This window comes from Pseudonaja textilis, chromosome 4 (assembly GCF_049901715.1).
Source record: "Pseudonaja textilis isolate UNSWEBS1 chromosome 4, rPseTex1.2, whole genome shotgun sequence".
NCBI classification, from domain to species: Eukaryota; Metazoa; Chordata; class Lepidosauria; order Squamata; family Elapidae; genus Pseudonaja; species Pseudonaja textilis.
Window position 1 is genome coordinate 18605543 of NC_141993.1, and position 70983 is coordinate 18676525.

General features: G+C 40.5%; 4 protein-coding genes across 5 annotated transcripts in view; all 4 read left to right on the forward strand.

The window, feature by feature from the left end:
• NPFFR1 (neuropeptide FF receptor 1) overlaps positions 1–88 on the forward strand; it is an 11249-nt gene extending 11161 nt beyond the window's left edge. The window contains exon 4 of the mRNA XM_087932153.1: positions 1–88. This exon is cut by the window's left edge and continues 804 nt beyond it. Coding sequence (XP_087788279.1) covers positions 1–88 — 88 coding nt within the window.
• Positions 89–8613: 8525 nt separating this feature from the next.
• Positions 8614–25471, forward strand: PPA1 (inorganic pyrophosphatase 1). Its single transcript, XM_026713540.2, has 11 exons — positions 8614–8874; positions 12423–12487; positions 16652–16705; positions 18112–18231; positions 20327–20413; positions 21036–21162; positions 21962–22089; positions 22500–22585; positions 22794–22863; positions 24290–24329; positions 25248–25471. Exons 1-11 carry the CDS (start codon positions 8637–8639, stop codon positions 25271–25273), a joined length of 1041 nt encoding a protein of 346 aa, XP_026569325.2. The 5' UTR covers positions 8614–8636; the 3' UTR covers positions 25274–25471.
• Positions 25472–30459: 4988 nt separating this feature from the next.
• On the forward strand, positions 30460–38294 carry SAR1A (secretion associated Ras related GTPase 1A). Of its 2 annotated transcripts, none has more exons than XM_026713541.2 (7): positions 30460–30640; positions 33184–33259; positions 33819–33938; positions 34817–34882; positions 35694–35797; positions 36316–36447; positions 37002–38294. In XM_026713541.2, exons 2-7 carry the CDS (start codon positions 33202–33204, stop codon positions 37116–37118), a joined length of 597 nt encoding a protein of 198 aa, XP_026569326.1. In that variant the 5' UTR covers positions 30460–30640; positions 33184–33201; the 3' UTR covers positions 37119–38294. The 2 variants fall into 2 exon arrangements, with proteins under 2 accessions (XP_026569326.1, XP_026569327.1); XM_026713542.2 differs by lacking the exon at positions 30460–30640 and adding an exon at positions 30703–30959.
• A 12605-nt stretch (positions 38295–50899) lies between these two features.
• TYSND1 (trypsin like peroxisomal matrix peptidase 1) lies at positions 50900–63127 on the forward strand. Its single transcript, XM_026713538.2, has 4 exons — positions 50900–52340; positions 55180–55310; positions 58385–58570; positions 59301–63127. The coding sequence occupies exons 1-4, from the start codon at positions 51163–51165 to the stop codon at positions 59516–59518; spliced, it is 1713 nt and encodes a 570-aa protein (XP_026569323.1). The 5' UTR covers positions 50900–51162; the 3' UTR covers positions 59519–63127.
• Positions 63128–70983: the final 7856 nt, after the last annotated feature.

Genomic DNA, 70983 nt, shown 5'->3' on the forward strand with positions numbered 1-70983 from the left:
GCCAGTTCACCGCGGGCTGAAGGTGGAGGATTTGGACAGTAAAAGTTGCTCTCCCAAAACCGTTAGCATCCCTGCTTGGGACATCTGAGCGTATCTCAAACATCTTTGAAATGATGAGTTGACTTTACTAGATGCAATATATTTTCAGAATACAGTGGTACCTCTGTACTCATCGCTAATTGGTTCTGGGAAGCACGATGAGTACCAAAAATGATGATTACCAAACCAATTTTTCTCATAAGGAATTATACAGCATGTCACAACAAGGCAGCCAGCACCGGTACATGTTCTAGCTCCATGATGGTGAACCTATGGCACGTGTACCACAGGTGGCACGCAGAGCCATTTGTGCGGACACACAAGCCCCTTTGGAGGCTGAAAAATGGGCCCGTTTCAGCACTTCCGATATTTCTGGAAATACCGGAAGTGCCAAAATGGGCCCGGTTTTTGAACTCCAAAAGCTGCAGAGACTTCCTGTGAGTCCCTGGGAGGGAGAAAATGACCTCCCGCAGGCTCCGGAGGCCCACCGAAGGCTGAAAATGGGCACTTCTGGTATTTCCGGAAGGCCTGTTTTTCAGCCTCCGAAGGCTGAAGAGGCTTCCCTCGAGTCTCTGGGAGGCTGAAAAAGGCCTCAAATGGGCCAAAAATCAGTGGGAGGTGCGTGCATGTGCAGTGCAGGTAAAGGGCCGGGGGGGGGTGGTTGCGTGCGCATGCACAGGGGGGAAGGGTCACATTGTATTGTGGATGCCGGCATGAACGCGCTTTCAGCACACCACAACAAAACGGTTCACCATCACTGTTCTAGCTTGTGCACTGTGTGCCAAACAAAAGACGAGTGTCAGGAATTCTTTTTTTCTTTCAAAAATGCATTGGGTACCAAATTGGATGCGTTTCAAAGCAGTTGAGTACCAAGGTACCACTGTATGTTCATAGTCATTTCAGAAACATGGTTTAAGCAAACTATGAAGATCAAATGCTTTGCCCTTGTTGATACTAAGGAAAGGATGCGAGGTGTGGGAGATGTTGTCATCTTCAAATCCCCACTCTTGGTTACATAATATGGGACAGATGAATGCTTCTAGTGTGTTTCAGTCTGCCACAGCCTCTTTCCCCTTCCCTGCCTCTCTGGTATAGTTGGGAGGAGGTTTATTATGAATATACATTGATAACGCAAATACCTCATCCAATGGATTCCACTTGGCTGTGCTACTTCAATGCAAATAATAAACTTTGCACCATACTCATAAAGAGACTAAGTCGTTCAGTTGTTGCTCAAAATCAGCTCCGCAATAATTCCACTAATTTTTCTGAGACTACACCAGGGGTTTAGTGGTTAAGGCAACAAATCTAGAAACCAGGAGGCTGTGAGTTCTAGTGCCTAGGCACAAAGTCAGCCAGGTCACCTTGGGCCATTCACTCTCTGTCAGCCCAAGGAAGAAGGCCATGGCAAGCCATCTCTGGAATCTTGCCCCCCCCCCCCAAAAAAATGGCCGGTACTAGTCCAGGCAGTCCAGGCAACAGGGTATCACGACAACAACAGAACCATGATGGGTGCTTCTAAATCAGGGTTCCAAACCAGTGGCAGGATTCAAATTGTTTTACCACCGGTTCAGTGTGCGTGGCTTTGTGGGTGTGCTTTGCACACGCACCCACGCTTTGCGCATGTGGCAAATGTGTGCTTCACACGCACACAGAGGCTTTCCTACTGACCTTTTCCTGCACTCCTGCACTCTCCCTGTGTCTTCAACAGCTGATGCACGGCAATCCATGTGCCGCGCGAGGCAGCTGAACTTCAAAGGCGGGAAATAAAGGACAGTTTGGAGCTGGGGTGAGTGAATGGGCCTATCAGCTGATCGTCAGAGCAAACCGGTTGGCTCCCAGATGATCTTCAGAGCTTGGCCAAACTGGGCCGAACTGGTAGACTACCACCACTGTTCCAAATCATTTGGAACTGGGCCTTCCAAGCAGGGCTCCACTTGCATGAATGGCAGGCAAGTGCATGCAAACACAAAGCTCTATTTGTGCACATGGCGAGCATGCTTGGCCCACACACTCGCCCACCACTCGCCTGAAATAATCCCCTCTCCTCTCCCGCTGCCGCCACCACTGATCCGCAAAGCTGGGAAGTTTGGGGACCGCTGTTCTGAATGATAGCTTCATATTATGCAAATGGTACAACCAGGCACATGGAATCCCACTCTGGAAATGAATTGAGGCTCCTCTGGTCAACAAAGTTATTCTAAAGATTCAGCTTGGGGACAGATGGTCCTATACAGAAAATCTATTATGCAATAGCTAAGACTTGACACTAATTTGAAGAGGCGTAATCAGTCCATCTCAAAGTAGGCTGGAAAACACTGAGGTCTGGCATTGAGGTAGACATCCCTGAATAAGATAAGTCAGTAGTCTGACTAGGTAGATAGTAGAAGTTTCACTTTGACCTTATTCTTCAATTTCTGTTTAAGGGATATTTTGGGAATGTTAAGGTTAAGGAAACAATGCCATATATATGGCACTTACCCAGATCCCCTTGGCTCTATTACAGTTTTGGGTTTTTTTTGTAAATTTTATTTGAGTTTTCACAAAGAAAAAAAATACAAATAAAACATCTTTTTTGAAAGCAGCATAATCCCGGGTTACACTTCTTCGTACAGACACAAATTCAGGTTCATGCTCATTTTTATATTCTATTCCATATCTTATTACTATTTTACATTTTCTGCATAGCTTCTCCCCTCTTTTAATTTTCTCAATTTTATTTTAATTATCTCGTCTCTATTCAAATCATTGTATTTATATTTTTTGTCTGTCCTGTTTCAGTTATCTATTATCTTTTCTCATTAAACAAAATTTCTCCTGTAGTTACTGATTGGAGTATGACATCTTTATATCTTTTCCCTAAAGTTGTAACATTCAATATAATACATAACTTCCATTCGGATTCTGCTTGGTACATTCTTAAAATACACACTGTATTCTTTAAAAAAGGGAAAAAATTATAAATGTATATAATTAAAACAACATTCCATTCCAATTCAATTCTATCATTAATATTAATATTCATTAAAGTCTTAACATCTTTAACATTACTTTTCAATTAAATATCATACTTCTATGGGGACAATTATAAGCTTTCCATAATCAATTTCCCCCCTTCACTTATATTTTATAAAACATTAACTAATTAAAATGTTCCTGTTCCTTCCTAATTCAATTTTCTCATTTATTTTATTTCACTTATTTTATTCACAAACATTTCACTAAATTACACTAACTATTTTATCCCTCATTTTAATCATAACGTTGTTTCCAATTTTCTAAAGTTATTTCTATTACTAATATAACAATGCAATCTTATGTACCTTTACAGAATCCCTTTTTCAGTTAAATTTTCACCCATTATCTCTAAATAGGCCCTGTTTTTCTATATTTTGTTTCTGTCCTTTATAACTTTTTTACCTTTCCTTCTTCCCTCTCTTCTTCTCTCTCCCCTTTTTACCCCCTTGTCTCTCTAGGTCTATTTCTCTCTTCTGTATTCCCCTCTTCTGTTGCTTTCCAGTATTATACTTATTTTTTGAATTATTTTTCTTTTCTTTGGTTGTTTTTTTAAGTGTTAAATTCTCCATTCTCTTTCCCCCCTTTCTTTTTCTTCCCCACATAAAATTGCTTGTTCATTAAAGATGGCTTCTTCTTTGTCCCAGTCTTCTTGTTTTGCAGACGTTTCTTGTTTTTTCTCATAGTTCCAAATCTCCATTTCTAAGAATTGAAAAACGAAGCCAAAAGAACCCCTCCCTTCTTGTGCATCTTCTTTATACTTTTTAAGTTCCATTTTCAATTCATCCAGAAGTGGTATAAATTTTTAAACAACCACCCAATTGATTTTAGTCATTCAAATATAATAACCAAAAATCCAAAAATCACCAAATAATCCAAATACACGCAAGCTGTTTCTTTTTTGCTCTTTTTTTCACTTTCTCTTCCTGGGGTTACTATTTAGTTGCAAAGTTTCAGTTAAAATGTATCTTTTAGAAGTCTTGTTGAAGTTTTACTTTAGATTCTTTTTAATTCCAGGCAGTCTCCTCCCTCTTTCCAGATCCTGCCCTTATTCTTTTTCTCTCCCTTCCTGCTTATGAAAAAGGAAGTTTTTAATGTCCAGAAATCTTTATTATCCCTTTGGCATTTTGTTTTATTTTCATCTTAGTTGTCTATTAATGTCAAAGCAGATTTTTCTGATTTCTAATTTAAGACTCTTAGTTGTCAGTGTAGGGATGGAGAGAGAAGGAAAAAAAAGCCAAACCTTTCCCTTTTCACTTTCCTTTGCTGCTTCCGACTCTTCTTTGGGAACGATGTTATTTTTTATAAGTTTAAATTCCAGGGTACCTTGGTTGTTGCTTTTACAATTTAACCCAGTCAGCCAAAACTTTCACTTCTTATCTTCCTCCTGCACATTCTTTTCTGGTCGAGTTCTTCTTTGTGGTGGCCATTTCTGACCACTGCTGCAACTGCCTTCGGGAAAGGGAGTAATGGCCAGCTGAGGAGGAGAGATGCGGCTCTCCTCGACCCTGCTGGTGGTCTCCCCCCTCTTCACCACCTCTACAGGGTGGCTTAGCCCTGAAATCAGCCAGCTCGGGGCGCTCCAGTGGTGAGCCCAGAGAGAAACCGCGTACAATCGCGGATTTCTATTTGTCGCCGAAGCCATTCAAACCGGAAGTCCTGGCTCTATTACAGTTTAACCACCACAACACACTAACTTTCTAGATCAGTTGTTGGATTGTGACTTGCAAAATATTCAGCCACCGTTATGAACTAGAATGGAAGCCCAAGGCTAAATGGTCCCATCACAACCCAAATGTGATTGACTGTAAAATGATGTAAACATATCTCAACTACACATGGATCAACTGATTCTAATGGGCCCATTTAGGAACTACTAGTTGAGACGAGTCTCCTTGCATTGCAGCAACCCAGATCCTCCTCTCCCCTTCTCTTTCTGATCTGACCCGGCTCCCAAATACGACAAACCCTCTGTAGTTAAATCAATGATTCCTTTATTGGTGCCAGCAAAAAGTCTCTCTCTCTGTCTCTCTCTTTCTCCTGCAGGGAGATGAATAGTTGTCCTCCACACCTATTCATCTCCACCCCCTGCCTTTTATCCCCAGAGCTAGGGTAGGGGCTTCGCTAGCAGCAGTGGTTCTTCCATCCCAAGGACCAGCCCATAGATTTCCACTGCTCTCCTCTTCTCTGCTTTCTGTGCATCCAAGTCTCAGGCACTGGACCCAGCTGTTCCTCCTCTTCCTCATCAGCCGCCCCCAGACCTGGGGGCTGTTGACCTTCCATCCGAGGGCTGACAGACAGCCCAGGCTCTGCCTCTGCCTCCCTCTCTGACAGCTCCATTCCCTCTTCCACCTTGGAGCGCTCAGGTTGCCTTGATGCCGGCCCGGACTCCCACACCGCCTCCTCCTCCGATTCTGTGTGACGATGTGTGTCTGTCTGTCTGTGTGTCAAAAATGGCAGAGCAGCTGGGATTGCATCCTGGAAGTCCTGCTCTGTTCTTTTTAAAAAGAGCTTTTTCAGGCCGTCCTCGACTTACGACCACAATTGAGCCCAACATTTTTTGTTGCTAAGTGAGACATTTGTTCAGTTGAATTTCGCTCCATTTTACGACCTTTCTTGCCACAGTTGTTGAGTAAATCACTGCAATTGTTAAATTAGTAACGAGGTTGTTAAGTGGATCAGGTTTTCCCAATGACTTTGGTAGTCAGTAAAAGGTGATCACATGATCCCGGTAGACTACAATGGTCATAAATGTGAGTCAGTTCCCAAGCATCTCAGTTTTGATCACGTGACCATTGGGGATGCTGCAATGGTTGTAAGTGTGAAAGATGGTCATAAGTCACTTTTTTCCAGTGCCATTGTAACTGTCAGATCCGTGTATCTGCCATCCTTCAATGGAAGAAGAAAGGCAGGGTGGGGGGGGGAAATTGGTACAAGTAATCCTTTTTGATGTAACCTGAATATCTTAAATCTTGTATTGAATCTGTATAACTTGCACATGATATACAACTAGGGACTGGAGCCCAGATGCCTGGAAACTTGTCACCTCTTGGAGAGATAGTGTTCTGACCCAACCGGGTTCCAAGAGAACAAACACAAGACAAAGGCAGCAGCCCCCACGTTTTAAAGGTTAATCTACAAATTCTGTTTCTTCGCAGATAAAAGGCTGCTTCCAACTAATTAGCTCTGACAAGAAAGAGCTTTGACAAGTTGTTTGTCAAGGCTGCTAAAAACCCAGAGATAAGAACTAGTTTATAAGAGTTTGCAAATGCTAACTATAATGTCCACGAGGCTGAGTTTCAGAGCGTCTTTGCCTTCTGCAAAGAACGCTTCTTCAAACCTGGCTTTTATCCTCTTGAGGGAGGGGCCATTACCTTGCAGACTTACTCCCGAATCGTCCGCACTGCTGCAGCTGTTCTTTCCTATGAGCAATCCTGCGTGCACGCACACTTGGCACAGGCTCCTCGGGAACCTCCTCATCGCTGCTGCCAGCCCCCATAATCTCTGAAGGCAGCAGTCCACTCCCTAATGGCCTTGGCCCCTCATCTGAGTCCTTGCTCTCCTCCACCATCTGCACCTGCTGCCAGCTAACCACCACAGACAGCAAGAGGAGAAGGGGCCATAAAAATTCCAGCTCCAAGAGAAACTTCCTGGGAAACTTTCTTCAACTACGCTCCCAGGAAAAAAAAAAGTGTGTGGGGTGGGAATTAACATGTTGCTTCTTTGCATTGACGAAATCCACATCAGTTCTAACTCCCTTTATCTCTGCTGTATGCCTGGAGGCATATTAGACTCTGCTTTGACTAATACCTGGATAGCTTCCTTTTCACAATAAAGAATTCCTTTTGAGATACCCAGTTTTCAGAAGTTCATTCTTATAGTTTGAAAGGGAGAGAGTTTGGGCCTTACAGTAACTTCAAACGTACTGTTAAATGAACTGTTGTAAATCAAAGACTACCTGTCTGGTTAAGACAGGGGGGAAAAAGGCAAAGAAATGAATACCTTATTCTTTCAAGTAAAATGGCACGGAAACATATACAAGAAATCATATTAGCAGTTTAAATTTAAGAGGTAATATTAACTTCAAATAAGAAACTGAACAAAGATGATGAGAATCATTAGTCAAATCAATACAGTAATAACCTAGTAATAAGAAACAGTACCATTATGGCCAATTAAAAAATAAGTGTTTTATGACCTGGGGTTAAAAGAAGCTCAAACTTTAAATAGGGCATAGGTCCATGTGTGATTTAATTCATGAATGTTTCTCAACTTCTGAACTTTAATATGTGTAGACTTCAACTTCCAGAATTCCCTTGACAGCATGCTAGTACGTGAATTCTGCCAGTTGAAGTCCAAACATCTTAAAGTTCAGAAGTTGAGAAACAATTGTTGACCCCAATTCGGTTTTGAGCCTGGTGCCAAAGCCAATGATAGATGCCAGACATGAGGTGCGGGTTTTCTGATTGCATTTTATTGGAGTACTCCAAGGAAAATGGCTCCTGGTCAAAATGCCAAGAGCCAAGAACAAAGGATTGAGTAAGTTTTATACATTTTCACTAAAGTAGAAGGTGGGACAAAATGAGATAATAAGAAATACCATCTAATAAACATTTTAGTAATAATTCTACATTTTGTTCTATTGGTCTCTAGCTGTCCCTATTCTCAAGTCTTGGCTAATGGATGCCCTAGGAGTTATCTAATACACATTTGATTTGCTGCAGGCCATCTCTATCCCTGTTAGCTGAGGTCTGCAAGTTGGCTAACTCCTGTTACTTTTATCAGCTTTCTAATTAGCCAGGATTGTTACACATGCATCTCTCCTGTGGCTAAGCATTCTTTGTTCTTGCCAGCCTGACTGCACAATTATAGGCTTCCTGATTTACTTTAAAGTGTGTGCCATGACCTGGCTTTGTTTTAGCACATGGCCCGTCACGATGGTTTATGAATTGCAAGTACAGTTATGTATGTCCCTAATAATTTACCAGGTCTATATTTTGTTGCGGGGAAAGAAGGATAAAATAAGATCCATGAGTAAGTATCTATGGAGATTCTCAGTCATAGTTGTCCCAAAGGTGATTTTTCAAGAGGCAACTGGATTTTCTCTGAAGACGTTTCACTTCTCATTCAAGAAGTTTCTTCAGTTCTGACTAAGTCGGAACTTTGACTGAATCCGAACAGAAGAAGTTCCTTGGAGGAGAAGTGAAACATCTTCACAGAAAAACAAGAAAGAACAGAATAACAGAGTTGGAAGGGACCTTAGAGGTCTTCTAGTCCAACCCCTTGCTCAGGCCAGTTGCTTCTTGAAAAAAGGCCTTCGGGACATCTACTATCTCTTTAAAATATATCACACAATACCCAGTCAATGCTGGATGATAATTGCCCCATCCTTCTGCATGTTGAAATTGGACCAAAGGATAAGCTCAGCCTTCCATACATGGAAGTCGGAAGCGAACGGGGGGAGGGGGAGGGGCCAGTCTGTATTTTCATACTTCTATAGGCGAACGGGTGATGGCGGAGGAGCCGCTATGAAAAGAGAAAGCTACGGAGCCTGCGCAGTACGGCACCAGCGTGGCGACTGGATGATGAAAGACCCTGGCGGCATGCGGCAGGCAGGACTCATTCCATGCAGTGAGGGGGCGGGGCCGAAAAGGGGGAGGAGCCAGTCGGACAAATCAGGGCCCGCCCTGAGCGGCTGCGCGGTGTGTTTGCCTTTCCCTTGTGGTTCATTTCAGAAGCCGGTCCGTCTGAGCACCATGGCTGCTTACCGAGTGGAGGAGCGGGGCGCCCTCAACAGCGTCGACTACAGGCTCTTCTTCAGTGAGTCCTTGGCGGGAGAGCCGCTCCCTTCCCCGGAGGCGGCTGGTGGGGCGCGTAACTAGAGTGCAGCCAGCCTTGCGGGGAGGGGGGGATCCTTCCAGTGCCAGCCGTCCTTTGACACGGTCAATGAATGCATGCAGGCTGCACGAGATAAGGCGTAGGGGGTCCGTTTGCGTGGCGCCCGCGGCTGTTAAGGGCGTGGACCGGGGCTTCAAGCGGGAGATAAGTGTCGCTTTCCTCTGGGACGGCTGCAACCGTTGCTAACCTGGCGGGTCTTCCGGAGGTCCGGGAGCGTCTTTCCAAGAAGCTGGGCGTGCCTCCTGAAAAAGAAACCACCAAAAGTTTCTGGGTCATCCCAAACTACGCATCCTCGGAAATAAGCCAGGTTGAGTCCACTGGAGCTTAGTTGCAGTTTTTAAGTAGGGAGTAGGGATGGGAAACGCGTTTGTACCTCAATATTTTAGAATAGAATTCGAGCTGGAAGGGACCTTGGAGGTCGTCTAGTCCAGCCCCCGCCCCTCCTACTCAAGCATCTCAAACCCGTCCCTGGTGGGTTTGGGCTTATCTGTAATTTATCTCGTAACTTCAGCTTCTTCCGTTTAGAAAAGGGTGATAGTAGAAATCTTCCCTCCAAGGATCATTCTGGGCTTCGACTTTGTTAATGTATCCCAAACATGGATGGGGCTGGGTGAAAGTTTTCTTTGATATGCCTGTGTGTTTAGTATGATTTATTTAAGAAGAGAAGCCAATACAAGTGTGGGAAAAATCGGAGTGATCTATGTTCTCTAGGACCGAACAGGCTGAGGAAATTGTGAAGGGGAGGAAATTGGATGTATGTCTTTGACAGTACAGTATATCTGTTGCAATTGCAATGTTACTTTCAGTTCTTTAAATTTTTAAGGCTATCCTTCCTCTCTCTCTCTCTGCTTAAATGACTGTTTGAAAATTGTCTCTTGGGGTTGTCTCTTCAATTTTGGAATTGTAAAAATGTCAGTGACCTCTATTACTATCCATGCAGAGAGATTACATACATTGTGCAATAAAACAGTCTCTTTTGAAACAAGTCCATTCCCCACTTATTTCAGCACTACAGAATTGGCTTGCCTTTTCAAGTTATAGCCCACAATCCTGATCCAACCAAGTCTGATCCTGATTAGGTTTTTTTTTTTTTGGAGATCAGCCAAAGTTTGGCTAAAAGCAGCTACCTGCTACCTTTGCTGTTCACATAGATTGTTTTATGAAGGGCTTAAATTCCAAAATGGTATTACAATATATTTGTACTGCTGTGCTTTCAGTTAGTAAAAAGAATTGAAATGGGATAGGCATCTGGCTATTTTGAAAAATTACCTAGACGTGAAATGAAACTTGACCACTCAGCAATAGGAGATGGGACTATAGAATGATTTTGCCTGTAATCATTGGAGGGAATTTTGGGTATAGAAAAGGGGAAATCACTTCAGTGAAGTACTGGTATAATGCTTGCATGAAATATCTGTTGTGAAATGCTAGTTTTGGATTATGTAAACTATTAGGGTTAAGTAAATTGGGTATGTTTGCAAGTACTAAATTGGGGTGGGGATATAAACTAAAAAGATAATGAGGAGCTCCAAAAAAGGTCTCTAAACCAGGTAAATGGTTAACAAATGAAAACCGGTCTAGCAACTGTATTATAAATTTATGCATTGCTGTTGTCCAAATAATAGAATGTTTATTGTTTGACAACTAACAACATGGTCTTTCTGGTTGGTTCAAACCAGAAAAAATAGGTAACCCTCCAGTAAAATATTCTATTGTAATGCTCTTTAAATTTGATCCCAAGAGCAAAGGCTTGGTCTTTGCACTTAGCAACATGATTTAGCAAGAATTTAAATAGCATATGAATGATCTGGGTGACACTTTTCTAAAACCGACATCTCCACATCCTCAAGCGATTTTTAAAATCTTGCCAAGCTGTGTTGCTCAATTATGGCCTCTCTCTTTGACAAGCACTGTGAAGTATTACAGCAGAGTAATTCTTATATCATTTGTAGGGTTTAGGATAGATAAAGCCTTCCTCCCTCCCTCCCTGGCTTTGTTTGACTTGTATGATAAAATGAATCGCCTGTGGTTCAGTTGGAAAGGGTTCATGGAATAGAGATTGGGATGAATGGAGTCTAGACTTGGGGAAGTTTTAAAAAAGCACCCTGGAAGGAAGCACCAACTACTGCCAAGAAACTATGTGGGAGCATCTATAAAGTCCAGAGACTGCTCAATTTGAGACGAAAAGAAAAAAATAAGTTGGTCCAGATATCTGTAGTATAATGGCTTAAGTACTGCCTTTCTCATAGTTTTTTTAAGCATTCTCTCTAGTTGCCTTCTTGTTGGCAGTGATTTTTATCTTTGCCCATTTCCTCCTACACATTCTACCAACGAGTTTAAAGTCTGACTGTACTAGCTGTAAAGTTGAAACCGCTTTCTGTATAATCCTTTAAGTCAATTTTCTTCTTAGCAATGATCTACTGCAAGAATTTCCATGTCCAGCATACAGGAAATGTCTGGTGAGATTATCCAAAGGTTACCTGCAGCAATTGGTGTGGTGTGATAGGCAGTTCTGTAAATAGGGCCCAGAATTGCCATTCTGAATGAACTTTGACTATCAGCAAACAAGTGGAAAATTACTACCAAAATAAAAAGTCACATAGGAGTACCAGACATCTTAAATGACTTATAAGTGGTCCTTGCACAACTGTCACAGTGTCTCCAGAGTCACATGGTTGTGATCTGGGGCGCTTGGTAACCAACTCACACACTTGTAGGAACCTGCAAACATGTGATTGACATTTTCCATCTTCCCAGCAGCTGGCTTCTGACATCCAATGTCAATGGGGAACCCAGCAGGGAAGGTTGCAAGTTACAGTCATGGGGTGTCTCATTTAATGACTGTGGTGATTTGGTTAACAATTGCAGCAAAAAAGTTGTAAAATGGAGTCTGGCCATGAGATGCCCTCTTAAATCCCCCCCCTCCCTCTCTCCCTCTCCCTCCCCTCTCACCACAAACACATGATAAAAATCTAATAGTAACTTAGGGGCATGTAAATCAACATTATTCCTGGGAGTCATCTGAGCAGAACATCTGGCAGTCAGAAGTTATGGACATCCTTAAGGATTTTTACAGACTTGATCATAAGTGCTACTTTCCTCTTATTACAGTGAATAATTTGAGAGGAAGCAGATGGGAATTCTGTGTAAGACTTCTGTTTTGACTTAATTGGAATGCAAACTAACTGCAGAGACTGTCAAGTCTATAAATTTGTCTTCCTAGAGACGCTCATCATATTAACTCGAATCCATTGTGTCTGTAATGGAGTGTTGGCATCGTCTCTTTTGCCTCCTTTCTACAGATGGGCAGAATCCTCCAAATGAGATTTTTACCAATCCGGAGCAGTTTACCAAGGGGATCTGTTCTACTGATAGAACAGAAATTGTCTCTTGTCATAAATGTCCTATTAAGGCACTTTTAGTGTTGAATTTATTTCATAAAAATCATAGGCATCTTCTTTCCTTTCCAGAAAATGATAAAGGACAGTACATTTCTCCTTTCCATGACATTCCAACATATGCAGATGCTGACAAGGTAATGTACATGGTTCCTTTTCAATCCTTTCACTTGTTCCTCTGAACTAGGTGGTTAAGTGCTAGATGTTAATTAATTCATCTTAAAGGAAACAAATTGCTTGCATTGTGTACAGGGGTGGGATGCAAATTTTTAAACTACCAGTTCTGTGGGCATGGCTAGGTGGTCATGGCTAGGTGGTCATGTGACCGGGTGGGCGTGGTCCCCCCCTTCCCCGCCAAACTGGGCCTCAGGGAAGCCTGTGAACAAAAAACGGGCCAGGTCTCTGAGGCCCAGTAGGATAAAAAAAAAAATTTTTTTTTGCCTACTGGGCTTCGGGAAGAAGCAGTACAACAGCGAGGGGGGAGAGGAATCAGCTGTGCCCATGATTTAGATTCGCTAGAAAGCAAGAAATCTGGCCATCTGACGATTTCCTGCTTTCTAGCTAATCTAAATTGTGCAGCACAGCTGATCTTCGGAAAATAGCTAATCAGTGGAGGGATAACAAAGGAAACACCTTGATCTTCAGAGCGAACTGGTTTGCTCCCAGCTGATCTTCGGAGATTGTATATATTTTAATCACAATCTAACCTTTGTATTTGCCATACAAGGCAACTGCTATACCCCAACATACAGCAGCGTCACTGAAAAAAGTGATTTCCCACCCCCCACAGTTAATGACCATTGCAGCATCCCCATGTCATGTGATCCTAACAGTGGTGGGATTCATTTTTTTTTATTACTGGTTCTGTGGGCGTGGCTTGGTGATTGTGGCAGGGGAAAAATTCTGTAAAATCTCCAGTCAGAGGTGGTATTTGCCGGTTCTCCAAACTACTCAAAATTTCCGCTACTGGTTCTCCAGAACTGGTCAGAACCTGCTGAATGCCACCTCTGGGTAACTGGTTGATATTTATGATGGCTGCAGCATCCCAGGGTCACGTGATCACTTTTTGTGGATTTTTTTTTTTGACAAGCCAAGACAATGGGAAAGTCAGATCCACTTAAGAACCCTGCTATTAATTTAACAACTGCAGTGATTCACTTAACAACTGTGGCAAGAAATGTTGTAAAATGGGGCAAAACTCACTGAACAACTGTCTCACTTAGCAACAGAAGTTTTGCGCTCAGTTGTGGTCCTAAGTCAAGGGATGCCTGTAATTTTATTGACCTTCATTGCTTGAAGTGGGAGGAGTCTGAATTAAGTGTTCTGGTGTAGAGTAAAAGAAATTCTGAAGGAGAATTGCAGCAGGAAATCTTAATTTATTCTGCTGGTTATAAATGGTTATTTTAGTCATAGATTGAAGTTTGCCTGTTTTACTGTAGAAACTGCTTCCAAGGGAGAAAAATATGAAATAATTCTATCTTCCCACACTCATTCAAGTGGACTAATGTTTCCTCGCTTTTAGTTCAACTTCTTCTGCATAATGCAGACCAAATGAAAACTTTGTTGCTAATTTTTTAAAGCTGATTTGATTTGGGTATATAAGAAGCATTTCCCTACAAATTTTGGGATTTTTCTCATCCGTCCTTTTATGTTATTGATTACGATTTTATTGATACGATTTGCATTGATGCCTGTCTTAATACTCTGAATGGTGTACAAGGATTAAAAACACCCTCTCAAGACCCCAAAACATGTAACTGAAGCACCTAGGATAAATAATAACCCGATTGATTAAATATATGTCTTCATTATTAACTCTTACAACCCCTTTTCCTGAAGGAAAAAAAACAACATAGCAGCAGCCCAGCTTATATAATCTTCCTATCTGAGAAAACAGCCAGGTCCTTAATGAAAGGCTAACAAGGTTAGGGCCATCTGAATATCAGGAGGATTCGTATCCATAGTTTAAAAACATATCTAATGTTAGGTACAGGGACACAGTGGCTCAGTGGCTAAGATGCTGAGCTTGTCGATCAAAAAGGTTGGCAGTTCGAATCCCTAGCACCGTGTAATGGAGTGAGCTCCCGTTACTTGTCTCAGCTTCTGCCAACCTAGCAGTTGGAAAGCATGTAAAAATGCAAGTGGAAAAATAGGGACCACTTTGGTGGGAAGGTAACAGTGTTCTGTGTGCTTTCGGCGTTTACTCATGCCGGCCACATGACCACAGAGACATTTTCGGACAGCGCTGGCTCTTCGGCTTTGAAACGGAGATGAGCATCACTCCCTAGAGTCGGAAAGGACTAGCACGTATGTGCGAGGGGAACCTTTGCCCTTAATGTTAGCTGCTTCAGATGTTATAATATCCAATAAACTGCATCGTATACTGTAGGGTTCAGTTTTCATCTTTTCTGTCTCTGATTTGCCATATATTGTGCTTTTTTTAATCCATACTTTAACCCAAGTGAACTGTGATATTGTTATAATTAGCAATAATTAGCTTACAAAACAGAATAGTGTTTGAATATAATGTCTTTGTCCATCAGACATTTAGTTTGGAATGAGCTGGTTTCAAGCTTGTATGTAGAAGAGCTTTGGATTGGGGGAAAGGTGGAATACCCTTAATTTCTTTCATCTCCCAGCTTGATTAAATGGTGTCCCTGGCTGGCTTAAAACACTGTGCCAGACGGCTAGACTAGCTACAGGCCTGATTTATGCTTCGTTGGAACTTTCTGTACCTTTTATTCCAGCTCCTACAGGAACTCAACAAATAAACCTCACACATTATGTTTTATTGGTTCAGTGAAAGTGTCAAGTTAAATACTTGGGCTTCAGATAGAACAAGAAAAGTTCTTATGACCACACGGCCTCCAGGTTAGGCAGCAAAACCGTGTGGATAAGCAGTTGAGATAATCAGGATTTGCATTTATATTTCAAAAATGTAAATGCCTCAAATGTCAACAGCCAGTTTGACTAAAAATAAATAGGAAAACAGATGTGAGAAAAGAATGCAAGTGTTTGGAAGATTGAGAATCTTGCATGCACAGACAGCCGCTTAAAGCAAAGATGAATTCTAAGGATAAACAAGAATAGCCAGCTTTAAAGTTGGAATTGCAAGGTCATAACCTTAATGCAGCTTATAAGAGCTTTGTAGTAACATTCTGTTGCATGAATTGGGTGAAATGCAGAAAATAGGATGCAGAATTCAAAATTCTACTTAGAACAAAAGCATACATACATTATGATCTCTAGCACTTTCCAATATTCATGTTGTCTTTATAAACTTTTTATAAAAGTATTGTAGAGCATTCATTCTGGTATTGGAGACATTTTGGATTTATTCCTACCTGGATTGTTTCCATCATTATATTCCAAATGCATATTGCTTCATCGAACCATGTAAAAATGATCTGAAATTTTATATAAACGAATGTTCAATACCTTTTGTTGCTTCTGAAATTTTGCTAAAATTACTTACCTTTTCTGACTTGCAGAATTTGATCGTGATTCTTCTCATGGTTTTTTGAATTATTTTTGTCCAGCAAGAATTAACAGCATTCTTAACAGCAAGAATTGAGCTTCTGTCATAAATGGATAGACCTAGACAGTTAAAAGGTCTTTTAAATAACTTAATCCCTGAAAGAAAAAAAATTAGTTACCTAAGCTGGTTGTTTTAAAGTAAGCTGATCTGCCCTCTTGTCCTTAAGCTTATGGAAAACCAGGATTAGGGTTCAGGACTGCTTAAATCCTTTTAATGGGCACTGAATGATGCAAGAATAAACTGATAAGTAGAAAGTGGTACCAGATGTGCATAATCCATATGTTCTGTATTCCAATAATGTATTGTTAGCCTCTCTAGTGTTTGAAAGATAATTGGCTGTCGCTTTAGTAAATGGGAAGATTTTGGGGTTGTCCCCAGTGCTGCAGTGTCAATAAAATGTTGTGTCTGAATATCCAGGGAGCCATCTCCCTTAATTAATAAAGCAAACCCCATGAAAAAAAATCTACTTTTTCTTAAAAGTTAAGGATTTCTTCCCATTCCCTGTGTAAGAAAAATGAGCATCTCGTCCCAACTGAGATTTATAATAGGGCCAGTTTAACATTTGGATAATAGCTACACTCTGGGCAAAATTTGGGGGCAGGAAGGAGTAAAAAGCATAGTTATCATATTCATGGGAATGGAAACATTTCAGGGAGCTCCAGGGAAGGATAGTTGCTGGGTGACAATTCAGGAAGGACGACTGACAGCACTTTTCTCATTGTTATATTTTATATGTACTTTGCTGAATTTATGTTCTTTTCAGCACATCTTCAACATGGTTGTGGAAATACCTCGATGGACCAATGCAAAGATGGAGGTAATTCAATGGGAGTGCTGTAATCAATGGCTTCATTAATTGCTTCATCAAAGTTAGTTTACGTTAGAGGTAGTCAGTTAACAGATTTTCAGAGTTGGAAGGAACCTTGTAGGTCATCTATTCCAACCCCCCACCTAAGCAGGAGACCCTACACCATTTCTGACAAATGGCAGTCCAGTCTCTTCTTCAAAGCTTCCAGTGATGAAGCTCCCACAACTTCCGAGGGCAACTTCTGTTCCATTGGTTGATTGTTCTCAGTGTCAGAAAGTTTCTCCTTATTTCCAGGTTAAATATCTCCTTGTTCAGTTTCCATCCTTTATTCCTTGTCGGCCTACAGGCGCTTTAGAAAATAGCTTGACCCCCTCCTCTCTGTGGCAGCCCCTCAAATATTGGAAGACTGCTATCGTGTCTCCCCTGGTCCTTCACTAGACTAGCCATTCCCAGTTCCTGCAATCGTTCATCGTATGTTTTAGTCTCCAGTCCCCTAATCATCCTGGTAGCTCTTTTCTGCACTTTTTCTAGAGTCTCAACACCTTTTTTATGGTGTGGTGACCAAAACTGGATGCAGTACTCTAGGTGTGGTCTTACTAAGGCTTTATAGAGTGGTATTAGTACTTCCCTTGATCTCGATTGTATCCCTCTGTTAATGCAATTTAGAATTACATTAGCTTTTTTGGCTGCTGCTGCACACTGTTGGCTCATATTTAGCTGGTTGTCTACTAAGACTTCACTAAGTCCTCGACTTGCAACCATTCAGAGTTACAATGACTGAAAAAAACCCTTACCAACTGCTTTTCATACTTACGACTGTCTCAGCATCCTCGTGGTCACGTGATCATCATTCAGACAATTGACAACTGATTCGTTTATGACAGTTGCCGTATCCTTGGGCCACGTGATCCCCTTTTGCAATCTTCTGACAAGCTGTGTCAACGGGAAAGCCAGGTTCATTTAACAACCATGTTACTAACTTAACAGCTGCAGTGGTTTCACTTAACAACTGTGGCAAGAAAGGTCATAAAATGGGACAAAACTCACGTAACTATCTTGCCTAGCAACAGAAATGTTGGGCTCAGAAGTTTTGGTAATAAGTCGAGGACTAACTTTATTAAATTTCAAATTGCCTGCTATTAATAGCATATAGCCTAGTAAGTGTTTTAAAGCTGAAGTCCTATGTATACTTACTTGGAACCTTTTCCAATGAGACACACTCTGTTTCTCTCTCTGTTTCTCTCTCTCTCTCTCTCTCTCTCTCTCTCTCTCTCTCTCTCTGTGTGATTGGTTCCGATCAATCTGGATATTTATCTTGCTGGAAATATTAAATTAAACTTCTACCAAAAAAGTTACATTTTTTCTTACAATATTTTTAACAATTTGAGTACTAAACTAAGCAAATTCTGTTTTAGATTGCAACTAAGGATGTTCTCAATCCAATTAAACAAGATGTGAAGAAAGGAAAGCTACGTTACGTTGCTAATGTATTTCCCCATAAGGGATATATCTGGAACTATGGCGCTATTCCACAGGTATTCTAATATTACCTTGTCTTTTTTATGAATTCAAGTAACAAACAACTCTAATGAAGGGCAGCTTTGTACCATTGCATAGACAACTGTGGGCAAACTCTCTGGAGGAAGAAGGAAACACCTTAGATTGTAAACAAGCAAGCTGCCTGTTTTAACAACAGAAAGAATGACTTTATTAAAGCATAAGAAGCCTTAAAAACAGAGAGAGCTCTCATAAAGCCAGCACAGATTAAATGAATTAAACCAGTGTTGATAATAATAATAATAATAAGAATGTTCCATGAATCAATTCTGGTTTTATGTTTATTTCACTTGATGCTGTCTTTTAAATTTACCCGTGGAAGCTATATCAAACTCTTAACATTTATTGCTGTAGTACAACTGTTGTATCTTAATAATTTAAAAATCTATTAAATGAGTTGGATTAAAGCATATTAAATGAATTGGATTAAAGCATATTATCCAATTCATTTAATGGATTTATTATTATTATTATTATTAAAATACAATTTAATAATAATCCATTTAACAGTCTGATAAGAGGGAAAGGGGTGTCCAGAGCAAAACATTTTATGCATTTTATAATGCATCTATGCATTTTATGTATATCTTAGGTATTTTAAGCACGAACCTATGCATGCACAGACAGTAAATACTGTGGATAGATTTTGTTTCCATTGTATCCAAAGTCTAGTAACCTAATATACATTAAAATTGAGTATTTTATTATTGTTTTTTTTTCTGTCAGTTTCCTTCTGACTGATCTTTCTGTTATTCTGTTATTTATGGGGAAAGATAATGAGCTTTTCCTTTTGATTTGTTGGCTTTGTGATTTTTTTATTTTTACCGTTAACTTCCGTCTTAGATTTCAAAACTGTCTTGATAATAAGTTTGCTTTTCAACAGAAAGCGGCACATAACTTGCTTTGTCTCCATCTCATTAAGGATTTTTTTTTTCTGATATCCCTTGTATTCCCCAAGCTGGTATCCCTGGTGCTCCAGGTGGCTAGCATGTGCTTTTATGTGAAATACAAAGCGTTCCGTAGCCATCTCTCTCCTAACACTGTTTCTCAACTGGAAGGAAGTTGGGTCAATTTCTATTAAAGCAGTCCTGAACTACAACTTCCTGTTAACGAGTGTGGCCCCCGCAATCACACTGAGTGTGAGATAACCTCTTTACATTGAAGTAGCTGAGATTACATGTGAAGTGCCTGGGATTCTATACTGAATTGTTTCGCCCTTTTTATGTTCATAAACAAATACTTGCATTGTCCTGTTGAGAAACTTGAACTTGTTCACTATGCCCCTGTTTTGTGGAAATGGTAACAAACACCGGTTTCTGGCAAAATAGCCATAAATCACAATATGTGATCCCAAGGCACTGCAAAGGGGCGTAAATGCAAGCCAGCTGCCGAGTGCTCAATACATCATGTCACTCTGTGTGTGTGTGTGTGTGTGTAAGTGGTGGGATACATTTTTTTTCTACTACCAGTTTTGTGGGCATGGCTTGGTGGGCGTGGCAGGGGAAGGATACTATAAAGTCTCCATTCCCTCCCTACTCCTGAGGGAAGCATACTGCAAAATCCCTATTCCCTCCCCACCCCACTAACCTGCTTTCCAGCCCCATTCTCCTATGCAGGGCAACAAAATAAGACACAGCCAATCGCCTGGGACTCGGGAGGCAGAGAATAGATGGGGTGGGGCCAGTTTAGAGGTGATATTTGCCGGTTCTCCAAACTTCCCAAAATTTCCTCTATCGGTTCTCCAGAACTGGTCAGAACCTGCTGAATACCACCTCTAGTGTGTGTGTGGTGGGGATGACATCAGAACTTTGAATCTGGGTCTTAAGTCCCTTTTATGAAAGGTTTCGAATTCCTTGTTTTCTTGTTCTTCCAGCTAAAACATCACAACTACCAACTCCCCAATTCTGCATGGTTGTCAGTGGACAAAGAACAGTTTTAAATTCCTTTATAGAATATGTAAAGAGCAAAATATTTTAATATGGTACAGCTTTAAATTTTAACTGAGCAGCCCTTGCTGAGCTGAAAGGAAGGTTGCGCAGCAAGCACTTAAAGGAAACAATATTTATTTTGTAGACGTGGGAAGATCCAATGCATAAAGATGAAAATACCAACTGTTGTGGAGACAATGATCCAATCGATGTTTGTGAAATTGGAGATAAGGTAACAAAACCCTTTTCGGGTAGAAATTTGGGGTTTGCTAACCATCTTTGAAATGTTAACCAGTAAGTTACTCTGGAGATATTTGCAATCAGGCTGTTCATCTAGGTGTCACTAGGTGTAAATATGCAGACAATGGCAATGGCTAATTTTTACATGTAGAGGAGTTCTTGGTTAACAACCACTTGTTCAGCAACCATTTGAAGTTACAATGGCACTGAACAAGGGATTGTTACAACCAATCCTTGAAGTTCCACCTATCCCGGCACTTCGGCAGTCACATGATCACGATCTTGGCAGTCAGCAATCGGCTCCGCATTTAGGATGATTGCAGCGTCCTGTGAATACATGATCAATAGTAAACGGCCTTCCCTGCTAGCTTGCCAGCAAAGTCAGTTGGTAAGAATTTCCTCTTCACTTGAGAAAAGCATATCTACAGGAATTGCTGTCCAAAATCAGCCTCTGAATAGGCTGCTGATTTAGTGAAATATGAATTCATTCCACAAATTTCATGTTTCCGAGCAGTCAGGCAGAAGAGGAAATATTGTTACTTCACCTGTTCTGGCTTAGTAGGACCAGCTGTGCGATTCTGAATCATACCCAGTGAGTAAATTTATTCAAACAGGTGTGCAACAGAGGCGACATAATTCAAGTGAAAGTTTTGGGTACGCTGGCATTGATTGATGAGGGTGAAACCGACTGGAAGATCATTGCAATCAATATTAAGGACCCTGAAGCTGCTAATATGAATAGTAAGTAGCTTTGACGTGAGATTTCCGACACATTATTTGTGCCTTTTCCAGTTTTGAAATTCCACATATGGAAAGTGTGTATCTGATACAGAATAGGACTGGTGTTATATTTTCGTGCCATTCCGCTGTTAAGGATTACAGGTAATCTCCGACTTAAAAACAGTTCACTTAGTAACCATTCAAAATTACAACAGCACTGAAAAAAAATGACTTAAGACCATTTGTAGCATCTTCATGGTCACATGACTTATATTTAGATGATTGACAACCGACTCATTCTTATGACGGTTGCAGTGTCCGTGGGTCATGTGATTAGCTTTTGCTACTTTCTCACAAGTAAAGTCAAAGGGGGAAGCCAGATTCACTTAACAATCAAGTTACTAACTTATTACTTGCAGTGATTCATTTAACAAATGTGGCAAGAAAACTTGTAAAATGGATCAAAACTCATTTAACAAATGTCTCACTTAGCAACATAAATTTTGAGCTCTGTCATGATCCTAAGTTGAAGACTACCTGTATCTGTATATAAGTAGCTATCGTGTAAAGTTGAACTTCATTTTTGAGTACTATGTTGATCTGATTTCCTTTTGGCTTCCTACTCTTTAAATTTGAAACGTCCCTAATTAATGCCCTCGATGTACAGTAGAATTCTTGATGGAATAAAGGCTGATTTTTACGGGAATGATCGCATTTCTTCTGCAAGACGTTCCCCAGGAAAAACTAAGAATAAAATATGTTGGGACACTTAAAACAAAACTTGAATAGGTTCTGAATGTATGCCTTTTAAAAATTTAAGATATTGATGATGTCAGAAGAATTAAACCTGGGTACCTGGAAGCAACTGTGGACTGGTTTAGACGATACAAAGTACCTGATGGGAAGCCAGAGAACCAATTTGCATTTAATGGAGAATTTAAAGATAGGGTATGTATATATATATATATATATTTCTCTACTGCTGGCCACTGTTTGAAGCTGCTGATGTTTTCTTGTTAATGCAAACAATACCAAAAGTGCATGAAAGCATGTCCCAAAGTGCATGAAATAACAAAAGTGCACGAAAGCATGTTTTTGTTCAGAACCGCATACAGAAATTATTATTTAACTACAGATGTGATGACTACACACACAAAAAAAACAAACTATTTTTTTTTCAAATTAAGTAGCCAGAAATGCTTCACTGCACTGTTAATGTCCCAGTCCAAAACCCTATGGTGCAGTCTAACAATGTGGTAATAAAATTTATGTTTGTGCACGTATGTATGTATGTATGTATGTATTTTATATCAGGTTTCTGAGAAGAGACTGAATTTGTTTCCTCTTTTCAATCCCAGGACTTTGCAATTGATACGATTAAAAGCACTCATAACCACTGGAGTGCTCTAATAATTAAAAAAGCAGATGCAGGAGAGATTTGTTGGTAAGTTGTTATACTCTTTCTTTCAGAAGTGCCTTGGAGAGATGAATTAAATGAATGTTAACCTGTTAATAAAATTAATCCTTTAATATCTTGTGAGATTTACATCCTATTTTATTCCCTAAATATGTCTCGTTTTAAAAGTATGTTTCAATGCATTGGAGAAACACCTGGTTATTTGTTTTCATTTGTTTTTATTTTTGTTTCCCAGCACAAATACAACTTTGAAAGATAGTCCTTTTTGTTGCAGTCAAAATGCCGCAGCAGCCACCGTGACAGCGGTAAGCAGTCTTTGGAATATCTACTGGGAAAGGCTGTGTGTATTCTGTGTGCAAACTAAGAAAGGAAAATGCCAGATCAGATCCAAGGTCTAGTTCCAACAACATTCTGCTCCCAGAGACTCCACAGTGGCTGGAGAAAGCTCACACGCCAGGCCTGAAGTCAGAAGCATTCCTCCCATTTATCATCGTAGGGATCACAGTGCCATTTCTGATGCTGAAGATCAGCTATTCTTATTGTGATTAATCAATATTGATAGCCTTATCATCTTCCTCTAAAATATTGGTTGCAAAATTTAGCCCCGTGAGAATCTAGAGCAAGGGTCCCCAAACTTGGCAACTTTAAGACTTGTGGACTTGAACTCCCAGAATGCTCCAGCCAGCATAGCTGAGTATTCTGGGAGTTCAAGTCCACAAGTCTTAAAGTTGCCAAGTTTGGGGACCCCTACTCTAGTGTGTATCTTAGTATTCCACTTTACAGATAATCCTTGCTTAATTACCACAATTGGAACCAGTAACTCCATTGCCAAGCGGGAGATCATGTGACTGTGATGGATCTTTGATGTCTGTTCCCATTTGGTCATTAAGTGAGTCAACCCATAATCCTTAAGTGAGACATCACATGACCACAGCTTGCAATTTTACTGCTGGCTTCTCCTTTAACTTTGCTTGTCAGAATAAAGCATGCCAATGGCCGTTGAACTTTGTGCGACTTGTAAATGCCCACCAGTTGCAAAGGGCCAAAATCTCGATCACGTGGCCATGAGGACATTGTGAGAATTGTAAGTGCAAGGACAGAGCCTTAAAAATTACTTTTCAGTGCAGTCATAAATTCAGATCTTTGCTAATCAGGGCATTAGTTAAGTGGGAGCATAACAGGTAAAAGTGTGCTTTATCTTTGCTATGAGGTTTTCTTTTCCTCCAAACTCCTTTTTAAGTCAGTTTAATTTATTAATTTATTGTGTTTATTCATTTAGTTTCTATACCTATCTAACTCAACCAAGTGACTCTGGGCGGTTTACAATTTAGTTGCCTCTGATCTTTTCTACAGGCTGACTATGCTAATTCTGTTCATCTGTTTCAAAAAATAAGGAACTTTATTAGCAGAAATGCAGAATAATGTTTAACTGATTTTACTTAGATTTGGTTTGCAATAAACTTAATACCCCTTTTTCTCACTAACATTGGAAACAGAAGCAGAAGAAAACTCACAGCTTAATAAACTAGAGCCAATTTTTCAGTCATAAAAGTTAAGTTTTAGAGAGACTTTTATTCTCCAGCCAGCTCCTTCCAACTAGCATACAGCCAGCAAAGATATTTCCAAAACTATCAAAATTTGATTTTTTAAATATTTATTATAAAATATTTGATACTGATTTATAGGCAGTTCTGAATTAAGTAAAAATTCTGAATGAAATGTCTGTTTCAGTTACCTCCTTGTGGGACCTGTAATCAACTACCAGCTGAAGGTAAATTATCTTAATTTGGAGTGAAATATGAATATATGTATTTTTGTGTTGGGGAATGACAAGATTGCCAATGCCTATTTTGCATATTAACCTGAATATGCTGAATAAATTTGTACCTTATAGTTTTCTGTGCATTGCAAAACAAGATCTAAGGCCAGAAACAGCCAGTTGTTTGGTTGGGATACTAAACCTGGCTAATTGTAAGCCAGAGTAAGATCCATTATGTCTATGCCAAACAGTAAATAGAACACAATTTAGATTGCAGTATTAGTTTTTATGTCCACTAAGATGTCTTGTGGGGTTTTTTTATTAAGAAAGAAGTAGGTATTTTAAAGGCTAATAATTACAAGAGCATAAGTTCACAAGGTTTAAAATCTGATTTATAACTTTGATTATACTGTGCCAGTTTAGCATGATTGCTATTCTGGAAACTATATTGAAAGTGAAATGGACATTCTGTTGCTTTATAGTGCTACAGTATTAAGCATTTAGAAAACCATAGATATAAAACTTCCCACATTGAAATCCCTATGGACTTGACAGAAGCTCAGCCTATATATTTACCATCTCTGTTTATGATCCCTTCACTTAAAGATGCTTTCCCTCTGTGTCCTTAGTATGCATGGAAAGAGTTTCCCCATACATTGTCAAAGGAATGTCTTTCTGATATGCAAATTGTCAGATGTCCAGGTCATGTGCTGCCAAAGGCTGTTCAGCTAAAAGCATGTCCACTTCAGTTTTTTTTAAAAAAGTATTCAATCGAGTGTTTTTGCTCAGGCTTTTCCCTACTTCTGTCATTTTTCAGAGAAATTGCCTCTGAATAATTTACTTCTGTGAAGCCACAATAGTGACTATAGCTTGAAACAGGTTGTGCTGACATTTTGTATTCTTCCCCCTATTTCTTTTCTCTCTAACCAGTCGACCGGTGGTACTTTTGCCGTTGAGATTTGACCGAAGGACAACAGTTACTCATCAAGATATTTGTTCAGAACATTTGTGAAGAATTAGCTGAAAATCCAGAACAATGTGTTTATAATTAAGTAAATTATGGTTCACAGTCCACTGTATACATTAAAAAAAATATCTGAGATTAGATGATGTAAAACACCAAATCTTCAAATATACATCATGAACCTCAGTGACACATTTTGTATCTATATTATTTTGTTGTTTGCTAGGTTTATCTCAGTGTTTTCCAGTATAAAATGTTAGGGTTCCCCCCTCCCTATCAGACAGGTTTATTTTAACAGATGGAGGGGGGAGAAAACCCCACAAACTGATTCTAAATGCCACATCCTCATTCCTTGAAGTACTTAATGCCATTTTAAAATCTTAAGGTACCTCACAAAATCAACAAACCATGGAACAGAGAGATTAAAGTACAATATAGAACCAGAGAGCGTAATTTGAGTGGTGCTGCTGCTGCTTATGACGGCTTCTATTCATCAACAGAATTAACAATGTGTTAAAGATTTAATGGCAAACCAATATAAAATGACCTAGGTACCAGTCATTATATAAAACTGAATAAGCTAAAATAATAGTCTGAGACTGCCTATCTGGTCTCAAAGCAGTGGTTTTTCTTATTGAGGGGCTTTCTGAGGTAAACATCATGTTTGTATTTCTTTATTAGAATAGAATGTATGAGCTGGAAGGGACGTTGGAGGCCTTCGAGTCCAGCTCCCTGCTCAAGCAGGAGAACCCATACTATTTCAGATAAGTGACTGTCTAGATTAGTTTCCAACCATTGTTTCTTGTCCTGCCTTCCGATGCTTTGGAGAACAATTTGACTCCTCCTTTTTTATGGCAGCCCCTCAAGTACTGGAATTCTCAGTGGCGTGTTGGCCTCTTCTAATGATGTCTACGAATGGGATGAGACCAATGCAAGGATGAGCAACCGCTGGCCTCCAAGTTCTCCTTTATGTGACCCAGGCTCTGATTCTTTATGCTTGCAAAGGTATAAACTTCCCTACAACCTCCACATGCTGGGAATTCTTGGCTTTTTTCTGCCTTTTTCAGAGCTTATCAGAGCAGGGAAAAAAAATCATGACTTGCAGTCTTTACTCAGCAGCTATTCTGCTAACTGGAAATACACATCTATGGATGTATGCATTGCAGGCAGAACAAAATAGAATTCTGTGCAGGGCAACACTTCAGTTTAATCCCTAAAATAATGGAATCAAGGGAACTTAATCCACATTTATTTTCTTTTAATTCTCCCAACCTTTTGTGGTTGGAGCATTAATCTATTCTTACTTGATTAAAAGCTAGTCTGGGAAGATATTCCATTTCATTTTTGGATGGAAAGCAACGAGGATCTTCTTGTGGTTCTTTTTAAAGCTCACCTCAGAAGGAAATATTCCTGCTCCTGACTCAGGCTTCAGAATTTGATTTTCTCCAGCTTTGATGGTTTCTAATTATTACCTAGGCTGATACTGGTATATAGCACTGCTGAACTATTTCCTATGAGAAGTACTCTAGTTCTGCTGCCTACTTGTGATATTCCCCTGAATTTTAAGTTTCTACATCTTAAATCATAAAGAGACATTTTCAAACTCCTGCTATGAGTTTGCCTACAAATAATAAAAAGAATTTGTGCAACTGCATGATTTCATTGGGATTAGGGTCTGTTTATTTATTGAAACCCTGGGTGAGAATGATGCTACTAAATTTCATAACTTTATTCTATCAAACACAATTCAAAGGGATCTTTAAAGACTAAAATAAAGCTATTTCTTTAGAAATTAAAAATGGCAATAAACATTAAAATCATATTTAATGGAATGGGTGAGCTTGATTTCTTATGTTCAGTTTTTTTTAACTTCTGTATGTTATTTTGAAGACAGCCATTCTCATTCACTAAAGGAATGAGGGGGAAAAGATGAGAAAAAGAATCAACTTTTAAATGGCTCTTGAAATGCAGCTTGCTCAATACCTACTGTACAAAGATCAGAATCATGCAGGGCATGGTATTCTCTGGGATGCTCCATGGAAGTAGAAATTTAAAGACGCAGGATAAGACTATTGGTGCTTTTGAAGACTTCTGAGAATACTGTGGACAACCAAGAAAACAGACAGATCCTCTAACAAATAAACCCAGAGTTCTCACATGGGGACTGCTTGCTAAGCACGTGAAATGTGACCACATGACCATGGAACGGGGTTGGCCATTGTAACTTTGGAGCCAGGTTGTAAGTACCTTTGGGGGTGGGTGGGAAGATCCATTGCTCACTGTGTACCTGGTTATAAGTTGAGGACTATCTGTAGCATTAATTATTTATATGGCTGCCCGTCTACAAAACTCTGGGATCTACAATAGTGAATTAAAAAGAAAACCCAATAAATATAAAAACCATCATCAAAAACGAAAAAACACAAGCAGAAAGGATATTATCGTTCTAAGGGAGCTGTTGCAGGATCGTTGGTCCCCTGGGATTCCTGGCCTTGTAGCAGAGCCAGGTCTTGAAGATTTTGACGAATGTTGAAAGGGACCAAACTAACCTTGTGTTTGGGGTGGGAAGATTCCATAATGCAGGTGCTAAAGCAGAGAAGTCCCACTTCCTGGTACCCCTCAAGTGTAATTCCCTAACAGATGGGATCTTCAGCAAATTGCAGCATGTCTTCTCTGCCACTTCTGGTGGGACAAACAACTATAATTGGGGAACGGGTTGGTTCCTCAGATAACCTGGTTCCATGCTCTGTAAGGGTTTAATAGTCAAAACCAGCAGGGTGAATTGGACCCAGAAGCACACTGGAAACTAATGTCCAACGCAGAGTAGAGATGTATTGTTACCTTTCTAGAGGAATACGTGCCAGGGGGTTGCATTTTGCATCAGGTGAAGTTTCCAGATACTCAGGGCAGAATTCATGTGGCATGCATTACAGAAGTCCAAATAGGAGGTGACTATAGAGTATCAATGGCTATGAGCAGAGCTCCCTGACCCAGGAACGGGTGCAAAATGGCACACAACACAAAGCTATGCAAAGGCCCTGATAGCTGTGGATGTTACCTGCTCTTCATGCAGGTATCGTGAGGACATGGGGACCCACAGAATGCACAGCAGGGCTGGCTGGAGCAGCGCAACCACATCCAGCACCAGAAGGTCCTGAAACTGGAAGATCCCAAAGCCACTCAGCCTTACCAGGGGTTCAGCTGAAAACTATTCCCCCATCCAGATCTTCACAGCCTTGTATTGGTGACAACAGGAAACATTTTTGTAATAAGGTAAATACTGAAGGACAATTGGCTTATCTTCTCTCGAAAATGAATATTTACACAGGGAAGCGGAGAGTCCTTGCATAAAAAGTATTTGAATGATGTTTTATGAATGACTTGATATAAATAAAATTGTAGGCCCATTGTAATTTCAATCATTAACCAACAGGTCGTAGACCAGGGGCCTCCAACCTTGGCAACTTTTAAGACTAGTGGACTTCAACTCCCAGAGTTGAAGTCCACCAGGCTTAAAGTTGCCAAGGTTGGAGACCCATCGTAGACTGTCTATTCTATATAATTCCATATAACATCTATGTGTGGATATATGCATGCGTGTGTGTGTCTATTTCTTAATTTAATTATAAGCATAATTTTATTTAAATTATACCTGCAGTTTTATTTTATTGCTTTAGATAAATGCCTTAAACCAGAGGTCCCCAAACTTGGCAACTTTAAGACTTGTGGACTTCAACTGCCAGAATTCTCCAGCCAGCTAGACAGGCTGGAGAATTCTGGGAGTTGAAGTCCACAAGTCTTAAAAGTTGCCAAGTTTGGAGACCTCTGCCTTAAACAAAAATCCATTTCCGGAGTTCCTTCCATTTCAGAAAGGCGACAAAGTCAGTAAATGAAGGAATGGTCAGTATCATGTGCAAAGTATTTTTAGTATTTTTAGGTGTTTTTTTTTTAGTATTTATTTGTCAATCGCTTACAAGATACAGGTATAAGAATAAATATAGTTTTGAATAGATGAGATAGATACTTATAAGAAAAATAAAAAACAATAGGACAGGGACTGTAGGCACATTGGTGCGCTTATGCACGCCCCCTGCAGGCCTCTTAGGAAGGGGGTGAGGTCAATAGCAGACAGTCTAAGGTTAAAGTTTTTGGGGTTTGGGGAAGAAACCACAGGGTCAAGTAGAGTATTCCAGACACTGACCACTCTGTTGCTGAAGTCATATTTCCCGCAATCAAGTTTGGTGCGGTTAATCTTGAGTTTGTATCTATTGTGTGCTCTTGTATTGTTGTGGTTGAAGCTGAAGTATTCATGGACAGGTAGGACATTGCAATGTTATGATTTTATATACTATATTTAGATCGGACCGGAGGTGGCGTAGTTCTAGGTCTAGTTTTCTAGGTCTAGAGTTTCAAGTCTGGTGGCATAAAGTATTCTACAATGAGTAGAGGAGCGGAGAACTCTTCTTGTGAAATATTTCTGGACTTTTTCAATTGTGTTAATAGTATCAGATACGTAATGTGGGTTCCAGACTGATGAGCTGTATTCGAGTATTGGTCTAGCAAATGTTTTGTATGCTCTAGTTAGTAGTGTGATATTACCAGAGAAGAAGCTATGTGGGATTAGATTAACAACTCTTAATGCCATTTTGGCTATGTAGTTACAGTGGGCTCTAGCACTTAGATCATTTGAGATGTGTACTCCAAGGTACTGATGGAGAAATTGACCTTTAGTCTTCTTGCCCAGATATTAAAACTAAAACCACTTTTCTTTGTTGGGAAAATTTTAGAGGAGGCCGCGGCTGAGGTTTTGTTCCCCTTTTAGGTTATCCCAAAAGCAAGCCACCACCACCCCGCCCGTTTCGAAGCCTGCCGACCGAAACTTGGCTTTCGAAACCTGCCGAACCGAAAGCGTAAATCCCTCAGCTCAGGATTCCCTCCTTTTTTTCTCCCCTCTGACGTCAAAAGAGCCAACCAATCACGTGCATCCAACCCGGGGAAGCCAAAGCAGCCTCTCGGAGCCTGGTGAGTCGGAGGGGGGCGGGGCTTGCGCTCAGCGTCACGTGCCTGGAGGCGGAAACCTAGCGCGTGGCAGAAGCCCGTCGCCGGCGTTCTCTTTCCAACCGGAAGCTGCTCGCCGAACGCCGTCCCCGCCGAAAGGAGGAGATGCTACGTATTTCCGGCGTGGAGGTGGCGGCTGTGGAGTGAGGGAGTGTGTGTGCGAGAGAGAGAGAGAGAAAGACTGACGGGAGGCTTCGCCGGGAAGCGAGGGAGGGAGAGTCGTTGCCGCCGCCGCCGCCGCCACTGTCGTGAAAGGCTTTCTCCGCCTGGCGAAAGGAGCCGCTGCTTGTCTGCGAGGAAGGTGAGGGAGAGGCGACGACCGATGGCTTTCGGCCTGAGCCGGCCGGTGGGCGGGTATAAAACGAGCGGTCGCGGGGGGAGGCGGAAGGCGAGCAAGTGACACGCAGGCGAAATGAGGGTGGGGAGGCCGCCCTCCCCCTCCTTTCTCGGCGGATGGTTTCTCCCGTTCTTGAGACTCGACGGATCTGCTTCGGGGTTTCTTTGGGACCCGTCAGAGATTCCCGGCGCCCCTTCGTAATCCCGGCCTCCCGGAGGGCTGTAATTCCGGCTCCCGTCGCCGCCTCGGGTTGGTGGGTGCTGATCCGATCCCCTGTGAAGAGGTGGGAAACCGGGATGGTGGTGGTGTATTTTGGGGGTCGGGGGTCGGGGGAGGGGGTTGCCGCTCTCCGCTCTCCTGCGGCTGAATTGGGAGCAGCGGCGACGACGACGACGACGGCGATCTCGGTTCTTGGCTTTTGTCCGTTTCTCTTTCGGACATGATGTTTCGCTTTCTTTAGAAATCGGAAAAGATCGAGAGTGAATCCCTTCTCCGTATGCTCGGATCCCAAGACCTACACTAATTAGTGTTTCCAAAATATAAAATTTGAGGGTTTTTTTTTTTTTTTGCTGGTCTGCCGTTTTTAATGGCTGTTTTCAATCCGGGCTCCTTTGTTTTGTCTTTTTTTGTTTTTAACTTTTTTTTAAGCTTAGCATTGAGGGGGTTTTTTGTAAGCCGCCCGGATTCTGCTGGAAGGGATGGCTCTAACTAGATCGATCTATCTATCTATCTATCTAATAAATAGAATAAAAGGTGTCGATGTTTGAAAAACTGGGGGCAATAACAGGCTCCAAAACCCAATAGTCCAATAAGGTCTTTCGTGCCTTCCTTTTTTTTTGGGAAGGAGCAATTTTATATATATATAATTATATAATCTTTTTATTCTATTTATTTCTCTCTCTCACACGCACATCTCTGTATCTATCTATCTATGAAATAAATAGAATAAAAGGTGTCGATGTTTGCAAAACAGGGGGCAATAACAGGCTTCAAAACCCTTCCTTGTTTTGGGAAGGTGCAATGATTGGGTAAGCAGATTTGGAAGCATCCATTTACTCTCTGCCACCCTCTGGGTTATGCAACTCCTGGTAGTTGTTACCTGCTTTACAAGTTCATGTAACTGAAGTAGATTGGTCGCTTTTTTAACTCTTGATTTTGGCTTTACCCTTAACGGGTCCCCATGCTGTGCCATTTGCAATGTATTCTTCTCTATTAAACCGGCTCTTCTGTTTAGTTGTGAGTGATTGGAAACACTGGATTTGTTGTGTGCCTGCCCAATTCTCAATTGATCTTTGGCAGAATAAGCTCCCCGCAATTTAGGCGAAAAGAGAAGAATGCAGTTTCTTTCATTAGCGCAAATTAAGAAATGGGTCATTGAGACATTTGTTAGAACTGTGCAAAATCATTTCTAAAAACGAAGGGTCAGTTCTGTCTAGGCAGTTCTGTCAAGTATGGTTAACTCCTTAAAGATATTTAGAAATTTAACTATTTAGCAGTGTCAGTTTCTTAATTGAAAACAAAAACTCCCTGCTAAGAACTACATACTTAACTACTTAGTGTCTTTCAAAATTACGTTTTAACTGTAGAAATCATTTTGGGAGCTGAATTAAGCCTGGGATTGATTTAGACAATTATATTAAAGAATTACATGCCTTATCAATATGTTTAATTCTTTAAAAAAAGACAGAAAAGGCTGGTGAGAATTTTATTTAGAATTCAAAATGTAGAGACTATAGTAGGCTAATAATAAAACCTAGGGCTTTGGGCTAGTGTTCCCAACACCCTTCATTTTAATCAAATCATACTGTAAGTTTTAAGATTATTAAAATCTCCTGTAGATTATTTTTCTATAGTGCTTTTCATTTCAGAAAAGCCTAGCATAGTTTATGAAAGAGCAGTAAACCAACCTTGAAAAAAATAAAGCAAAAACTTTTTAGAAATAATAATATTTTAATATAAAATCCATTTTTAAAAATGGATTTTTAAGCCACTACGTTATCCTGGGAAATTTGTTATCCTGCTAATGTCTATGGGAGCAATGATGTTTTCAGGGTTTGTTTGTTTTTTAAAGAAAACCATGGGAGGATTACCCGAACATGTCATGAGAAACAAGTTCATAATTACAGGAACTGCCACTGAGGTCTTGCTTGACTACCATATTGTCAGCCAAGTGTACTGATGGCAGCACAAACAGTGTGATCTTCTATTAAAAGGTCATAGCTAAAATTATTGCTATCTTTTGCCAATTCTGTCCTTTCTCTGCTCAGAATAGAACTCAGTTTCTGTTCATGTGAAGTTAGATATCACAATCCTGTTGATACTGCATAGAATAACACGGACCCTCTTTTGTAAGTGTGATTTGTTCCTGCTAACTTCAGAACTGAATTGCAATATTTACTGACAGGACTTGAACATAGAATTTCTATTGGCTCCTAGTTCATAGGTAAATGTTACAGTGTTTCCTTATGGCATTAAGACATTTAATTAAATATGCCTATTTTTTCCAGGTACATAATTCTTCCATTATGTCATTCTTGTTTGAATGGATCTATAATGGCTTCAGCAGCGTGCTGCAGTTCTTAGGTAAGACTTTAAATGTTTATCAATAAATAATTTTCAGGGACTTATTTATTAAATATTAAAAATGAGGGACTTTTAGATTGCTATAATAAGAAGCCAATAATGCCTCCAGACAAAATGTTAATGTTGTAGTCAGGTGCCAGTTTTATCTTTTCAATTTTTTTGGATCATATCATTCTATAAATGATAGAATAATAAAGTCATTCTATAAGTGATCGAGATGCAAATTACCATCCCCGCAGTAGCTGCCCACGTGATATATCCCACTGACTGACTTGCTCCCTTGATCTTTCCTGTGCCTTTTCTCTCACCCTCCTGACACCAGAACATCATCGCATATCCTTTGTGCCTACTGGGTCCTTCCCAATACATTTCCTTCATTGCCAGTGTCCAGTGCAGCACGCATAACTTCCCCAACTTCCCCACGTTTTCCCTTCCGAATCCCTGCTGTAGGAGCCATGAGGCAGATTGTATTCTCTGTTCCCTTTGGGGAATAAGAATGCTCAATAGGCTTAATCCAATAAATAATTCATTTTACTTCATACATGCTGTTTTTTCACAGGATTGTACAAGAAGTCTGGAAAATTAGTTTTCTTGGGTTTGGATAATGCAGGCAAAACTACTCTTCTTCACATGCTAAAGGATGACCGATTGGGTCAACATGTTCCCACATTATATCCAAGTAAGCACCATATGGTTATGGATGGCATTGTTTATTAGTGTCATTTTAGAAGATTATTGTATGATAATGTTGAAGGTTAGTATGTTTTAAAAAATAAAGTTGCTTCACGTTTGCGCTTAATTGTTTTGAAAATGACTTTTAAATTTACTCCTAATCCCAGTATCTTCTGTGAGTCTTATTACCTGAAAAGGATAAGAGAGATTAGGCTCAAGATTATAATTCAGTGTGTTATATTAAATGCAAATATTACCTATTACAGTTCATGAATTTCATTTGAGTTAGAAGGAATTGGAAGATTCAATATATGATTTTCAGTAGGTGACCTTTTAGAGTAGCTGAAGGCAATATGTGCCTTCCAGATGTTGATGAACTTCAGTTCCCACCTGTCCTAGCAGAAGTGATGGAATTATGGGAATTGCATTCCAACATCTGACCTGTCAAATTAGCCTAAATTTATTTTAAGATCTTACACAGCTTTCCTCCTTCCATTGTTTATGGAAGTATCGGGTTTTAATTCCTAATCAGCATCATCTTTATCAGGAAGCTTGGAATTTTGGAGTTTCCTAAAAATATGCAATATTTATAGGGAGTCAGTTACCAAAGTAAGGTATGAAATCCTTTAAGCTGGGTGTGTTCAATCAGGGGTTAAATAGACGTTTATTGAGGGTGCTCTACATGTATTCTTGCACTTTGCAGATGTTGGATTCACTGGTTATATAAACCCTTCCAGTTCTTTAATTGAGTGAATATTTCTGAAGGGCGTTAGGTTGGGGAAGGTTGATCTTAACATACCTTGAACAGTTTATGCCTTATGGCAATAGACATTGTAAAGAACATATCCACTGCTAACGGCTATAAAACACTTCTCTCTCCTCTAGCATCAGAAGAATTAACAATTGCAGGAATGACTTTCACCACTTTTGATCTTGGCGGCCATGAGCAAGGTAATCAGTATCGATGCTTGTTATTTTGTCATTCTCTTATTCCTAGCTGATCTGAAAGTGTCCTTTATGGGGATAAAAGGTTCTACTAATGGAGATGTGTCTCTATGTTGGCCATATTTATTCTCACATTCATGAAAGTCACAAATAGGTTGTCTTCCTCTTACAGCAGGGACATGACAATATATATATATATTGGCTTTAAGGTAAAATAAGTGCACACAAGTACAGGTAGTCCTTGACTTAACAATGGTTCCTTTAGTGGCTGTCCGAAGTTACAACAGCATTGAAAAAAGTGACATTACCATTTTTCACACTTAATGACCATTGCAGCATCCCCATGATCATGTGATATATATTTGGATATTTGACAACTGACTCACATTTATGACAGTTGTCCCGGAGTCATGAGTTCCCCTTTTGCGACCTTCTGACAAGCAAAGTCAATGGGGAAACCAAATTCACTTAACGACCGTGTTACTAATTTAAGAACGGCAGTGATTCACTTAACAAACGGTGACAAAAGTCATAAAATGGAGCAAAACTCACTTAACAAATTTCCCACTTAGCATCATAACTTCTTGGCTCAATTGTGGTCATACCTGTATGCAAAAATTCTCAAGTACTGTCTTAAGCTCACACATCAAACCACCTAGCTTAATTAGTAGAAGACGTAAGTGCAATATAAGGTTTGTGATATCAAGCTGGAACGTGAAAATAGCTAAGGATGCTCAAAATGCATTTTTCATCCCTTTATTGCTGCTCGTGGTATGCCGTTGCTATATTTTCACAAGTGTTTTTCTTTCCCTTGAAGCGCGGCGTGTCTGGAAGAATTATTTCCCAGCAATTAATGGGATTGTCTTTTTAGTGGATTGCGCAGATCACTCTCGTCTTTTGGAATCTAAAGTGGAGCTCAATGTGGGTAACTTTCTCTTTTGAGTGCACTAGCACTAGTTGTAGTGTTTATATATGCCTTTTCTGACTTGGAGAAGAAGTTAATTTAAAATGTGCACCTATGAGCAAAAAGGAAACTACTAGTATGAATTTAGTATGAAAGCCAACTGGGTGCCTTTGGAGCAGTCACGCTCTGTCAGCCCAACTCATCTCTCAGAGGAGTTGTGATGAGGAAAATTATTTATAAAAATAATAAAGGTGGAATGAAAAAAATCTTTAAAAAGCTGCCAAATATAAAGCCATACTTATACATAATTTGGAATATGTTTCATAAATTTGAGTTGTAAGTTACATGCCACCATTATGCTATGTAGATTTACGAGGTCATGTTGTGACTCAAAATATTCCAAATGCAATCAAAATGAAATATTATGTATGTATCCATTGTCTATTAATAGCATTTTCTAAATTGGGTTTGGAATTCCTACTTAAAATTATTCTATGATTATATAGTTGCAGATTTTTCCCTTTTTTCCCCTTAGGCATTAATGACTGATGAGACAATATCCAATGTGCCAATTCTTATCTTGGGTAACAAGATTGATCGACCAGAAGCTATCAGTGAGGAGAAACTGCGAGAGATTTTTGGTCTTTATGGACAGACAACAGGAAAGGTAAGGAATCAAAGCTTGGTTCTAAAATTAATGTACTTTATTTTTCAAAATATATTTTTCTGAATACTATTGTATATCAGGATTCTAATTTTGGCTCTTAAAATACCACAGAAACACAACTAACAATTTATATTAGATACAAGTATGGCACAAATGAATTTATTAGATTAATGTAGAATAGCCTAGTTTATATACTATATATTGCTGAATTTCAAATTAAAAGGTTAATGTATTTTATATTTGTAACTATATCAAAGAAAATCTGAAGTTACTCATTTTTTATTTTCTTTGTCTCCCTTTTCCCTTTAGCCCTTGCAATTTGTCCATCTCTATTTTTTCCTAATATTTTTGTCCTTTTTTAAATATCTTTTTTTTTTTTTAGAAATTAAATTTAAAAAATTACCTTGCAGCTATACAATCAGACATGACTGGGTGTTTATAAGAAAGCTGTGCTTGTCCTAGCCTCTGGGATTGAATACCCAGAATTTCTGCCAGTAGAGTTAAAAGGTTCCGCAATGGACTCCTTTTGAATGAATTTCTGTTTAATTCTTTAGGGGAATGTGCCATTGAAGGACCTGAACACGCGCCCTATGGAAGTGTTCATGTGCAGTATACTGAAGAGGCAAGGCTACGGTGAAGGTTTTCGTTGGCTGTCACAGTACATTGACTGATACTGGGGAGACAGATCTTTTCCTGGACTGATCCTGTTCACAAATTCCTTATGGACTTTTCTATTGGAACATGGAAGACTCTCCATCTGCATACTGGCAACGACCAAGAGACTCCTTTCTTCAGTTACCCTACATCACAGTGGTGATACGATTCTTTTCCCTGTGTCTGGGAGATAACATTCTGTACACTGGTGCAGGTTGTCACTTCCAGCGGCCATTGATTCCTATGGAAACCAATGGCTTTTCAGTTACCAATGGGATGAGCGAGCTGGAATGCCAAGCTCTGTGCACGGCACTCTTTGTGGCTGGAAAAGAGGACCTGTCTCACCACTGTGCCCAATTGATTTCAAAGAAAGCAACTATATTTTTTAAAAGGAAGTGTTTGATGTAAATGGCGTCCCTTTAGATTTTCTTAAGTTTAACCTTCATCCTGTTCAGGCCAGAGTCTGTTAGGATTTTTTTTTTTTAAGAAAAAAAAAATCTATTTAATGGTATTTAGGCGGCTCCCAAATGACCGAACCAGCTATCATGATATTCAAAATCTTTAGCAAACGAGAGAGGTGGCTTTCATAGCCCCTGCAAAGTGGTTGCGCTGTCACATTGCTCAATCATGAAGATGGTGCTATTGGGACTGACTTGTGCAATGATTTTTCTTTAACTTACAGGGAATGTCGTGTGGGGGTGGGAGTGGGAGATGGAGTACACACCGAGGCACACTTCTTTAAGCCTTCCTTGTCATGTGCAGGAGTCTGAAATGTGGTTGACCCCTTTTTGTCCACCTCTAAAGGTTACAATCACTTTCCTTATTGGCAGTCTTTTTTATTTCTTCTTCTTCCTCTTTGCAGCACCAGCATATAAAGTTTGTCTTGGACCTACAATACACGAGGCTCTACATTGCAGGCAACTGCAAAAACACACACACATACACACACAAAAGACCGTAGAAATCATGAATTTATTTGGGGGGGGAGGGGTGGTTATTGTGACATTAAATTGTTCCAACAAGCACGTATCAAATGCTGTTACTGTAAACTAACCCTGTTTCTTTGACACTCAACAGAGCTTGTGTTTGAATTTTCATTACTTGCCTAGACATCTTAATTTTCACTTAAAAATAGGCATTCTTCTTGGCTGGAGCGTGAAGATGCTTTTAATTAAAACTATTTAGTGCTCGTGGACAGGCTTGCTTTGGTGAATGCAGGGAACCCCATGTCTGAAGTCACTGGCTTTCTGACTCCCATTGGAAAGCATGAAATGCAAAATGCAAAAACATGAAATGCAAAATAAGCGCTTAACTCCATGGAAGGATAACACTATAGGTATGTTCATTTAAATTGGGGTGAGGGAACTATGGCCCTTTTATGATTGGTGGACTTTAACTCCCAGGGTTCCTGAGGCAGCCATGCTGGCCCAGGAATTCTGGGAGTTGAAGTCTTCCAGTTATAAAGGCGCCAGTTCCCCACCTCTGATTACATGCTAGTTGTGGTTTAGTGTCTTTCATCGTAGCATCAACTTCACTGAGAGGGGAAAAAGTGAATCATTAACATTTGGAAATCCTCCTGTGATTTTGGACATCAGTTTTAATAACTTCTAAATTGCCAGTTTCATCCAGTGCATTGGCAGGTCAGAATGCATTGGTCTTTACCTAAAATTACTAACATTTCAGGTAAAAACTCATGGAGCCTTCTGAAGTATGTAGTGCAGATATCAGGATAAATATTTTACTTTTCTGACTATTTTACAAATATGAAAAGGGCTGACTGTTTTACAAATATGAAGCATCTTAAAACTGTGCAGGTTGAAAGAGTCCAGCTTGCAATTCCAGAGGTAATTTAAGACATAATTCCATTGGAAGAGCTATGACGGAGTAGCCAGTTCCTGAAAGACATGATAATTGGGGAAGAGTCCATTTTAATTAACCAGGCTCTTTTCTGATGTGGTTATTCTTGAACTATTTGCAGTATCTTCATCAAAATATTACAGCATCTTTGTTGAGTTCATTTGTGGTTTATAACACCTTTGGGTTTTATGTAAGAAGCTTTTCGATGACTTGTGAATATTTCCTAGGCCAAAGTGCCTGTGCATATGATGCCAAGGAGATGTGGAAAATTATAACTGTACATGAGTCCACGAAAAAAAAACTTGATTGGGTGCAAATAATGTATCATCTGCTCCATTGAACAGCTGTAATTCTCTTAATGTTTGTTCGATCAAGGAATATGGATGAATGGCTCACCTTGGATCAACATGAGATGTGATAACTCTGATCTTCGACTACATGCTTAAAAAAAAAAAAGGCCCTGATAATCAGAGCTATAAGATGGTGCCCAAAGGAACAACTTCTATGAAAGTGGCTCCAGCCACTGGAGAAACCGGTTGTGTATGGCTCTGATCAATTTTCTGCCTGCCGTGTTCTGTCTTTGGACATGTCTCCTTGCAATGTCTGCATATAAAGTTTAATATATTCCTTAGGAACTGGGTTACAGATTGGAAAATAGAGTCAACATCATTCTGTTAACAAAGTGTTTTAACTTCCAATTTCTGGAAATGAGAAGCATGTTTGCAGAGACGGTTTGTCTGTATCCAAAACATTTTAATAAAAGTTTTTTTTTTAAAAAAATATACATATACTTGGATTGAATCTGGCCCTAACATAATCCAGGGGCAGATGTTATAGAAGGTATCCATGTCCTGGGCCACAAAGACATTCTTGACAAATGTCGAATTGGGAGTGAATCATTTGATATCTTTTCATAAGTAAATTAAGTAATTAAAAAAATACAGCTTCTAATAACTTGAGGATCATAGCGAGAGATTTGCCGGTAGGGAAAATCTACATGATGGAGAGGAAAAGGATACCTGTTAAATTGAAAACTAACTGCTAGATTTAATAAATTTGTGACAGCATAAACAAAAATGAGAATAATGTTCCTATACTCACCGTCTTTGCTGTAGCTTAAGTACTGAGCTTCAGCAAATGAGAACTGGTGATACCTGTTTTATGCAAGTCAAGAAGTGAGAGTCAGGGCTTCCATTCATATGGATAGCTTCAGTTAGTGACTTGTAGATTTCCCTCTCAATTTTACACTCCTTTCGTAGCTAATCTGAGAGCAACTTCCAAGAAAGGTTTGGAACAATGGAACAAAAAGCTGAAAACTCAATCCCCAATGGTGGATTTTGGCTGTCTATATTCTGTGGTCTGGCCCATACCCAATGCTCTGGAGGTGGTCTTTAAAATGTGAGTTTAATTTCCTCTTGTATTGTTAGCATTTAGCATCTGTGGACACAAGAGCATTTTAATAAATGCTGTGAATGAAAACAAGTGTAGGAAAGAGAGGAAGGACAGGAGAAACTAGATACCAAAATGAGGAACAATGGAGAAGGAGAGAAAAAAAAGTGTTTTTTCAATAGAAAAGGAAAGTGTTCAAGCAAAGACATACTTTCATATGTTCAAATAGGAAGGAAAATCAGTCCTGGTCAAGAAACAGCTAAAGGACAGCTCTCCATCCCCCACTGCAATGTAATGAAGGAAATGTCTCCATTCTCTGTCTTAAAAAGCACAATGGTAGTTCCAGGCACAGAGCCAAGTCTTCGAGAATTAAAGATTTAACGTGTGTTGGTAAGTTAGGTTGTGCAATAGGGATTCTAGATCTAATCCCTTTTTTGGGAAACAGAATGAATAATTTCAGGTCACCTGATTTGGTCTTTGAGGCCTGGAAATATTCCAGGTCCTGACCAAAGGTGCAAGAGTCCAAGTTTTTTTTTATTTATTAGATTTGCGTGCCGACTGTCTCATCTAGAGGCGTTATGGGCACTTCAGCTGGCACACTCCATACGTAGCTCTGATTCTTACACACTTTAATTTTTCAAAGGGGACAAAACCAGTCCAGATGAATGTTGCCATCAGAGAATGAGGAGTGCCTTTAAACAAGAGATGAGTAGGGTTTCAATAGCCCTATTCCTTCCCAACAACAACCCCACCACCCAAAGCATTCCAGGTTTTCTACCTTCTAGTTACTTGATTACTATATGGATAGTGAGTATTTGAAGGGACGTAAGACAAGATTTAGCTGTGCCACCAATTATCTCTCTATGCACAGAGAGAGAGGATGGAAATTATGGGACTCAGGCCTTGTCAGGCACTAAAAACCAGGACTGCACCTGAAGTTTTAATTAAACTGATTTATTACTACTCATGCCTAAGCAGTGGAATTTACTGAACTAATAGCTCTACTTGACCATTAGATAAGGTTCAACAGAATTCAAGAGGGGTTGGACTTCATCCATTTGTGGCTACATAGTGACTCTAGGCTGATTCCTCTTTTGACTCTGTCCCCCCAGGTCTTTCCACTCCTTCTACACACTTGCTCTAACTTAAAGCTTCCCTTTTAGCCCACGGGTGTCCAACCTGCTGTGTCACGCTGTTGCGTCATGTTTTGCGATGTTTTTTCTCTTCATGGAGCTGGGGTAGGTGTGGCCTGGAGGTGAGCCATCTGGCCTGCAGGCCGCCAGTTTTGACACCCGTGCAGTATAGCCCTTTCTTGATTGATTATCCTTTGAACAGATACAAAGCCAGCACATTTCAAGCCTGGTTCTGGTTTTTGAACTTTCTTTCAAAAAAACAAAAATACATGCATTTCTATTTAAGCTAAAAAAAACAAAACAAAAACCGCAAAGATGCCTTGAAAGTAAGCTTGATTCACAGACAAATCTGTATGATTTTCTTTTTTCTTTTAATAAAAGTTTTATTTTAAGTTTTCACAAAACATACAAATACAAATTCAAGTTCATCTTGTCAACTGATAAAAACCTTCCATGTTTCTTTTTGGTTTTTTTTTTAAACTTTCTTTTTAAACCATTGAGAGCCTTATTTTTACAAACAAATATTCCACTACACATCAATATAATTTTTTCTATCACTTTAATCATCTAACATTTTCTAACCCCTTTCTATTTCTAATATAACAATGCTATCTCATGCACCCTTGCAGAATCCTCTCCTTAAGTTAAATTTTAACCATTGTCTCTGTGTCTTTTAAATAGGTTTATACATTTAATTCTTGTACGCTTTTCCTGTACTTCTATAGCTTCTTTTCCTTTCCCTCTTCCCTCTCTTCTCCCTCCCCTTTTTATTCCCTTTTCTATGTGATTCTCCCTTCTGTGATCCTCCCTGCTGCTTCTTCCTGATATTATGATTACTTTTCAAATTACTCTTTTTTTGGTTGTTGCTTCAGTGCTTAAGTTTTTAGCTCCCTTTCCCCCCTTTCCCTTTTTTAACCCGCTTAAAATTGCTTGGTCATTAAAGATGGTTTCTTCGTTGTCCCGCCTTTCTTGTTCTGCCAGCATTTCTCGTTGTTTTTCATAATTCAGGATCTCTATTTCTAAAAATTGAAATACGAAGCCAAAAGTTCCTCTTCCATCTTGTGCTACTTTTTGTTCTTTAAGTCTCATTTTTAACTCTTCAAGGAGTGATGCCATTTTTTAAAAAAAATTAAACAACCCCCAATTGATTTTATTTTGTTTCATTAGGATTCTCCATCCAAAGTTCCAGGAGTCATCCAATAATCCTTGCTTCTTTTCTTGCTTCTTTTCTCACTTTCTCTTTCCAGGGGCTTTGTTCTCTTGTAACAAAGTTTCAGCTACAATGTATCTTTTGCAAGCCTTGTTAAAATTCCACTATTGATTTTTTAAGTTCCAGGTGGTCTCCTCCATTTTCCAGATTCCACCCTCTTTTTTCCCTTTTCCCTCCATTGCTTTCTTTCTTTTTTAAAGAAAAATTTTAAATTATCCAAGACTCTTTATCCCTTTGACACTTTGTTTTCAGCTAGAAATAGCCTATTAATGTCAAAGTGGATTAGTATCAATTTCTTACTCGAATCTCTTCTTCTTAGCATTCAAAGTCAGTTAAAACTGTTGATGTTAGAGGAAAAAAAGCCAATTCTGTTTCCTTTCCCTTTCTCTTTCTCTGCTTAAAATCTTTTATAGGAATAGTATTAGTCTTTAAAATCCAGGTACCTTAAATAGATGTTCTCCATTCAACCCGGTCAGTCAAACTTTCTCCTTTAAACTTCCTCCTGCACAATCTTGTCCAGTCGGGTTCTTCTTTGAGGTGGCCATTTCTGACCAATGCTGCAACCGCCTTTGGGAAAGGGAGTAATGGCCAGCTGAGGAGGAGAGATGTGGCTCTCCTCAACCCTGCTGACGGCTCCCCCTTCTTTACCACCTCTACGGATAGGGGGCACTCCAGAGGTGAGCACGGATTCAAACCATGCACGATCGCAGATTTCAGTCCATCGCCGAAGAAGCCCAAACCGGATGTCCTATATGATTTTCTTGACAGCAAGCAATCCAGGAATAGTTTGTCCTTGCCTTCCAGGTTTTTTAAAAATTTTGTTTGGTTTTTACTTTTCAATCTAGATTAGGGGATTCCAACCTTGGCAACTTTAAGCGGGAGGACTTCAACTCCTTTGCTTCGCTGGCTGGGGAATTCTGGGAGTTGAAGTCCTCCCGGCTTAAAGTTGCCAAGGTTGGAGACCCCTGATTTGGATGACTCAAGGTTATCCCAGTGCCACTATCTGAGCATGAAAATGCTAAATTGGGTTGAATCTCTTTAAGGCCAGATGTACATTGATTAAAAGAATATTATGCTTCACTTGACTCAATAACAAACACAATATGTGCCTTTATGTCAGAGTCAGTAGGGGCAGGTTCAAGCATTTCCCATTGAATGCATTATCTGTCATGCTCTCTCCACATAAGGAAAACACAGGCTGTAAGTACTGAGAAAAAGGGTACTTCTTAATTGGAACAAAAAATCAAATTGCCACACTCCTAATATTACGCTTGGGACAATGAATGTCACCTTAGGAAAGAATATTGCAGACCTCCAGATTGTAGACCTCTCTACATGTACAGGTAGTCCTCAACTTACAACAGTTCATTTAGTGTTCAAAGTTACAACACTTATGACCATTATAGCATCCCCAAGATCACGTGATCAAAATTCAGATGCTTGGGAACTGACTCATACTTATGACAGTCACAGTGTCCTGAGGTCATGTGATACCCACTTTGAGGTCTTCTGAGAAGCAAAGTCAATGGGGAAGCCAGATTCATTTAACAACTGTGTTACTAATTTAACAACTGCCATGATTCACTTAAGAAACATGGCAAGAAAAGTCATAAAATGGGGCAAAACTCAATAAATTTGTCACACCCATTTTGGGCTCAATTGTGGTCATAAGTCGAGGATTACCCAGAGGTGGTATTCAGCAGGTTCTGACCAGTTGTGGAGAACCGATAGTAGAAATTTTGAGTAGTTCAGAGGATCGGCAAATACCACCTTTGACTGACCCCAACCCCATCTATTCTCTGCCTCCCGAGTCTCAGCTGATTGGCTGGGTCTTCTTTTGTTGCCCTGCACAGGAGAATGGAGCTGGAAACCAGGTTAGTGGGGTGGGGAGGAAATGGAGATTTTATAGTATCCTTCCCCTGCCACTCCTACCAAGCCATGCCCACAGAACTGGTAGTAAAAAAATTTGAATCCCACCACTGGGACTACCTGTAACTACTTTATGTTAACACAATTCCCCTGCCAGGAAACTTAACAACTTGGGTTTTTTTAATAGAATAGAGAATAGAATTCTTTATTGGCCATGTGTGGTTGGACACACAAGGAATTTGTCTTGGTGCAAATACTCTCAGTATACATAAAAAAAAAGATACATTCGTCAAGAGTAGGTATGAGGTACAATACTTAATGATAGTCTTCTAAAAGATGTACATGATAGAGGTGTGTGATAGTTATGGCAGGACAGATGTTTTCCTCTCATATTTCTGGAACAAGGGATCTCAAAATGGAAGTTAGCAGCAGGAAATGAAACAACTAGAATAAATAACACACACTTGGTTAATTATGCCTACTTTTCATGTCTTTGTTGGAATTCAGAAATATATACTTGTTTAATGGATTGACAGACTACATTAATACGGAGTTTTCCGAAAACAACACTGGAAAATTCTTGTTTATCTTAAAAGAACATGGATTGCCAACTAATCCTGCAAAATTGGTAACTGTTGGGGTGGGGGGGTAGAAAGGAACAACAGTCCCCAACTCCCACTCCTTGCAAGAACCCAGCTCTAAGCATCCCCAATAGATTGCTCTGTGTCCTTTGCCAATTGCAAAGTAGGGCTCATTCCCTTCCTAGTGAGTTGGTTTCACAGTCAGACGGCTCTTAGCACATTAGCAAGCTTTCTCAAACATGCGATAGTATGTTTGACCTGCTTTCATGTACCTTAAGATGTAAGAGAGTTGAAAAGAGGCCACCTTTTCCATAAGACACTCTTTCAGATACCTAATGAGGCTTAATCTCTGTTGCTCTTGCTAAACTTTAGTTTCATAATTGGCATCGGTGCCTTTGTTTGATCGTCTTTGCTTGCAACTCTTCACTTAGTAATTTGTGCATTTGTTAAGCTGTGTGCAATGGCGCCCACAGGGAAAGGATTGCAGCATGCAAGATGTCAGGAATGGCATCGCCATCAAATCCCTGCTCAGCTTGCACATTCATGAAGTCCTACATATCTCTCCTCCCAACATGATACTGAGAGAGAGTGGATGTGCAACAGAGGAGAACATTCGTAGCTCATGATTGAACTGTGGAGTCCTTGGTGGTTTCTGAGCTTGGTTGTTTTCTTGCAGATGTTTCATTACAGTATTCAATCAGATAATACTGAAAATGTTACCTAGTTGGGTAATAAAACATCTGCAAGAAAGGACTCCAGAGCACCAAGGACTCCAGAGTGTGAATGGGCTGAAATCAAGCCAGTTAATTTCCCTGGGTGAGGTGAGGTATAGAATCTGGGTCATCCTGTTGCAATCTAGCACCTTAAACACTTCCCCACACAAACTGGACACAACATATAGAATTGAAATAGGTTTCTTTATTGGCCAAGTGTGATTGGACACACAAGGAATTTGTCTTTAGTGCATATGCTCTCAGTGTACATAAAAAGGAAAAAAACCCATTCATCTGACGGATGCAGAATAAATAAGAACTACACCCCCCATTTTAGAAATGCTATCCATGCAGCCTAACATTGCTTTCGCCGTTCTTCTTTTTTCTATGGCAGCTCCAAAAACATTGCTAACTGATGTCCTCCATGTGATCAACTAGAATTCTAAGATTCTGATGATACGTACTGTTATTAAGCAGGTATCTTTTGCCCTATAGACTGATATTTAAGATATTTCAATATGAGAACTGGGGAGTAATGTGATGGGGCTTAGCCAAAATGAATTCAGAGGCTTTTTTTCCCCCAGAGCTGTAGAGTTGTAATTGCAGGAATATTCCAATCTCGGATGGCAAACCTCAGATAAAGAATGTTTCCAAGCAAATACAACTCAGGCCAACAAAGTCACTAATCTATGGATAAAGGAGGATTAGAGAGGGGGAGTAAACATATGTTAGACTTTAACTAGAGATAATTAATTATATGGATTACTGTACTAAACAGTAACGAAAGTTAAGCAGTAACCAAAGTTAACCAATGATGGAGGATAACTAAAAATGTATATAAATACAAGACTGTACTCCAATAAAGATCACCATGATTCAGTTGTTCATGATCAAACAACTCGACTGCCTCGTCATTACAACACAGAGCAGGAGTGCTGAAACTTTCTACTTAAATACAAGTCACTAGAACAGAATAGTACAATGGGCTTCAAAATGTACTACAGTTCGTTATAGTTCAGCCCCAGGAAACAAGGAAGATAAATTATTGCTTTCTGTGATGAGGTAAGAAGTTTTATTATTGTGATTTGTACAATAACTCATTCACAGGATTATCCACACTGCATTTCTGGTCACTGGTTAAAGACTGTGATTGATTTGGATGAAAATACGTTGTTGAATCTACAGTGGTGCTTCCAACTCTCAGGTAATTGTGCCAATTCAGTTATACCCTACAGGGGTCCCCAGCCTTGGCAACTTTAAGACTTGTGGATTTCAGCTTGGCTGGCTGAGGAATTCTGGGATTTGAAGTCCACAAGTCTTAAAGTTGCCAAGGTTGGAGACCCCTGCCCTGTAATTCATTCGTATTTTTGTGGATTTCTTTTGTTTTGCTTGTCTCTTAATGCAGTCACTCAGATCCAAGAAATTAGCTTGGACAGTTTCCTATAGAAGAAAAGTCTCTTAATTTCAACTGGGGTTATTAAAGCTGAGCTGCAGAATCTGAATGGCGATTAAGTGGCAGGCAAGTTTTAAGAATTATCTATATATCTTTACTGATATATAATAATTGCCTAGATTTTAGCAGACAAGGTTGACTTTGTGTATCAGAAGGCTGCAAAAAGGATCCCGGGGACATTGCAGCCATCATAAATATAAGTCAGTTGCCAAGTGTCCACATTTTTTTTTTGAAAGTTTTATTTGGGTTTTCACAAAAACAAAATACAAATAAAACATCTTTTTTGAAAATAGCATGGTCCCAGGTTATCACTTCTTCATACAGACACCAAACTCAATTTCATGCTCATTTTTATATTCTATTCCATATCTTATTACCGTTTTATATTTTCTACATAGTTTTTCCCCTCTTTTAATTTTCTCAACTTTATTTTAATTATCTCATCTCAATCAAATCATTATATTTATACTTTCGTCTGTCCTGTTTCAATTTCATATTATCTTTTCTTATTAAACAAAATTTTCCCTGTAGTTACCAATTGGAGTATGACCCCTTTATATCTTTTAATTTTATCCATTCAAACTCTTATTTAAGCTTCAGTGTATACCTTTAAGATTATAGCATTCAATATAATACATAACTTCCAATCGAATTCTGCTTGGTATATTCTTAAAATACACACTATATTCTAAAAAGAAAAAATTATATATATATGTAAATATATATATAATTCCATTCCAATTCAATTCTATCATTAATATTCATTAAAATCTTAACATCTTTAGCATTTCTTTTCAATTAAATGTCATACTTCCTTGGGAACACTTATAAACTTTCCATAGTTAATTCTTCCCCCCCCCATATTTCTCACTTATATTTTTATAAATCATTACTAATAATTAAAACTCTTCCCATTTAATTCTCTCAATCATTTTAATTCATTTATTTATTACCAAACATTCAACTACATTACAGTAAATATTTTATCCATCATTTTAATCATATTTTCTAAAATTATTTCTGTTTATAATATAATAATGCTATCTTATGTACTTTTGCAGAATACCTTTTGCAATTAAATTTTCACCCATTATCTCTAAACAAGCTTATGGTTACAATCCTTATATCTTTTCCCTGTTTCTCCATTTCTCCATTTCTGTCTTTTACAACTTCTTTTCCTTGCCTTTTTCCCCCTCTTCTTCTCCCTCCCCTTTTTACCCCCTCGTCTCTCTACTTCTAACTCTCTCATCTGTAATCTCCTCTTCTGCTGCTTTCTAATATTATACTTATCTTTCAAATTATTCTTCTTCTGGTTTGAGCTTCTTTGCCAACAGACTGAAACCTCGTCTCTGCAAGGCTTTGATCCGTGCTCACCTCTGGAGCACCCCAAGCCAGCTGGTTTCGGGGCTAATGTGGTGGTCTGGCACTTGAAATGAGACGCAGGGAACCGTCTGAGCAAATGCCAGCCCCGAGAGAACTCAGGTAGCAGTATTTATTGAGAAAGAAATTGCAAGTACAAAATCAAAACAATGACCTCAACATTACCTCAGCAGGGTGATAATATACTGTGGAAAGTCCCATGAGAACATCCAAGCACGAAAAGTCCCATGGGAATGGCTCGGCTGTGTACTATGACCTTTTACCTATATACCTGGTCCCTCTAAGCTTTGCAGATCAAAACAGGACGAAACACCCATTACAAAGGCAATACTGCCCCCATCAGGAGTGTTTGTAGATCCCCAGATCTATGCATTAGCTGTACGAAGGACTTACAGAAAATGATGATTACCACAGGCTAAGTCACCCCATAGAGGTGGTAAAGAAGGGGGAGACTGCCTGCAGGGTTGAGGAGAGCCGCATCTCTCCTCCCCAGCTGGCCATTACTCCCTTTCCCAAAGGCGGTTGTAGTGGTGGTCAGAAATGGCCACCACAAAGAAGAACTCAACCGGAAAAGAATGTGCAGGAGGAAGATAAGAAGAGAAAATTTTGGTTGACCAGGTCAAACAGCAAAAGCAACAAATAAGGTACCCTGGAATTTAAATTTAATAACATTGTTCCCAAAGAAGATTTTGAAACTGCGAAGGAGAGAGAGAAGGGAAAGGATTAGGTTTTTTTTTCTTCCCTTGCTTATACTGACAGCTAAGAGACTTAAGCAAGAAATTGGAAAAAATCCACTTTGACATAAATAGGTATCTAAGCTGATAATAAAAGTCAAAGGGATAATAAAGATTTCTGGATATTTAAAAGTTTTTAAAAGCAGGAAAGGAGAAAAAAAAGAAAGGGCAAGATCTGGAAAAATAGAGGAGACTGCCTGGAAATAAGGAATGGAACTGTAACTAAAAGGAACTTACAGTGAAATTTCAACAAGATTCCTCAAAGATACATCTTAATTGAAACTGGTAACAAAATAATAGAACCCCAGGAAGAGAAAGTGGAAAAAAGAAGCAGGAAGAAACAGCCTTGGATTATTTGGATTATTTGGTGATTTTTGGTTTTTGCATCTGGATGACTAAAATTAACCGGGTGGTTGTTTAAAAGTCTTTAAAATGGTATCACTCTTAGAAGAACTGAAAATGGAACTTAAAAAATGGAAAGAAGATGCACAAGAAGGAAGAGGTTCTTTTGGCTTCGTATTTCAATTCTTAGAAATGGAGATCTGGAACTATGAGAAACAACAAGAAACGCTTGCAGAACAAGAAGATTGAGACAAAGAAGAAGCCATCTTTAATGATCAAATAATTTTAAGTGGGGGGAAAAAAGAAAAGGGGGGAAAGAGAGTGAAAGGTTTAAGACTAGAAAAAACAACCCAAAAGACCAAGTGTCCACATTTTGATCACAGGACCATGGAGGTTCTGCAGCCGTGGTGTGAAAAACGGTCATAAATCACCTTTTTTCAGTACTATTGTAACTTCGAATGGTCATTAAATGAATTGTTGTTAAGTCAAGGACTACAGCATTTGTATTTTTATTTCTGAAAGAGGCTGTAAAAGGAGCAAGGGGTTGTATCAAATTTGCTAAGTGGGGACACAAACTTTGCCAGAAATTTGCAGTCATCAAACGACTTAATAACATATGCCTCTAAATCAGGGGTCCCCAAACTCCACAGCTTTAAGACTTGTGGACTTCAACTCCCAAAATTCCTCCTCCAAGTCATGTTAGCTCAGGAATTCTGGGAGTTGAAGTCCACAATTCTTTAAATTCTAAAGTTTGCTCTAAATAGCAATCGGGACAGTTATTAGCCCCCCGCATGAATTAACTTTGTTCAAGGGCTTTCTTTTTCTTCCTTTCTTTCGAGTTAAACAAGGAATCCCAAAGATCAGGCAAAGAATTTAGGCAGCACTCAGAACCTTTTTTCAAGCTCTGGCACTTGATCCAGAGGAGGATCCCCCTTTGGGCCAAAGTTTGGGATAAGATCAAGGTCCCGCGTTAATAATCAAACAGATCCCCAAAGCTCTCTATGTAAAAAGAAAACAAAACAAAGGTCTAAAAGCAGCCAATAGGAGAGGACGTTCTTTGCCCGAGTCTCCCTCCACCAATGGCAGCGCTGCAATTGACGGATCAGCCAATGGAGAGAGCCGAGAGCTATTTCCCCCGCCTTCTCTGCTTATTCCGGCTTTTTGCCCGATGCTTCTTCCTCTCCGTTTCGGGGTTTGTCTCGGCTGGTCCGGCGCGTCTCGGGACTTGGTGGGGCTTTTGCAGCGGGCCGCCCTGGTGCGAAGCGCAGAAGCGAAGCGGGCTCCAAGTCTCCCCGGTTCTCGGAAGGAGCAATGCATCCCTGAATGGGCGACCCTGGAAGCGACGGGCTTTCTTTGCATTAAACTCTCCCATCAGCGGTCATCACCGGACGATCGATCCTATGTCCGAAACTCTGGGATCGGTAGCAGCCCGAGCTGGCTGCGTGATCTCGGTGTCTCACTCCCGGGTCCCGCGCGGATCTTGCAGCGGCAGCGGCGTCCTCTTGAGTCGAGATCCCCCGGGCGTCGTCGTCGTCCTTTGCCCCGGGATCCTCTTCTCCCCTTTCCTTCTGGAAAGCGAGCGCCCCGATTGGTCTCAGGGCAGAGTCCTGCTCTCCGACCGCTTCTTCCCGGGCCTCCGGATCCAGGTGCTTCAAGCGAGCGGGAGCAGCAACAGCAGCAGCAGCCAAGCGGCCCGGGCTACTTGCCTGGCTGGAGACCTGGGGGGAAATAATAACCCAGGGCTAAGGTTTAACCCGCTTTCGAACCGACCTCAACCCCCTCACGGTTGGAGGACCTGCGAGGCTGAGCTCCTGATGGTGGCCGCCTGCCCGCCGTTCCAGGAGGCCTTCTCCAAAATCTTCAGCGCTTCGGATCGGTGGCATTTAGGAGGGAATGACTTTGAGCAAGAAGTGGCCAACTCTTCGGAGCACGAGGACTGGCGTGCCCTCCATTGGTTTGCTCTGCTGAGGATCCTGGAGCCGGCGGATTCCCTTGGGGCAAGTTGGGTGAGCTGCGTTCCAGCCGGATCCCTCAAGAAGGGGGATACCGTCTTCACCTGTGGCTCTCCTTTCGGCTCTTTGTGCCCGGAGATATTCATGAATACCCTCAGTAAAGGGATAGTCAGCAACCTGGCAGGAGCGAGCAATGCCCTCGTCTTGATTGACGCGCGTTGCTTGCCTGGCACCGAAGGAGGAAGCGTCTTCGTCCTGTCAGGAATGGGCGCTCACCTGGTCGGAATCATCGTGGCTCCACTGTGTTGGAAATCCACCGAGTGGGTCGGCTTGACTCTGGTGTGTGCCGTTGACTCCATCCTGGAGAGTGTGGCCGGGGTCCTTTCTGGGTCTCGGGGTTTCCTGAAGCCCTCATTGCTCCCCACGGAACTTGTGACCAAGTCGCCTGCTGCGGTGGTACTCAGAAATGGACTGGACAGGCACCTGTTGGATGCTGTGGTTCTAGTAGAATGTGGACCCACCTGGGGGTCTGGGGTGATGATGAATTCAAGGCTGTTGTTAACCTGTCGGCATGTGGTTGGCGGAGCATCAAATGTCCGTATCAGGTTTCTAACCAGTCCTAACAGGTGAGTCTGAATTTTAATATTTGCTTATGTGTTGCTTTGTTCTCCTTGGGTGTCTCTGATGCAACCTGAACATGCTTACCTGAGCAGCGTGGGTGAAGTTTGGGAGAATGTAGGTGTAGCAGCCTTGGGGATATGAGCATACATCAGGGGTCTCCAAACTTGGCAACTTTAAAACTTGTGGACTTCAACTCCCAGAATTCCTCAGCCAGCTTATGAGGAATTCTGGGAGTTGAAGTCCACAAGGCTTAAAGTTGCCAAGGTTGGAGACCTCTGGCATACATGATCTTATTCCCAGACTGAGGGAGTTTCAGCCTCCCCAGCAGTTTTTAAAAAAAATAAGATACATAACTTGCCAACTTTAAAGATTTAAGAGAATTGTAAGAACGACTTTAAAGATTCTGGATAGGTTCTAAAAAGGTAAAACACAAGAATAGAAAAATATATGGATTAAAAACAACGCTAACAATAAACCAACCCTCTCCATACATGGACACCAATAAAAGTTTAGCAAGGTTTCTGTCAACTCATAAAATATTTCTATGGTCTTTTTAGAGTTGCCAGCAGAAAGGGAAGGGGGGAGCAGTGGGCAGCTTGCATTCCATAAATGCCTTCAAAGATAATAATTAGGTGAATGAGGTTTCTTCAACACAAAATTCTAACTGGAGAGTATGATTGATAACTCTTGGCTATGGATGTGTCCCACTGGAGAATATGAATTCCGATATACCCAGGGGGTGGAAGAAAACCAGGGTCAAGGGTGAATGATGTTTCTCAGAGTTGAGCCCGGACAGTTTGAAGGACCGATGAAAGTTTATAAAGAGTTTCTAAAAATGTTTTGTTTTTTTCTAAAAAAAAGTTTCTAAAAGTGAAGAGGAAGGGAACAGTATGGACCTTTCCAAGTAAGAAATTCCAAACCAAGAGACGGTGGTTAAATACTGATTCTTGGAGAAGCAACAATTTGTGTGGAATTATGGTGGCTTTGGATTCCACCATATCCAAAGGTAGTCAGGTTGGAGGAGACTATTTTAGAAGAACTGATAACTTGTGCAACTTAAATGGTAGTGGCGCAGTGGTTAAAATGCAGCATTGCAGGCTACTTCTACTGATTGCTATCTGACTGCAGTTTGGCAGTTTGAGTCTCACTGACTCAAACCTTCTGAAGGTTGACTCATCCTTCTGAAGTCAGTAAAATGAGGACCCGGATTATTGGGGGGCAGTATACTGACTTTATAAACCGCTTAGAGAGGGCTATAAAGCACTGTGAGGCGGTATATAAGTCTAAGTACTTATTCCTATTGCTGATACACTCTAGTTCCCATTTTATGCATTGAATCATAAATTCAGAGAGCTCTGTTAGGAATCTGTACACCAATTAGTTGGGTTGGCAATATATAAACCAAAAATGTAGGTTTGTAACTTTAAGAGAAAATCACAGTATTGATTTATACTCTATTCCGATTGGTTGATTATATTGCAAATATCCATTAGAGGGAGCTAGAGATCATAGCTTGCTCTCTCTGACATTCTGTTGCTATCTAAGGTTCTCTGTTGTATTTATGCTGTGCTTATACTTTGATATCTTTGTTTACTGTAAATGACAAAGGCAACCGGTAAGAAGACTTTGTAATTGGATATTCTTTGGACTGTTAAACGTATATGACCTGGACCATTTATTGGACTGTGCTATTTCTTAAAGTAAACTTTAACTCAATTTAGTGTATCTGTGTGTGGCTGAATAATTATTCATAACTATTCTCATAAACTTTCCATGTGCACATCCTTGTTACTCAAGGGTTATTCTGTACATATAACAAGCTCCACCTACAGAAAAGAAAACAGACATATGAAAGTGAAAATCCATTCTAGACTAAAATTCTCGGGAATTACATTTGAATTTAAGTTGTGGTTTGCATCTTTTTTCAATGAAGGAATGCATTACAGTGCTCTTTAACCAACATGCGTAGCCATGTTGGGAGATACAGTGATAATCAAAACTACAGTATAAATATTAATAACTAATTGTGATGTAAGAGGGAACATGGAGGAAAAAAAAGTATAGATTTTTTTTTCTGGGATGGGTAAGTATTTATGCAACCCTGAGCTTAGAAGTCATTTATAGTGATCCCCCTGACTCCTTCCATTCCCTCTCCCCACCCCTCCCACCGCTCCCTAAAACAACTAACTAATGGCTTGGGAGAAAAAAAAGGAAAAATTTGTTTCTTTTCAATATGTCACTTCAGGTTTCGCTCTCTTGTTTGTATCATCTCCTTCTCCGGAAATGTGTTAGAAAATGCAATGGAGAACTTACTGTAATCCAGAAAAGCCCATTAAGAGTAACGTGGGCGAGATCCTCATCCTTTGATCTTAGATTTGCCTTTTGATGCTTGTTCCCTTGAGTCTCTTTGATGTAATCCGAATATGCGGTCATCCGAGCGCCACAGATAAAGCTTGGGAGAGAGTGCATGTGTGGCAGTCTTGATGATGTGAACATGCCCAATCTCATTCTCAAACTGGAGTTTTAGCCTCCCCAATTTTTCCCTGTAACCCAGTTCAGCTGAGGAAGGACACACTGGTCTCTGGCCTATAGAGATGCAGAAAAATGAAATGGATTTGAATCCTGGTTCTGGTGACTTCAGCACCCCTCAGTTTTACATCCCAGGAAGGCACAATCCCGCTCTCTTATAGAAAGTATCTGGCACGCCTATAATACTTTGATTTGCTTCGACTGCAGTGATGTGCAAAACTTCCGGATGGATTTTGTATTTGACCAGCTGAACGGTGCCAAATTATGTTTTGCTTTCAGTCTCCTTCAAATATTGTTTTTTTCCCCCCCTCCTAGAGATTCTGTAGTGAAAGGAAATGTAGTGTTTGCAACGAAGGACTCTTCTCCCTACGATGTTGCATTGGTAGAGTTGGAAGAAGGTTTATCCACATTGCCAGACCTTCCTCTAGCATCAACGTTTCATCCAGGTGAGAACAGAGTAATGCATCCAGGTTGGTGTCTCTTTTTTTGTTATTTTGTCTATAAAGAATAACAGAATAAGAAAGTTGGAAAGGACCTTGGAGGTCTTCTAGTCCAGCCCCTTGCTCAAGCAGGAAACCCTGTACAATTCCAGACAAATGGCTGTCCGATCTTTTCTTACCAAGCCTCCAGTGAGTACCTACAACTTCTGAAGGCAAGCCATTCATTCCACTGATTTATTTTTTCTCACTGTCAGGAAATTTCTCCTTATCCTGGGTTGCTTCTCTCCTTGATTAGTTTTTATCCGTTGCTGCTTCTTCTGCCTTCAGGTGCTTTGGAGAGTAGCTGTCCCGCTCTTCTTTGTGGCAGCCCCTCAAATATTGATGTATTAAATACTGATGTCTGTCACTTAACACGGGACTATTAAACAATTTTGAATCTGGCGTTGATAAATAATGTATTGAACATTTAATGGGAAAGCACGAAGCCTTACATATTAAAACCATCTTTGAAGAGATAGGCAAATATATTTTAAATTAAATTCTTTTGAGTGAAGCAGATTACAGATTAACAGAATTGGAAGGGACCTTATAGGTCATCTAGTCTAACCCCCCCCCCCCAGCCACCCAAGCAGACCCTACAGATGACAGTCCTGTCTCTTGAAAGCTTCCAGTGATGAAACTTTCACAACTTCCGAAGGCAAGCTGTTCCATCGATTGATTGCTCTCAATGTCAGAAAATTCCTCCTTATTTCCAGGTTGAATCTCTCCTTGTTCCGTTTCCATCCATTATTCCTTGTCTGGCCTTCGGATGCCTTGGAAAATAGCTTGACCCCTTCCTTCCTGTGGCAGCCCCTCAAATATTGGAACACTGCTATCATGTTTCCCCTGGTCCTTCTCTTTACTAGACTAGCCAAGCCCAGTTCCTACAACCGTTCATCGTATGTTTTAGCCTCCAGTCCTCTAATCATCTTGGTTACTCTTCTCTGCACTCTTTCCAGAATCTCAACATCTTTTTTATAGTCTGATGACCAAAACTAGATGCAGTATTTCTTACTAAGGCTTTATAGAGTGGTATTAGTACCTCACTTGATCTTGATTGTATCACTCTGTTAATGCAATTTAGGATTGCATTGGCTTTTTGGGCTGTTGCCTCACAGTGTTGGCTCATATTTAATTAGTTGTCCGCTAAGTCTCCAAGATCCCCCTCACAGTTACTGCTATTAAGCCTGGTTTCACCCAATCTTTATGTGTAAAGCATTTTTTTCCCAAGATGCTTCTCCTTTGGAGCAGGTTATTTTAATCATTTTGGAAATATTTGGAGCTTGCAGTAGAATTGTTTGGAGCTTGAAATACTTCTAAAGCACTCAAAAGAGCTCTTATGAAGTAAATGTTTTGCCCACATGATAATTACTTCATATTCACAGTTTATGCTTTAAGTGGTTTACAGCTGCCGTGTTTTTCACAGCACAGCCATTTATGGAGATCTGCATGAGCAGGCGAAAGAGAGGTGTCTAATGAAAATGACTTATTATTGGTCCCCCGCCCCCCACTTACAACAATCACAGTGACCCTTTGGTTACATGATTGTGACTCTGCTGCTGAGCAACTGGCATATATTTAGAATAGTTGCAAAATTCCAGGGCCACGTGATCACCACTTACAATCTTCCAACCTGCTTCCAATAAGCCAAATCAGTGGGCAAGCTGGCCAGGAAGTTGCCAAAACACAGTCAGTCAGTGAGTTAATGAACTGAGTGAGTGAGTGAGTTAGGACATTTCACGTAGAACTAAGGAGACACTTCCTAACAATGAGAACAATCAACCAATGGAACCGCTTGCCTCCAGAAGTTGTGGATGTTCCATCACTGGAGAGAGGAGACTGGACAGCCACTTGTCTGGAATGGTGTAGGGCAGTGGTGGCTAACCCTTTTGGGCTCCTGTGCCAAAAATTGTGTGCAAGCTTGCACGCTCGTGCTTGCGTGCCAGCACCCAGAAGGCAATGTGCCCCCCCGCCCCCCCATGCATGCATGCGCAATCCCCACCCACCCCCTGCCTCCCCCTTACCTGCACTGCGCCTCACAGCTGATTTTCCGCTAGTTTGAGGCCTTTCTTGGCCTCCCAGATGCTTCAGTAAGGCTTCTGCAGGCTTTTCAGGCCCAAAACTAGGCCTGTTTTGTCACTTCTGGTACTTCTGGAAAAACAGGAAGTGATGAAACGGGCTTAGTTTTCAGCCGCAGAAGCTTGTAGAAGACTTCCTGAAGCCTCCGGGAGGCCGAAAAAGCCTCAAACTGGCCAAAAATAAGCTGTGAGGCGCACATGCACGGTGAGGTAAATTTGCCTGCAGCTCGCGTGCCAGCACAAATGGCTCTGCATGCCACCTATAGCACGCATGCCATAGGTTCTCCATCATGTTTATAGGATCTCCTGCTTGTGCAGCAGGTTGGACTAGAAGACCTCTAAGGTCCCCTCCAATTTTGTTATTGTTTTTCTGTCACATGTCTCATTTAATGACTGCAGTGATTCACTTAATGACCATTGCAAAAAAAGGCTATAAAATCAGATGTGGTCATATGATGTCTCACTTAATGACTGCACTGCTCAACAATAAATTTTCCAGCTGCTGTTGTGCTCACAAGTCACAGACTAGCCATACTTTCCATCTTGAGGTACTTATGAATGATAACAAAATATGTACTTTTTTTTTTTCAAGAGGCAACTGGACTTTCTGGTTTTTCTTTGAAGACATTTTGCTTCTCATCCAAGAAGCTTCTTCAGTTCTGAGCACCTTCAAACACCTTTGGGACAACCATGACCTGAATGACTCCATTAGACAGAGAACATCAAATGTGTAGCAAATTAGCTTTTTATTTGCAAGGATGCTTTAAAAAAAAAACAAAAAAACCCTATTAGGTATTGTATATTTTATCTGCCTTTCTCTTAATTGAATTTTTGAGTTAAGGTACCCGAAAAATGACAATGAGTGAAGTATATTTTGCACTGCAAAAATATAGAGGCGTTGTCCAGAAAAATGATGAAAAGGTTCTTGATGACTGTTGTCTCGTTTGTGTGTCCTTCAATCAGGGGAAGACGTGAGTATTGTGAGCTTTGGAGTCTTCGGTCAGGCCTGTGGACCGTCTGTTACATCGGGGATCCTCTCGGCTGTGATCACCGTGGAAGATAAGCCAGTGATGCTCCAGGCAACCAGTGCGGTTCACGGTGGTTCAAGTGGGGGCGCCCTCTTTGGCACTCACAGTGGGAAACTTCTAGGTGAGGCGGATAGATAAAGAGATGGATTTGCATCCAGCCAAATTCTCAACTCTTAACCCAAAATAGGGACATCCAGAGCAGTAGTATAAAGAAAAATCTGTGGTGTTTTAATGATTTTACTTTATTCGTCCTTAATCTCACTTTCTGAGGATATTAGCTTAAGTTTCTAGCCTCCGGTTTAAGAAAGGCAAAATGGTTTTCCTTTTCACGTCATTGAACTACAGTTCTCAGCAGACACAACCAGAGGCCTCTAGCACAGGGGATATCAAACTCAGTTTCACTGAGGGCCGCATCAGGGCTGTGTTGACTTTGGGGGAGGGTGGGCGTGGCTGACTGGGTGGGTGTGGCCAATTTGACGCCACTCCCCAAACTGCTGGTATGTTTCCTCTTCGCATTGGGTAGACCGGGCCGAAGCCACACTGGTCCAAAGTTTCCTCTTCACATTGGCTACACTAGGCCGAAGCCATGCGGGCCGACCCCGTACATTTTCCAGGACGGACTGCAGGCCAGATCTGGCCCATGGGCCTTGTGTTTGATACTCCTGCACAAACAATTTCTCTCTTTAGCTCCTACAAATTATCCAGCTCTTCGAAGGACTCATTTTAACAGTGCAAATCTCCCCAAAGCCTCTCCTCGATTTCATCTCTTTTTAATGTTGCATTTTTGCACCCTTGTGTGTATGTCAGGATAGTGAATTCCGTGCTTTTTGTCCTCTGTGTTACATTCGCAGGAATTGTTGCCAGCAACACAAGGGATAACAGCGCTGGTGTGACCTACCCTCACCTAAACTTCAGCATTCCCGTCACAGTCCTGCGGTCAGCCATCTTGGAATATATCCACCACGGAAGCCTGCAAGGTTTTCAAGAACTAGACGGAGTAGGAGAAAGAATTCAGGTTGTCTGGAGGCTCCAAAGAGAACCCGTGGAGATGCCACTCAGCAAACTGTGAGACTTCACTGAACGAAGAAGAATAGAAGAATATCGGCTTCCTATATCATAGGTCCAGGCTACTTTTTGAACTTTCTCATCCTGCTAGGATAAGCCTTGTCCCACTTGTACTGGCACAGGGGGCCTACTTTGGATCCCTTTGGTCAAAGAACTCCAACTATTGGGATCTAGAGAATGGGTCTCCAACCTTGGCAGCTTTAAGACTTGTGGACTTCAACTTCTAGAATTCGTCAGCCAGCTTTCTTGAAGTCCACAAGTCTTAAAGTTGCCAAGGTTGGAGACCCCTGACCTTCTCTGCTGCAGCACCTGTCCTTTGGAATATCTTACCCTCCAAAGTGATGTCTACCTCCACCCTCTTATCCTTCCCTAAGACTCTGAAGGTCTGGCTGGGGCAGTTCCACACACTGGAGGTGGCTGCTAGATTGATAGCAAACCCCACCTCACCATTTGCTCTCTGTTTCTCTACCCATCCATCTTTTATTCTCATACCGCTGTACCGTCATTTCCTTTTTCATTCTTTATTCTATTCCATTACTTTTCTTACTGTTACGTTTGCGCTTCTTTTCACTTCTCTGTTTTATATTGTTCTAAGCCATCTAAAATAGCCCCACTTGCAAGATAGGCAACATATAAATTTAACAAATAATAAAATACACCGTATCCTGATTGCATTATATTGGTGCTTCTCTTGCTGTTGTAATCAGCTAAGTTTATCGAATTGACCCCAAATTAAGGGATTACAAGGTTGTACAAAAAAAGAGAATTTCATCCGTTTCGGTAGCTTTCTTGGCTAGGCATTTAGTTTTTATTTCAACAATGCCCACTTAGTTTTCCTGCCCTAATCTTCCATTACAAATAGTCCTCAACTTATATCCAACATTGGACTGAAAATCACTAAATGGTCATGAAGTGAGTTGCACACAGTTTTACAACCAGAAAAGTCTTTGTGGTCTCTGAGCTCCCCAAGTGTTCTAGTTTGGGTAATTAGGTAATGAAATATCTGCAAGAAAACAAGCAGGCTCAGATAGCACGGATCCCTCATTTCAATCCCGAGCTACACATATTCCCCTTTACTAATTTTATACAACCTGTTTTGCTGTGATTAAGTGAATCACTGTGGTCATTAAGTGAGTCACACTATCATTAAGCAAATCAAGCTTCCTCTGTTGAGTTTGCAGCCAAGAACCTGGATTTTGATCATGTGACCGTAGAAAAGGTTATAAATACAAAATTGATTGCAAGTCATGTTTTTTGCAGCACCGTTGCAACTTTGAACAGTTGCTAAATGAATGGTCATAAGTTAAGGATTTCCTGTATATCCCCGACAGTGTCTCTCTTGGTCAAGCACCCTGCTTATTCTCTTAGGTTCTGCATTTTTCCATTATGCTTGGAATTCTCTTTCAGACTACCCCATCCTTCAAATCCTTTGTAAAAGCTCGCTTTTCTATTATCCCGTTCCATATACAGCCTGTTTTTTTTTACACTTTACTTTCCATTATCTTCCTGAATACAGTGGTACCTTGGTATTCATCATTAATTTGTTTCTGGGAGATGAGATGAATACCAAGAATAATGAGTATTAAACAGAGGAGTTTCCCATAAGGAATAATATAGTGAGTCACAAGGACACTGACAGGTTCTAGCTTGTGTGTTGAGTACTAAACAAATGATGAGTACTAGGATAAAAGTTTTACGTCAAAAAGTGTTGAGTACCAAATTCGATGAGTTTCAAAGCAGTTGAGTACCAAAGTACCACTTTAGTTGAAATTTAGTTGAAATTCTTGGAGTAACATTCTCTTCCTTTTTGTTATGGTGCTATGTAAATAAATTATAACAGAGAGTGCTTTATCTTTTGTACTGATGCACTTAGTATCTTTCTCTGACCGCTGTAGATTTAACTAATCACCATTTCAAATACTATCCAATTTCTTCTTTGCTTGGTTTGTTGAGTTTTTTTTTTAAAAAAAAAACTTCAATCATTAGAGATGTATAAAACATGCCATTTGTCTATCAAATGGAATTGCCCATTTGTTTCATACAATATAAGAGCAGTGTTTCTCAATTTTAGTCACTTTTAAGAGGACTGGATTTCAACTCCCAAAATTCCTCAGCCGGCCTAGCTAGGAGTTTGAAGTCCAGACTTCTTAAAATGGCCAAGGTTGAGAAACACTGATATAAAGCATCTTGGTTTGTTTTGATCATAATGCATAAGTCAGGCTCTCGTGGTTTGTTTCAAAATCTCTGAATTTAGAACTCCTGCCTTAGAATTATGCGTGAATGTAGTTAAACATTCCGCTTCAGTTATGATTTTCTGTTAAGTAATGACTGATGTTGTTTTTGTCCTTGGTCCCCCTATACTCGTTTAACTATAGATGAACACTGCAGTTTTTAGAAATCTTAAGGGGTTTTTTTGGGAAGTACTTACTTATTTCCTCTGCCCTATTTCAGCACAATTTAGCACAGGGGTGTCAAAATGGATTTCTTCAAGGGCCAGGTCAGCATTGTAGCTCTCCGTAGACGGGTGGGGATCAGGGAAGGAGACAGGACAGACGCCTCCTGCAGCATCCTGCTGGCTAAAACGGGGCACTGGGGGGCATACACGCCCTCGCGGCCTCCCTGGCCCCCTGCAGCACTCTCCTGGCCAAAAACGGGCCACACAGAGGCCCTGTATGGCCCATTTTGGCTGGCAGAGGCACCGTGGGCCAGTCCTTTGATATTTCTAGGCCGGCCCCATGGGCCAGATTTAAGTACCCCGTGGGCCAGATGTGGCCCATGGGCCTTGAGTTTGACACCCCTGATTTAACGGGGCCCAGTGAAGTATGGGTTCTTTGTCAAATGTAACTTGTTTAGTTGAAGCAGAATAACCAAAGCAATTGTCATAATTATGAAATAAATAAATAAATGGTCGCCTAGCGGTGAAGACACTGACCTCTCACTTAGAAGGTTGAGAGTTCACTCCTAGGCGGCAACAGATGTTTCTCTGTCAAGGCAGAAAGAGAAAATATCTGCTGCGAACTCCACATAGGCATCAGAGCGGGCATCCGGCTAGTGAATGCTTAGCTCTATTCAGTCATCTTGATCCCACCAGAAGCAAGAGATTACAGGGTCATTAAAAGAAAATAATAATAATAGTGATATATAAATATTGGGAACTGCTTGGCTTGAAGAATTTATGTAAACAGGGTATTCTCATTTATCTTATGTTGAATGCCAGCTTAGTGAATCCAGATTTCTAGATTCACTTTTAACTGTACGGTATGTATCACGCTTTGCATTGGGAACGGAGTATGAAATGAGTATGGATATATAGGTTGTACAGCTAATCCTCGACCTACAACTTCAACTGTGATGAGAATTTCCATTGCTAAGCGAGACAATTGTGAAGTGAGTCAGGCCTGATTTTGCCATGGTTGTAAGCAAATCACTGCAGTTCTTACGTGAATCATGTGGTCTTTAAGCAAATCCAGTTTCCTGTATTGATTTTGCTTGTCAGAAGCTGGCTGGGAAGGTTGTGGGGATGCCGCAATCGATACTGGTATAAGTGTGAGGTCCAGTGCCTTTGTAACTTCAAGCAGTCATTAAATGAACAGTTGTAAGTTTATTACTTTTATTAATATGTGTGGCTCCATTATGTTGCTTGGAAAATGGTTACACATTTTAAAGGGCCCTTGAGTGCAAATTGGCAATCTCAGTCATGGATAAATAAACATTAATCGAAGTTAGAATGAGACCAACCTGATAATTTGTTGTTCCCCTCTGTAACAGAAAGACAAAACACATGAAGATTTGCGCACAGATGGCGTGAACTTTGTACCAAGCAATGAATAAACAATGTTTATGCATGTTCAAAAGGAGTATTTATTTAGGAATCCTATTTAATGCTGCCTTGTTGCTGGGAAGCCAAAGTGCTATGAACCAAATCAAAGGTAAAGAATATAAAAAACTGTATTCTAAATTCTATACATTGACAATGAAGCAATATAAGATTACACAGATTAAAAGGACACGTTGAACAGTTTTTCAGTAACTGGTTGTTTATTATTATGGATTACTTTTAGCAGATTTCGTTTAGCGGACATGAAAAGCGCTTGCCTGAAATAAGGCCATTAAGGTGGATTTTATTTATTTTCATAAACTCGTGTAGCTGTTCCTTTTATATGCCATAACTGCGGGCAATTCACAATAACAGCAGTACGAATAAATAACAGGCACTAAAAAAAAACATTAAAAAAGGAAGAGAGCACCTCAAGCAGCATTCCTTAGCAACGATAACAATCATCAGAGTTTCAGCTTCACCCAAATCTTGATATGAAATCTAGAAAAACCAACTTTTTAAGGCTTCTGAAAGTCTAGCAGGGCAGAAGGCCTGCTGGAATGTAAGAAGAACCAGACCAGACAAGAAGCACCATTCATATGCATTAATTCTGCTTTATTAACAGACTCTTGCAAGTTTGAAGATACATGTCTGAAAATACATTTCTCTCTCTCTTTATAACCCTTTATACTGCAGCTCAGGGATCTTCAAACTTGGCAACTTTACTTGTGGACTTCAACTCCCATAATTCCCCAGCCAGCACACCATAAAGAATTCTGAGAATTGAAATCCATAAGTCTTAAAGTTGCCAAGTTTGGAGATTTCTGCTATAACTTAAGACAACGGGGAGGAATTTTTTTTTTTTTTTGAGATGTTTGCCATGCCTCCATTCTTTTTGTGGACTAAACTTCTCATCTAACCTGATCCTCTGGCTACTCCCTGGCTCCCAAGTTCATTCTCACATACCATTACAGGGGTTTTACAAGGCAGGACAGCTCTTGGTAAGGTGGCCAAAAAGGGTCTGACCCAAACCTGGTTCCAAGAAAGTAAACGCAAGACAAAGGTAACAGCACAACCTTTTACTGTTTCATTTATGAATCCTGTTTCTTCACAGATAAAAGGCTGCTTCCAACTAATTAGCTCCAACAAGAAAAAGCCTTGCCAAGTTTTTGCAAGGCTGCCAAGAACAACAGATAAATTTCCTAAACAACAAATCAAAGAGTCTCCAAACACCAACTCAGATATTCGAACGTCCACCAGGCTCGAGTATCAAACTTCTTTGCCTTTTGCAAAGAACTCCGGTTTCTCAGCTGGCTTTTATCTTCTTGAAAGAGGGGCCATTACCTTGCAGCCTTACTCCCGAGTCGCCCGTGCTGCTGCAGCTGCTCTTTCCTTCGAGCAGCCCTGCGTGCATGCGCACTGGGCACAGGCTCCTCGGGGACCTCTTCATCGCTGCTGCCAGCCTCCACAATCTCCAAAGGCAGCATTCCACTCCCTGATGGTCCTGGCCCCATCCCTGCATCACACGCAGGCCCCACATCTGAGTCTTCGCTCTCCGAGACCTCAGCTGTCCACATCTGCTGCCGGCGAATTACAACACCTTCAGAAGCGAGACTCCCTCTTCAGTTCTAAGCAGTACAGACAAATCAACTGATAAAAGAGTTCATTTAGTGACGGAAGTTACAACGGCACTGAAAAAAAGTGACACTTCCTAATTCTTTGCAGCCTCCCCATGGTCACGTGATCAAAATTCAGACGCTTGACAAACTGACTCATACCTATGACGCTTGCAATGTCCTGGGGTCACGTGATACCTTTTTGTGACCTTCTGACAAGCCAAGTCAATGGAGAAGCCTGACTCACTTAACAACAGTGTTACTAATTTAACAACTGCAGTGGTTTACTTAGCAACGGTGGCAAGGAAAGTTGTCAAATGGGCAAAATGACGTAACAGCTGACTTGCTGCATTGTGGTCGTAAATCGTGGATTACCTGTAGTCACATCTTGGTTGGAAAAGGCTATTTTGCATTCCTTCTTCAGTCCCTAGTAATGACCTAGTTCCTATACAATCCATCGCCCAAATGTGGTTGGCTTAATTTTTGTGAGAAGCCAGCCAATGATGATTTATCCAGTAAAACAACAACACCCCCCCCCCAAAAGTGGAGAAAGTCAGCACGCATCCAGCTTCTTAGGGAATGAAATATTTTGTGGAATATTAAAAAGACAGGATAGACTACTTCCTCTAAAGGAGAAATGGGAAATCTTAAGGGAAGCAGAAACCAGTCCCAGTCTCCCTGCCCCAAAACAGAAACTGAGGAGGGCAGTTTTTAGAAATGCAGATTTGGTAATCCATTCAGAAAGACTCGGTCAGACAGAAACTCCAGATAAGCAAGTAGGCAAGAAAAGATTAGCTCAGACAAACACCTAGGATTTGCATTTTCCCCTTTTGCCTATAGAGTCAGCCATGACCCCTATATGACCCCATAGGAATCAGAAAAGTTATAAAAAATCCGCCCACCCTCAACTCCATTTTGTCAGCTGTCCTAGAATCACATGCTATTGGTGGTTCTGCTTGTAAATAAACCAACTTTCTTTCCAATCAGCCTCCATTTTATTCCTGGCTTGGAACTGGATCTGGAATTTTTTTCCTATGAGTGTAATTGTGTGAACAACAATATTCAGAAGCAGAAAAGCTCCTGATCCTGGCAGAAGGGAAAATTGTTATTGTCACTGCTGTCCATTGCAAGCTTCTGCTCCTTTAATTTGTTAATTTCCTCTTATAAAGCCTTTCCCGTTAACCGCCATCCCCAAACTTGCTTATAGCAAATTCTATAGCTTAACTCTGAGATGGATTTCATCTCTTCTGCGCCTGCTTTACAAGAGATAAATCTTAACCTAGCATAATATAAATGAAGCTAGGAAGATGGGACCTGGGGAAGATAATTCTCTAGCGACAGGAAAATATTGCATTGCTCAGAAATGAAAAGCTCACATTTTTCATTAGACTTTTTTCCCCCTCCTGGTGCTTGAATAACTCTGATTATTCAGAGGTTTGCAGGAATGATTTAGTAGAGACCAGGATTCAGTTGGGATAAAGTTAATGAGTAACCAGATTTTAAGCCAAGAGCTTCCTAATTCTTGCCTATAGGCTCAGCAGGTAAAGTTCTTGTGCTAATCATGTAATGTATTTAAAAAGCCTTTTAGAAATACTTTAATCGCGAGATTATTTTTTTTAAAAAAAATACCCTGAGCATACACTAGAGGGCAGCCTGGCTCTTTAACTGCTCCTATTCTAATAGCCAAGTTGGATTTCAAGTTCACACACAACAAGGACACTAGGATTGTTTAAGAGGTTCTGACAAACAGGATTCACCAAAGCAAGGCCAGATTTTCTCTTGGTAACTATGACAAAGGCACATGTTCTCTTCCCAAACCAGCCTTGACATGAAGCAGTCTTGAGGGATGGATTTCGGAATCCTCTCCTTCGGTGTTTTTCAACTTTGGCAACTTGAAGATATGTGGACTTCAACTCCCAGAATTCCCCAGTCAGCATCTTCAACAGACCAGAAAGCCATATTTTATTTTTAAAATGAATTAAGCTACAACAGGGCCCAATAAGTTAAAAAAAAAAGAAGGTTTCACTAATCTGCATCAAGGGGAAAAACAGGACACCAATGTGGCAAATACATCTGTTGCTCCACTGTAAAATTGGAAGTGGTGGTAAGCCTCATTTTGGAGCCCTGGTGGGCCTCATCATGGGTCAGATTGGGTGACATCTTCAGATGGCAGTTATCTGAGGAAAGGGCGGGAATTGTTGTCATTGAATTGAACATTCGATCCAGCCACTTGAGTTTATGAAATGAGATGTCCACCTTGAAACATCTTGAAATGCTCTGTTTGGAACACACACACACACACACACACACACACACACACGTCTCCTGCTTGCTTGGTCTGGTTGAGCAAGGAGTGATAACTCTCTTAACTTTGGCCCATAATCTTCAGAAATGGAAATATTTTGCTTGGTTTTGGAGAGTTTCTCGAAACATGGCAACAAACAACAGTCTGAGGACCCAAATTCCAGGTTTTGAGATTCTGGAGGAGTTGAAAGAACAGCCAGTCTGCCTTCCTTTGCCTTTCTTCATTAAGAGTCCCCTCGTGTATGCCATCTAATTGGTCATTTTGAGAATGGATGCTTAGTACGTCCATTTTATTTTGTGAATGACTTCTCTGGGCTTTGCTTTATTGAAGGTCAATCATGCTCAAGGAGAAGTCCTAGACCACAACTGATGTCCTGCAGATGTTTTGGGCATTAACTCCCATCATTTTTTTGCTATTAGTTACATACTGGAGATAACCGTGGTTGAGATCGAAAGGATCAGGTTGCCCCTGAGCTAAATTCTGGAGAAGCACATTCAACTTTCCACAGTTTCTTCTCTGAAATAAAACATCAAGTTTCTTGCTTGTTTAACCCCCGCTGGTGCCTCTGACTGCTGCTTAATCCACTTACACTATTTCTTTGATGAAATTGAATTACATCCCAGCTTTTCACTAGGATATAGCGTCCAAGATAGCTAACACTATTTTAAAACACACACACACACACAAAATGAAGAACAACACAAGGACATTAAATTCATATTAAACAAACAGCTCCCACCAAAACATGTTCAGCAGGTACCTACCAACTGTAGGCACACGATGCTAATACAAGTGGGATCAAAAGTGATTGTTGTTAATCTCTGCGGATCACAGGGTGGCTAAAGGCTTAGTTGCAACCCTTATTGTTTTTCTGGTCTGCTGGCAGCCTGGCTCAAAGGGAAGGACCAGCCTCTGCTGGGGAGAAGGCCTGCTCCCCTCACTTTGCAAGAAAGGCGTTTCCAAGGAAACTGACACTGAACTTGGAGCATTGAATGGCCTTTCCTTTTGCAGATGCATGAAATCACCCCCCCCAAAATGAACAGGCAGACGTGCTATTAAGCTTGTAAAGCAGCTTTTGGCCCCAAGTACCATGTTCTCCCACAATTGTGTTATTTCAGCCTGTCAAAACTGATTTCCGATTTTCCCTGCTGTTGCCAGCAATCTGACATGGAGATCACTTGCAAAATTCAGGGACCTCACGTCCTCGTTTCTTGCTTCCTCGGCTGATGAGATCCTCAGCTTCATTATTTTATTCTGCATCATAATATTTTCCATATATTTCACATTGCAAAGGGCCAGGCAGAACAACTTTCACCCTCAGGAAAGCACGACAGCATACTGTTCTTCCAGAGAGCTAATTTAAATTTGAGTTCAGGAGTTAATTTACCACTTGTTGTTGTGGCTGGGAGCACATCTGATATATTTGAACAGAATTTTCAGCCCAGACGAGATTTAGCTTCCTTCCACCTTCAGGGCAAAGTGACACAGTCTTGATTTTCCCTTGTTGCCATGTAATCCATAAACATATTGTGCCACCATCCAGCAGATAGTGGATGGAACGAAACAAACTTCACAAGGCAGAGTGAAGTGTTGGGAAGAAATATCCTTCTGTGTTCAGTTCCAAGTGGGGAAGAAGGCACTGAAAACATGGAGGATGCTTGGAAAGATGGTTTAATGGTGGATAGAATCACATGGCTTGGAGCTCCAAAGTGAAAAGGACAATCACATGCTTCATGATGTTGGGTGAAGGAAAAGAAAAATGGAAGAGATCCTGAGAGACCCTGGAGTTTATTCCTTCTGTTAGGATTTGAATTTGAGCTTGTATTCTGATTGGTTGTCAGACTCCCATGGAGCCATGCAGGGGAAACTCTGTAGACTACCATACAGGTAATCCTTGCTGGATGATGATGTAATAAAAAGGCTTTGGGCAATTCCTATTATAGCTTTACCTGGAGTAGATCTTTATTATGTAAAATAGACTGGCCCAGGACAGATTAATAGTCCATCAGCAAAGGTGGGTGGGGGGCTGAATTTCTGCCTCTGAGTTTCTACTTTTCTTCTTAGGGGAAATATTCTGCCTTTTTAGTATATCCTAAAATATTTCATTTTCCTTGGAGAGGGGTAGGTTTTAGCTTCCAACAGTACATTACCATTGTTAGAAGGATGGATCAGAATAGTGGCTCAGAAAACAACCAAAAATGAAAGGAACCCCAAATCCTAGCTGAAATTGATCAGAATTATTTCTAACGTCCTTGGCTTTGGTCTCGCCTAGATAGTTTTGGGCATCGGAGGAGTTAGTCATGTCAGCCAGATGGCGGTTTCAGAAGATGACAGCCCATCCTTGCTTGAGGGAGATGGAAGCTGCTATCAGCCAATATCACTCCCAGTCTGCTGGTTTTGCTGTATATTCTCCAACTTGCGTTGCGGTTACATAGTGGGAGGTGTTGGAAGTTAAAACCCACCCCTCTCCTTGGAAAATGAAATATTTTAGGATATACTAAAAAGGCAGAATATTTCCCCTAAAAAGAAAAGTAGAAACTCAGAGAGGCAGAAACTCAGCCCTCCCACACCTTTGCTAATGGACCATTACTCTGGCCTAAGCTAGCCTATTTTACATAACAAAGTTCTACGCCAGGTAAAGCAAACCCAAAGCCTTTTCATTACATCATTTATTTTTGTTTTCTTCCCCAGGCACCAAAAAGGGCTCAATATTTAAAAACAGCAAGCAACACCATTTTTAAGTATGAAATTCCATTCCAAATCTCATCCTAGCATCCGTTTTTGCATTTGAGATCCAAAAAATTTTGCCTCCTCAGGCACCAGTTTTTCTGGTGGCATCACGCATTTTCTTATGCACCAAAAAGGCTTGATTTTTTTTAAAACAGCAAGCAACATCATTTTTAAGCATGGAATTCCACTCCGAATCTTATCCTCATGTCTGTCTTTGCATTTGGATTGAAAAAATATTCCCCCCCCCCCGGCACCAGTTTTCCTGACCCCTTAGTTATATAACCTCTTTTGGGCCCCACCTTAGTGTTTCCTGTTCCTGTGTAAGAAATGTATCCCATTGGCTGTCAGACTCCCAGGGGCGGGGGTCTTATTTAACTTTGTAGGTTTTGTCTGGACCACATCGCTTCACCTTAGTGATGTCTGATGCAATTTTCCCAGGCCAGGTGGTGAGATGGGTAGAGGCCTCTGTTATGTAGAATACTCTGGTTCAGGCCTTAATGGCCCTCCCATTAACAAAATTGGGGGGTGGGGGGGTGAGCTTCTGCCTCTCTAAGTTTCTACCTCCTTTTTAGGGGAAATATTGTGCCTTTTAAATATTTCCTACCTAGGATATTTCATTTTTCTAGTGCCAACTTCCTACAGAATGATATATTGATATTGTTTATCTATTTGTGTTTATTGATGGCTGGTTTGTGAATCTGTTGTGAATTCTGCATAGGCATCTGGAAGGGCATTTGGTCAGTAAACAGCGCCATCCAGTCACCCTGACCCTATCCTAAATTAAAGGATACAGGCCCATAAAAAGGGAGTTAAGGCGGTAAGAAATCAGTAACAAATGATTTTACAGATGCTATAAAATATGCTTTCCCTCTATTCTAACCTTGGATTTTCCTTCTTCCATTACAATGGCTATTCTTTTTGCCTTACACCTTTCTTCTCTCCTTTACATCTTTGATTTTGGCCTGAATAAACAAACGGAATCTCTTGTTCAATGCTTGTGA

What these genes read in the sequence shown, in the direction of transcription:
- PPA1 (XM_026713540.2), top strand. Translation starts at nt 8,637, where the DNA reads ATGATGAAAGACCCTGGCGGCATGCGGCAGGCAGGACTCATTCCATGC. An exon ending in GGACCAATGCAAAGATGGAG is followed by an intron (nt 16,706 to 18,111) that starts GTAATTCAATGG and finishes ATTCTGTTTTAG; the next exon opens with ATTGCAACTAAGGATGTTCT. An exon ending in TTTGTGAAATTGGAGATAAG is followed by an intron (nt 20,414 to 21,035) that starts GTAACAAAACCC and finishes TTATTCAAACAG; the next exon opens with GTGTGCAACAGAGGCGACAT.
- SAR1A (XM_026713541.2), top strand. Translation starts at nt 33,202, where the DNA reads ATGTCATTCTTGTTTGAATGGATCTATAATGGCTTCAGCAGCGTGCTG. An exon ending in CAGCGTGCTGCAGTTCTTAG is followed by an intron (nt 33,260 to 33,818) that starts GTAAGACTTTAA and finishes GTTTTTTCACAG; the next exon opens with GATTGTACAAGAAGTCTGGA. An exon ending in ATGGACAGACAACAGGAAAG is followed by an intron (nt 36,448 to 37,001) that starts GTAAGGAATCAA and finishes TTAATTCTTTAG; the next exon opens with GGGAATGTGCCATTGAAGGA.
- TYSND1 (XM_026713538.2), top strand. Translation starts at nt 51,163, where the DNA reads ATGTCCGAAACTCTGGGATCGGTAGCAGCCCGAGCTGGCTGCGTGATC. An exon ending in AGCATCAACGTTTCATCCAG is followed by an intron (nt 55,311 to 58,384) that starts GTGAGAACAGAG and finishes TCCTTCAATCAG; the next exon opens with GGGAAGACGTGAGTATTGTG. An exon ending in TCACAGTGGGAAACTTCTAG is followed by an intron (nt 58,571 to 59,300) that starts GTGAGGCGGATA and finishes TTACATTCGCAG; the next exon opens with GAATTGTTGCCAGCAACACA.